Raw genomic sequence first — 69,321 nt, forward strand, 5'->3', positions numbered from 1 at the left:
GCATAGGCGAGGTTCCCGATTTATCGTGTAACATATCGGGGATTCTCGTCTCGCTCACTTTGGACCGTGGTCTCGCGTAAGTGTTTTGAAGATCGTAAAAAAAACTCGAACACTTCTGGAATGCTGCTAGAAATTTCCGTAGAATTCTAAGCAGGTCTGGACTGGCGAAACCCCCACGCCGAATTAGTCCAACAAAGGCGATATCGGCTGGTGGTGGTCCTCTCGATTCCGTAGAAAATCGAGAATGGAAGCCAGGATTCCTCCTCAATCTGACCGGGCCTTACGTCAGGTAGGACCCGAAGGTCCCCTCCCCCCGGTAGCGCAGTCCCGACGTTGGGATCCTACAAGAAAAAAATCTCTGTAGGTATCCCTTCCCCACCCCTTTCCCTCGTAGCCGTAAGGAGAGAATGGGGAAGGAATTGGATCTCGCTCGCCTTCCCAGTGGAACTAGCAGTTGGAGAAGAGTAGGAGCAGCCATCGCCTTGCGGCGATGGCCTCTCAGAGTCTGGGAAAACGTATCGTCAGGAGAAAACGTTTTCCCGCGGAGGGTTACGAACTCTCACTGTAGGTAAGGGTCTGCCGCCACTGTGAACGTCGTCTGGGTGGGGCTGATCGACACATGACAGGAGAGAGCCGATACCGTCCTCCGACTCATTCCAGTCCTCGTCGAGTCGAAACCTCTCAGGAGGGACCGAAGGAGTATTTAAATACGGTGTCCGAAGACACGTAGAAAACGCCGCTGTCGCAGTAGAGGAGGTGGAAGTAGCTTGATAGACCGGCCAGAACTGAGAGAGCCTTCTTGTCCGGAGACGATACACTGGTTCGAGACAGAATCGGTCAAGCTCCGATCGCGGCAGACCCACCGTCGGTTTGGGTTCCCTCTCGGGCCCCAAAACGACTCGAGCAGAGACTTGGGCTCTGCTGGTGGGAGCGGCAATCCTTCCGCAGGGTCATTATGCTGACGAATCAGCTTAATGACTTCTGCAAATTCCTCTGTATCTCGGGAGTAACCGCGTCTTGCGGAGTAGGACCGTCCAGTCCCTCCAACAAGAACAGATCCCTAGATACTCCTCCTTCAGAAGGAGGAAGAGCGGCAGACCCTGACGGTCGCCTCCAGCTAATTGCGCGTATGTCCTGGTCGGTCCTAGAACCGTGCCTGGTCGATACGGCGTCATAGCGGGGTCGCGAGCGGCGCACCTCTCGCGATCACTCATAGGTACCTCGCTCCTCCCGGCGTAGCCCGAGGAGGTTGAAGGTACAGGAGAGGCAGACCTGACGCTCCCCCTAGCTCGCTGGCAGGACCAGCGTGCTTGGAGGGCTGCTGCTGATCGTCAACCCGCGGTGGCGATCGAGCAGCATGCCTAGCCTTGCCGCTCGCCTGAGGCGAGAGGCTTGGCTGAGAACGTCGACGCTGATCTCTAGCGTCAGGCGAGCTGTTGCTGGGTTACCGTCTCCGCACCCGGTCCCGATGGGAGCGGCGTCAGGTGACCTGCTAGGCTCGCTGTCACGGCCCGAGACCGGCGAGCGTCCTCCTCGGCGCGTCGAGCCGCTGGTACCAGCCGTGGCTGGTACCGACGGCCGCGGGGACCCCTTCCTCGCCTCAACCCGTTATGGGAGAGGCAGACCTGACGCTCCCCCCTCGCTCGCTGGCAGGACCAGCGTGCGTGGAGGGCTGCTGCTGCACCTGCCGTAAGAAAGACCTGAGACTGTGACAGCATCACCAACAGCAGGAACAACAGGAACAGGTCCAGGAACAGCAGGAACATCTGAAAGTGAATCAGCAGCAGGCACCTGATCTGGGAAAGAATGAGCGGCTGGGACCGCAACAGGTACGGCAGGCACGGCAGGTACCACAGGAGGAGACAGGCGTCCTGTCGGCAGCTACCGTCATCCTCGGCACTGGCGGCAGGTCCAGGGGGGTACTCTTTTGGGCAGCGGCAGTCCGGGGTCGGCAATACAAAGAACCCAGGTGGCGGTGGCACCGTCCTGATTGGCACGGCAGGAATTGGTTCTGGATTGCAGCCGTGGGTGTTACCGACATGACATGTGGTGTGTACACCAGGTGCGGTGACATCTCATATGCTGGTGTCGAGATTGTGGTTGTTGTAGTGGTTACCGTATCATGAGTGACCACTGCCGACCGCCAACCGCTGAATCAACCCCTGCAGTCCCAGCGACTCCCACACCTGTTCCAGGTCGTCCTCGCTGATGGCAAACCTGCGGAAGCAACAGTCGGGTTAGTTAGAGGGGCTTCCTCGCGCCTGGGGGGAGAGAACCCCACCCCAGAGCGGACGGAAGACCCCGAGTACAACTGGACGTCCGTTACAAAGGAGTCACTGGACTTTCCGATGACTTCTTGTGTCCTCGTACAGCACCCACTGCGCCTCTGACGAATGCATACACGTTACACAGGGCTCGTTGCGGGAGCACTCTCGCCCCCGACAACGAGTACAAACCTCGTGAGGATCTACATCTACATCCAAGGTCGTCTCCCACGGATGTAGCACCTGCGGTAACATAGAGATTATTAGTAAGAGGGGTTCCCTCACGCACGGGCGGGGGGAAGACATCCCCGCCCCACCCCGAACGCAAGGAAGACCCCAAATACAAAATACAATGAAGAAGCTGAGCGGGGGGCAGGAAGGAAGACGAAGAATCGGCTACCAACTTCCTGTCAGACCTTCGCTTCCCCCACCCCCGCACAGCAGTGAAAAGTAATATGAAAATGAAACAGAATACTGCCCTTGCGATTCACTTCATAGAACTTAAAGGAGAAAAGATCAATTCCCGGGTAAGAACGGAAACTTGATCCAATCATATGATGCTATCATAAAATATATATGAAAATGAAACAGAATACTGCACTTGCGATTTCATTTCACATAAAAAATCGTAAGGATCAATTCCCGGGTAAGAACGAAAATTGATCCAGATTAAATTCATGCAATCAATAAATGAAAATGAAAAGAATATGCAATTGCGAATCCACTTTCATTGCATTCTATTATACAAAATTAAAAGTTCGTGCCGAGCGCAATCACACTCTCGGTAACGAACGCACAGGGCAAAATATAATGAAAAAAGTACTTACATTTTTCAATTACACCCTTTCGCCCAAATACATGACTCGGCGCGAGCGCGCCCGCCCTCGGCACCGAGACATAATTCAAGGGTTCATAATTAAGTAATGAAAATGAAAACAGTGTACTTACAGTTTCATTTTCAAGTCAAACAAACCATTAGTAGAAAACACAATATAAACAAAGCATACGACGATGAAGCGGGCAGAGAGCGATGACGAACACGTCCTTCACACCCGCGGCCGAAAGCAAAAGTGGTTTGTTTACCTCCCAGTCGCGCGGCGCGCGACGATCGGACAAGCAGTTAACTACCGTTCTCCCCTTGTTCGAAGCTTACGACCGTTCCAGCTGCCGCTAGCTACTTCCTATTGTTAAAGGACCGAGGGTTTGTATTACGTATCGGAAACAAAGTCCTTTTCAACGGACGCGAGTCACTCCGAGAGATGCCACCCCTTGCGCTGGGACGGGACGGGCCGCCTCGGAGGACGAAAAACAGTCCTTTAGGATGCGAGCCTGAGCACGCTCCTTGGCAGCCTGGGAAGTAGCAACAGGTCCTGCCGAAGGGACGCCAGATCGGTTGGGGGAGCCCCCGTAACCCTCTTGGTCCCCTTGGCGGCTTTTCGACATGCCCTCCACTCCGCCTGAGGTCTGGGAGTCCGACAGAGGTCTAGACCTAGAGGCATTATGGGGCCGATCTGACGCCCCCTCCACAACACTAGGGGCACGATCACACACTTTAATCGAGCCGTTTTCAAGGGCCAACACTTTGGACTCTAGAGTGCGCAATGACTCTAGAATCAGAGAAAGGGCATTACCTTCTCCAGACACAGAACTAGGGCCCTCAGCAACAACACAGGATTGGTGAAGCAAATTCTACTGGTGTTAATATAGGAGAAATGTTACTCCCTTACCTTTCGTAGAACCGCTTTTAGAGGAAGACCTCCTGATCCTATCGCGCTCCAACTTACGCCGATAGGATTCATACACCTTCCATTCATCCTCAGTCAAACTTTTGCATTCAATGCAACGATCAACCAGCAAACAAACATGCCCCCTACACCCCATACATACTGTGTGGGGGTCTACCGATGCTTTCGGTAGCCTCACCTTGCAATCACTCCTCACACACACTCTGAAGCTCACTGAACTTGATCCCGACATCACGTTCATATAAAAGCCAATCCAAAATCTAAAAACAGTCCACTATCGCGTATGCCAATCCAACAATCTCCGAGTCAAAACCAAAAGACAATCCAGATACTTATAACGAGTTAATCCAAACAAAATCCTGGGCGGAGGTCTGTAAACAGGTGTGTTTACCGACCGGCGACAGAAAAAAATATGAATAGAAAATGGGAATGGTTCCTGATATCCGCCTCCCAGCGGCGGGAATGGGTACTACCACCTGGCCGCCCACTGCGTGTGCCGCGAGTTTTGAAATTCTGTCGGACTTCGGAGAATACAGCTATATATATATCTGCCAAGTAAGTCTCATGAACAAAATAGCGGGCAGAGCGATGACGAACACGTCCTGTCACACCACGGCCGAAAGCAAAAGTGATTCTTCACGCAGCGCGCGCGGCGCGCGCACGATCGGACAAGCAGTTAACTACCGTTCTCCCCTTGTTCGAAGCTTACGACCGTCCCAGCTGCCGCTAGTTACCTTCCTATTGTTAAAGGACCGAGGGTTTGTATTACGTATCGGAACAAACATATTTTATGAAGACCTCATATGCTTATTTTAGTTCATATGGGGCTTTCATACTATATCACATTATGTTGACGAAACCTCAATCTTTTGAATGGTATGCTTAAAGTTGTAATTGTATTCTTGTTTCACCAATTAAATATCGAGTGAATAAGGCCTGGCCACGCGATGACGATGGATCGTCTGCGGTTGTTTACCCTATATACTACAAATAGATACGCTAATTTCACTTATTTCCCCGGTTTTGTGTAAGTCTTACACCCAGTTTGGAAGGTAAACACATACCAACTGACAACACTGATAAACAATTGAAGAGCGCAAAGAATGCTGTAGTTCCCTTGGATAAGTAGTAGTGGTTGGAAGTCGGTGTTTACGATTGTTGTGATGAAATTGCCCCAGTGTCTATGGGTACAAATGGTGCGCGGATTTAGCACAGGAAATGGGAAGTTTGTTGACACATGCGACTCCGCAAACATCGAGAGGGCATCAATCTTCAAAACACTTAGTTGTAAGTAAAAATTTCGAAAGCGTCAAGGGGGTAGTGTGCACTGCGTTGGCCACACTTTTCAGTGCCCTCTGTTTAATCGGTATTTCTACAGAAGCAGTTGCACGGACTGCAAGGAACGTAACCGTGGAAAAACATTCACTAGGGATTTGGGTGTCCAATGTATTTTGCCGTGTTTAGTACTGGCCCCTGGGGGATTAGCTAATTACAGTCGTCCGAATAAATACTACTTAAAATTCTTGTTCAGTAGGTAAAACTGCATAGAAAAACAGCAACTGCCATAGTCTAGACCGCCGCGGATAAGTACCCTAGATCTACCGTTTAATCTTAAAATATGGCCTTAATTTCTAACTTTGGAGAAAATACTTACTACTTCAAAAGGAGAGTAGGGGTCTTCCTGCTATCACCACCAACAACTCATGACTGATGACCATCTCTGGTGTCAGGACGTGTTAAAGTACTTTTTCAGAGGGTGGCCCCAAAAGCGGTAGTCAGTGGGTTGGCCAGTCCAGTCGGTTGTTTACCCTAGGTAGCCTAGTAGGTACTAGCTACCTACTAGGTAGGTATCGTTGCTAGAGTCTCGGTTAAGCTAACTTTAACCTTAAATAAAATAAAAACAAAAGTGGCTAGAGGGCTGCAATTTGGTATGTTAAATGATTGGAGGGTGGTTGATCGACATACCAATTTGCAACCCTCTAACCTCAGTAGTTTTCAAGATCTGCATTAGGCTACTAGTAAAACAACCTTGCCTAGGCCTTAAGAGCAAAGCTAAAAGTAATAATAAAAATTAACTTACAGTTTTCCTTTTAAAAAAGCTAATTACAACAGGTTATTAAATCTAAACAGCAGTAGCCTATACTACTACTATAACGAACTATAGCCTAGGTACCTACAAACTTTCATCGAATGCTAGGTAGGATTACTCGCTGTTTTGTTTACATTCGGCTCCTGAAATTCTTCCTCTTCTTGAAAACTGGTTAAGGTAGCCATGTGTCTGATGATATCTTAATAACACAGATTTGGTAACCAGTGATAATATAATGAAAGATATGACGTTTTCGATCGCGGACATCTTAATCATATATATCATGAGATGACTCGAATTTTAAACTTAGGGCAGTGTACGTCCTGTCGTAGTCTCCTGCTGTCTTTGCTTTTGCTTATTTATGTTCGTAGGCAGTCAGTATTTTCTTATCTAATTGTTACCTAAACTTGATTAATTCATTGGATAGAACTTTACACAGAATGTATTTTAAATATAATGATGGTACTGAAAGATGCCACCTTTTCTGTAGTCAACAAGTTAAGTGCCGTTTTGGTGGGCCGCGTCTAGCCTAATTTCTTAAGGCCGGCCACACACGTGCAGTTTTAACTGACAGTTATAACTGTTCAGTTATAACTGACAGTTAAAACTGCACGTGTGTGGGTATCTCAGTTGCTCATTTCGTCAGTTCAACAAAACTGTACAGTTAAACTGAGACAAATGCAATGTTCCATATTTTTAACTGAAAGGAGTAACTGAACTGAGCGTGTGTGGGGGGATTCGTAACTGTACAGTTCTCAATTTCTCATTTCTACAGGTGGTAGCGGTGAGTACAGTTTGTTGAGATAGCACGTAAACAAAGCGAAAGCAACTTTTGGTACAGTTCCAGTCATGTGCAAATAATTGAGAAAATCAATTGGTTCTTCACCTAATTCCTTTAATAATTTAATATCAGAACATTGATTTTGCCTCAGTAACCACTTTTTGCACCACTGTTTACGCTTTTTAGTTTTATTTTTTCTATTTGTTTGTAGCATTACAAAGAATACATCGAGAGCACAAGATCGTACTTCTCGGAATCCATGGTAAAACTGAGGGATTGAACTGTGTGTGTGTGTGCATTTCATTTTTAACTGACGTCAGTTTAAACTGTGTCAGTTATAACTGCACAGTCATAACTGTCAGTTAAAACTGCACGTGTATGGCCGGCTTTACAGACCCATTCTCAGCGTATAACGTCACTGATATATCGACAAGCGATGCAGTGAACGAACATACAAAGCATGCTGTGAAATGGTTGAATTGATCCTAAAAAGCCGGCCATACACGTGCAGTTTTAACTGACAGTTATGACTGTCCAGTTATAACTGACACAGTTTAAACTGACATCAGTTAAAAATTAAATGCACACACACAGTTCAATCCTTCAGTTTTTACCATGGATTCCGAGAAGTATGATCTTGCCGCTCTCGGTGTATTCTTTGTAATGCTACAAACAAATAGAAAAAAGAAAACTAAAAAGCGTAACGAGTGGTGCAAAAAGTGGTTACTGAGGCGAAATCAATGTTCTGATATAAAATTATTAAAGGAATTAAGTGAAGAACCAATTGATTTTCTCAGTTATTTGCGCATGACTGAAACTGTACCAAAAGTTGCTTTCGCTTTGTTTACGTGCTATCTCAACAAACTGCACTCACCGCTACCACCTGTAGAAATGAGAAGTTGAGAACTGTACAGTTACGAATCCCCCCACTCACGCTCAGTTCAGTTACTCCTTTCAGTTAAAAATAGGGAACATTGCATTTGTCTCAGTTTAACTGTGCAGTTTTGTTGAACTGACGAAATGAGCAACTGAGATACCCACACACGTGCAGTTTTAACTGTCAGTTATAACTGTCAGTTAAAACTGCACGTGTGTGGCCGGCCCTAGTAGGTTCCTTTCCTTGTTTTATTTTTGCCTGTGACATTCTATTTACTTGATGCTTACTTTTCAAGTTCATGATCTTTTCTTGTAACTCAAGGTTATTCTTATCACAAGCAGCAACAGCATTTAAAAATAATAAAGGGAGCTTGGCAGAAGCTAAAGATTGAGGGAGACAAATGAAGCAGAATTTCATGGAGGTCCTTTGCGTTCTGCGGCATTGGAGAAGATAATAGTTATACTCTTACTGCTGAACTTAGAGCAAATTTAGAGTTTTAAAATAAACCTTCCAAAGACTCACACTTAAACAAAGCATTCTATTCCCCCCCCCCACACAAAAAAAAAGACATTTCCAATAGAAGATGTTAGAATCTCTATTTTTGTATGAAAATATACTATTAAACTTTCACAGTACTCTCACTGAATAAAATTTGTAATTCCAAAGCAAATGATTAGACCAAAAGAATTCTTTTCCGTGAGTGTAGTCACTCTGAGAGAAGGGTCACAAACAGTATTCTAACGATCTTAACCATGTCAGATATATATTATATATATATATATATATATATATATATATATATATATATATATATATATATTAGGGCATCATTTTTCTCTTATACAATTTTAATTGAAAACATCAACTTAGCGGCACCATTAAGTTTCTTGCGAGACTTCATATCCCCGGTGTTTATCCGATTCTCATGAGTCAATGTCTTAAAAAAATGTTTAGTCTTCTTTCTTCTATTTATTGTTTTCTGTCATGACAAATGCGACTACTGATAGTTAGTTGTCGCTTGAAATTCCAAAGAATGAGGCAACCTCTTTTTTTATTTTATTTTATTTTATTTTATTTTATTTTATTTTTTTTATTTTATTTTATTTTATTTTATTTTATTTTATTTTGTAACAAAACCACGATACATGGAAAAATGGTTCAGTTATATGCTTGAAAGATTTATTACACAATCATCTTTGTGTTTATTATTCCAGAATCTTAAATCTGCTTTAGGTTACGGTTTATCGTATGCCATTAGGGATGAGGTTTTCGTGCACAAACATCATTTCAGAGATATCCAAGCTGAAAAAAAAGTATATCACCGTCAATGAATTTATTTAAAAGACCTTTCTTTTTGGATCACTTCAAATACCTGGTGGGATAGTAAATTTTCCGAAAAGGTTTATCGATGCAAGTCAAGAAACGAAGAAAGATAAAAGTTTGCATATTAATAAAGCTAACAAATCCATGCGTTTTGTAGTAATGGATAAAATTACTTGTGGAAAAAATGGAAAACTTATTTTCTGACTAGCACTTACAAAAAGCTAAGGAAAGACTCATAAGCAGATGTCATAACAAAAGTCTCAATTCTAAAATAAAAACCATACTAAAGGAATTCAGTCCAATAAAAGAGAAAGTGGCGACGATTGGCCCATCGTTACCTTACATGTACGGATTAGTCAAGATCCACAAAAGAGACTTCCCTATTCGTCCCATTATCAGCTCAACCGATTCTATTAGCTAGAAACTTTCTAAATATCTAGATAGATTACTATCACCTATCCTGGGTACTTTTTCAAATTCTCATTTACAAAACTCTTGATTTCTGTGCTAGACTCTCCCATATTGATTTATCTAGTACTGACAAATTAACCAGTTTTGATGTAACATTTATTCACTATAGTTCCTATTGATGACTTACATCAATATTTATTACAACATTTGGACTCGTATAATCTAGAATTACCTACTACTGTTATTATTAAATTGGCATCCCTTTGTATTAAAAAATTTAAATTCACTTTTAATGATAATTTTCATGAACAGATATTTGGTATGGTCATGGATAACCCTCTTTCGCCTCCCTTGTCTAATATTAACATGGAATTTTTTTAATCTAGACTTATTCCAAGAAATTTATTTTTTCAGGTGATTTGGATTAAACATGTAGACAATTGTTTTTGTACTGTAAAGGAAAATGTAAACATTCCCGATTTCCTGCATACAGTTAATAATCTTGTACCATCCATAAAATTCATAATAGAATATGAAGAAAATAATTGTATATCATTTTCTGGATATCTTAGTTATTAGAAATAACACCAATTTTAGTTTTACTCATGTAGGAAATCCACGAATATCTTGCGATATATTCATTTTTACTCTAACCATGCTAAACAAATTAAGATGTCAACATTTTCCAGTATGTATCTCAGAGCTCTTATTTGTAGTCCGGAATTTTTAGAAGATGAGTTTAAAATTATTGATAAAATAGGAGATTCATTGTGTTACCTTCCATATTATTTGGAACTTTGTAAAAATAAAGCAAAATGAAAAAAAAGTATTACATTCCTATCAGTATTAACAAAGAATGTAAGAATATTCCCTGTATACCATTTCACCCTAATTTAATTCCTGTTGTACCCATTTTAAAAATTATTCAATTTTTCACATAGTATTTGAACATAATATTTTGAAAATAAAATAATTAAGAATAGCCTGCAAATTCAAACAATATTGTATCAAAGATCACCAAAAAAGGAATCTGTTGAGACCATTTTCATTAAAGCCACGTCAACGAGGAATTTAAATCTCCATCCTGGATTATACCTTGATCCTCTTTCCTTAAAGAACACGCTGCCCAGACTAACAAACTGTAACCCGCTCCTCTTTCTGCTTTTGTATATATAGGTCTGTCAACTCCTATTATATTCAGTGTGAACTTGAAAATGTGGTATATACTAAGAAAGTACTTGTTTCAAGTCCCTGTTTCACTTACCTTTCTTCCGTGGATTTAAGGATATTCTCAAGTAAGTGTTTCTTTGTGCTACATGATATATTAATATATATATATATATATATATATATATATATATATATATATATATATATATATATATATATATATATATATATATATATATATATATATATATATATGCTGTTAAAACAGGATACGTCTGAAGTATAAAAGGCCCATTAAAACACACCCTGGTTTAAAGTTAGGGACTATATTTCGGTGGACAATTGACAGAGCAAACGTTGGCTTAGTGGTGACCCCAGGCATCACCTAAGGGCATATCTCCCACCATATATTTCGCAAATGTAACCTCTTCTGGCATTCATTACTTGGTAAGGGTGGGTATCAGTCCACCGAAATATATCTTAGCTATAAACCAGTGTGTTTTAATAGGCCTCCATACATGGTATATATATATAATATATATATATATATATATATATATATATATATATATATATATATATATATATATATATATATATATATATATGTTCTACGATCACAAGTAACACATGAAGATTGTATATCGAGAGCCAGCAGGAAAAATGAAAAGCAGCAGTACCTAGCGCTTTTGTGTATTTTTGATACACCTCATCAGGGTACAATATATAAAAGAATGAAAAACAGCTTCGAAATATCAAAGGTAAACATAAAAACAAAACAAGTAAAATCAGAACAATCAAACAGCCTAGTTAAGAAGCAAATGGCCCACGGCCTAGAATTACACTTAAAGTACAACTACAAACGGAAATGGAACTGCCAACCTGTCAATTACACAGTTACGAAGTTGTCAACAATACATTTCGTAAGCCAGTTATCTAATTTATATTGTCCGTTGCTAATATTAAAAACACCTTTGACTTATATTTTATTATACTAGATTCTATAATGTTTCTTTTAATAATGTCTCTACAAAATAAAAGTTCCTTTGAATTTTTCCAATTAATTGCGTGATTAAAATTATTCATATGTAAAAAGAGAGCACTCGATGTATCTCCTACACGTACACAATATTTATGTTGATTTAATCTTGATGCCAGTAGTTTGCCACTTTGACCAATATATTTCTTATTACAATCTTTGCATGGAATTTCGCAAATGCAACCATTTTTGTAAATGTGGAGAGTTCCTTATCAAAATTGTTCTTACAGACTAAGTGTTACTGAAAACAGCATTAACATTAAAAACTTTAAACATTTTTGGCAGAGAATGAAACCTGTTGTCATAAGGTAAAACAAGCAAATTACTAGGGTCAAAAGCCTGTACATGGTTCACTGCATAAAATGTTTTCTTAGCCTTTCTCAAAGTAACATCAACTAAAAATACCGGATACTTCAATTTAAAAGCAATATCATAAATCTTGGTAATCTCGTCTTCTAAAAATTCAGGACAACAAATTCTTAATGCTCTTAAAAACATGGAAGAAAATACAGAAAGTTTAACTTTCAAATGGTGATTGGAGTAAAAGGGAATTTAAGAACATACATTTGTAGGTTTCCTAAAAACCGAAAACTTAAATCTGTTACCCTGTCTATGCTCACTTACATCTAAAAATGGCAAAACTGAATCTTTTTCCTCCTCAAGTGTGAACTTTAAAGAGGGAACTAGCGCATTTAATCTAATTAAAAATCGGTTCACATCCTCACACAAAGGCCACACACAAAACACATGTGTCATCAACATACCTACACCAAACAACATTCGCCATTAAAATAATTGATAGAAGTTTCTTTTAAAAACACTCCATGTAAATGTTGCTTAAAAGGGAAGGGGCGATAAAGGGTTCCCCATAGCCATACCAAACCTCTGCTCATAGATTTTACCATTGAAAGTAAATTTACATGCCTTAATACAACGTTTTAGTAACTCTAAAATGGTGTCGGTTTGCAGAGAAAATTCGTAGTTATCCAACTCATCAGCTAAAAATTTTATCAGGTCGTCAACTGGAACTTTAGTTAATAGGGAATCTACATCAAAACTAATCATTTTAAATTCGTAATTAATGTTACAGCTTCTGAGACGGCATACAAAATCCACATTATTTTTTTACTGAAAATCCTGAAATTTTTCCCATACGAGGTGACAATTCACTGACAAGCCACTTTGACAAATTATAAGTTGATGACCCTACAGAACTAATAATAGGTCGTACAGGGTTATTTTGTTTGTGAGTTTTAATAAGTCCATAAAGATAGGGCAAGGATGCATATACAATACAAAATTTCTTAATTAAATCATCTTTTCCCCATAACAATGTTTTAAGTTTTTTTTATTGAAACTACTATTAACCTTCTCTAATATTATGGTTCAGTACTGTATAACTTTCTTAGTCACTTAACAAAACTAACATTTTATTTGCATAATCATCTTTATTTATTAATACAAGAGCATTCGATTTATCTGCTTTCGTAATGTGTAACGTTTTATCTTTTTTAAGGTTGCTGTACGCCTTTAACAACCTACCAGGAACATTAGAATAGCACTTAAAAGAACATGCACCATAAACAATACCCTTATAGAAGTTTCTTTTAAAAAAACTCCATGTAAACGTTGCTGAAAAGGGGCGATAAGGAGTTCCCCATAGCCATACCAAACCTCTGGTCATAGAATTTACCATTGAAAGTAAATTTACATTCCTTAATACACAGTTTAAGTAACTCTGGGACTGGGTAGGAACAGCTAAATCATTTGGTAATTTAGAAAAATTTGGATCGTTGTCTATTGAAGATTTCAACACCTGTAAGGGTATTGTTTATGGTGCATGTTCTTTTAAGTGCTATTCTGATGTTCCTGGTAGGTTTTTAATGGAGTACAGCAACCTTAAAAAAGATAAAACGTTACACATTACGAAAGCAGATAAATCGAATGCTCTTGTGTTAATAAATAAAGATGATTATGTAAATAACATGTTAGTTTTAAGCAACATTTACATGGAGTTTTTTGAAAAGAAACTTCTATCAAATATTCTAATGGCGAATGTTCTTTGGTTTAGGTATGTCGATGACATATGTATTTTGTGTGAGGCCTTTGTGTGAGGATGTGAACCGATTTTTCATTAGATTAAATGCGCTGGTTCCCTCTATAAAGTTCACACTTGAGGAGGAAAAAGATTCAGTTTTGCCATTTTTAGATGTAAGTGTGCATAGACAGGGTAACAGATTTAAATTTTCGGTCTTTAGGAAACCTACAAATGTATGTTCTTAAATTCCCTTTTACTCCTATCACCATTTGAAAGTTAAACTTTCTGTATTTTCTTCCATGTTTTTAAGAGTATTAAGAATTTGTTGTCCTGAATTTTTAGAAGACGAGATTACCAAGATTTATGATATTGCTTTTAAATTGAAGTATCCGGTATTTATAGTTGATGTTGCTTTGAGATAGGCTAATAAAACATTTTATGCAGTGGATACATGCACATGCTTTTGACCCTAGTAATTTTCTTGTTTTACCTTTTGACAACAGGTTTCTTTCTCTGCCAAAAATGTTTAAAGTTTTTAATGTTAATGTTGTTTTCAGTAACACTCAGTCTGTATACAATTTTGATAAGGAACTCTCCACATTTACAAAAATGGTTGCATTTGCGAAATTCCATGCAAAGATTGTAATAAGAAATATATTGGTCAAAGTGGCAAACTGCTGGTATCAAGATTAAATCAACATAAATATTGTGTACGTGTAGGAAATACATCGAGTGCTCTCTTTTTACATATGAATAATTTTAATCACGCAATTAATTGGAAAAATTCAAAGGAACTTTTATTATGTAGAGACATTATTAAAAGAAACATTATAGGATCTAGTATAATAAGATATAAGTCAAGAAGTGTTTTTAATATTAGCAACGGACAATATAAACTAGATAACTGGCTTACGAAATGTATTGTTGACAACTTCGTAACTATGTAATTGACTGGTTGGCAGTTCCATTTCCGTTTGTAGTTGTACTTTTAGTGTAATTCTAGGCTGTGAACCATTTGCTTCTTGACTAGCCTGTTTGATTGTTCTGTATTTTACTTGATTTGTTTTTATATTTGATATTTCGAAGCTGTTTTTCATTTTTTAATATACTGTATCCTGATGAGGTATATCAAGAATACACGAAAGCGCTAGGTACTGCTGCTTTTCATTTTTCCTGCTGGCTCTTGATATATATATATATATATATATATATATATATATATATATATATATATACATATATATAATCGGAAAATAAACGAAAGGTACAAGTCTTAACTGTTAAAAAAGTAAAGAACGAATGACTGATATTGTACCAAAACGCACACACTAATTATAGCGAAAGAGAAGAGGTGAGCGCAAAGTTTTGTTTACAAAGTACCGTTACAAAGCCGCAATACTATATATATATATATATATATATATATATATATATATATATATATATATAATCGGAAAATAAACGAAAGGTACAAGTCTTAACTGTTAAAAAAGTAAAGAACGAATGACTAATATTGTACCAAAACGCACACACTATACTCTGTTTTTTTTTCATCTGTCCATCCGCCTGTGGTGTTTTTGTATGGTAACACTGCGTCCCGGGCTTTAGATAGTTACGCTATTTGTAAGTTTTAGGTAAATAAAAGGATATCTGGGTGTACATTTGCAACTGAAAGTGTTTTAATAATTTACTGTATGCGAATTACACCGTTAATATTCGAAATAGGATATTATTATAATCGTTGAATGTAAGCTGAATGTACCTATCTAAAGCCCGGGACGCAGTGTTACCATACAAAAACACCACATTTGGATGGTCAGATGAAAGAAAAGAAAAGACAAAAAAACAGAGTATAATTATAGCGAAAGAGAAGATGTGAGCGCAAAGTTTTGTTTACAGAGAAGTACCGTTACAAAGCCGCAATACTTCATGCCATCAAGTGTAACGATCATGGTACCGGCCTTGGAGGGTACCGGCTCATGACAATTACTCGGGTCGCATGAGAGCTTTTCAGAATAACCTCATGGCATAGGAAGTATTGGATGTAGTTGTTTGTAGAAAAAACAGCTTAAAATAGCAACGACCGTGGAATAATCCGGAATCATAGCTAAAAGGAGAAATGCGCCTTCAATGTTTGGTTGTTCCTATTCTGTTAGCCATGGGTCCTTGCTTGAACAATGCCGCTATAACAGATAGATAAGTTATGTGATGCGTGATGCCCGCAAGGTTCAGTGACTTTTCTTTTTTATACATTAGAAGAATTGGCTGTGGCCCATTTCGTTTTTGCCTGGGCCTAAGATAGTTTAAGTATATTAACACGTCAACTAAAAATAGATAGAAAATTAGGGACATATACCAATTTTTCCTTAATTTGAAAAATCCCATTTAGTATCCCCAAAATGACGAAGATTACAGTGTTTAACGTCATACAATAACATCATAATTTCGAATCAAGGCCAAGCTACCAGTTATGTAACCAAACAAGCCCAACGAAGGAGAAAATGCCAGGGCGTAGTTTTCGGATCTACGCATAACCCTATATATAATATGGGAATAGTTACTGAATTCATGCTAATCGCATGTACCAAAGAATATTGAGAACCAATCGGCTGGATGAATTGTTTGGATATAATAGTAAATAGATTGTTTTAAGCGAATGCGGTAAAAGTCATGTTGTGATAGTACCTACTGGTTAGGCGGGAATTAGTCATATCAGGTTACGATACTTTTTCTGTTGCCAGTGTTTCTCACTAAACGAGTTTCGTAAAAACAATTCCTAACTGGATAGAGTAGCATTTGCAGTTTGCTCTTATTGTTCCTCATGAGCCAAAACAGAAAAAACTTCCGTTTCACTATTAGAAAGGAGAGGGGGACAAATAATAAAGAAATTTGATCTCTCTATAAACCATCATACATATGTGTATATACTCCTGAGAATGGATTCAACAGGTTCCCTGGTATTGTAAGAGAGAGAGAGAGAGAGAGAGAGAGAGAGAGAGAGAGAGAGAGAGAGAGAGAATGCCGCCAGCAACAAAAAGTCGTCTGCTCCGCCAGCGAATTATTTTTTCCAAAGCATAAAAAGATTGCTAGACAACACTACTAAGTAAACTCGCAAATTCTTTCATCCGAAAGCACACGTGGTATTTCAAACAAAACGGAGTTGTTACGAGGGTCGCGTATTATATAATTGGGGTAGGGGGTGTTACGTAACAGGCTGCATCCGAGACGAAGAAGAAGAGGAGGAAGACGAAAACGGCGTCGTACTCTGTCCTTCGCCTTCTTGACGCCGATTGTTCACGAGGTTTGGACGTGCGTAAACGAACCACGTGAGTATATTTGAGTATATTTATCGTTTCGTGATCATTGACCTTGATATTTTGTGATAGAAGAGGTCTGTAGTGCGGTGTGTTTATGTATAAGGTGATTAAATAACGTTGGCCGTCGTTATTTTAGCGGAATTTATGTGAATTCGTCAGCAAACTCGACCGGATCCCGTGCTGTGGTTGAACTAGGCCTACAACAAAGGCTTGAAATGTTGGTTTATTTGGTTACAGTTTCTGTAAATACATCAGCTTACGTAAGCGCTGTTTATGTATTCATTAGGGCTTCAGAAGTTATATTTTCAATTACCAATGGGCAATATTCGCAGTGTAGCCATTAGTGTTGAACTTTAAATGGTCGGCCGGTACCTACCGATGTTGCACGTATTGGTTTACCGCCAAGCACGTGGCTCATGGCCTTAATAAAATCATATCCTAAGGAGGAGATATGGTGACAAATATTCCTGGTTCAGGATAAGCTAGGGTAAAACACCGACTATCATGGTTGGCCACCCTCCGAAAAAAAGTACTTTAACGCGTCCTGACACCGGAGAATAAAATTTTAGTGTTGCCATTTTAGCGATTTTCCCGTCAGATCTGGATCCTTTTGCTTCAGTCTCGCGGGAAGAAAGTGGGTTTGGTGGCCAACGGGAAAGTTAGCCTTGTTTGAAAATGTTTAGTGGTTTTCTGGATTTTTTCCCCTTTTTTTAATAGGTTTTATTTCGTTAAACATTTCATTCCAATCTGATTCACTAAAAATAAAATTTTGTAGGATTCTCGATACTTGAAACTTGTAGAGCAAGTACTACTATCAGTTGCCACAAAGTTACCAACTATATACACAAGGAATCATTCCGTAAAGTGCTACATGAAAGGGGTTTACAAAACAAAAATAATGAAGGAAACAATTTAGAGGGGCGATACCAAATTAAAAGATTATTTACTTTGACCATTCAATCTGGGTTAACAAGGTAATTGAACTACCCTTTCTCTTCATCTTAGTCTGCCCATCGATTAAAGAGGTCAAGCCAGGTGTGGTTTGAAATGGTCAGAAGGATCTGGCAAGGTCGCAGATGGGCTCGGATTCCGCTCGTAAATTGGTTTGACTTTAGGACGTCCGCATTTGACTTTCGAGCAGGAAATTCCCTTGTGGGTGCTACAACCAAAGTCATTAATCCTATAAACGGTGACCTGCTGGGCAGTAGACGTGGCGACATTTGTGCCACATCTATGATATTTCACCACTTTTAATGGAGAAGTCTGTGTGGAATTGGGAAGAATTGGCATCGCTTCTAATGGGAGGTCTTTCTTTCAACCCAAGTCCAGAGCATATGAATTAAGGGATGCACTCAGATTTGGTCTTTATATATCCTTCATTAAGACTTGGTTTTGCCTGTGGTGACAACTGTGTTTTTTCTGATTGGAAGGAGGAGACTGTAATCTGCCCCTAGAGCAAATCACGTGTTTGCTACTGAGACAGAAATTGAAAAACAGATAATTTTGAACCATGATTTCCATCGCTGCCAAACATTAGTTAATTTCCTTCAGTTGTAGACTTCATAGTGTGATTGGACTCGCGCAAGTCAGTCGTTGACCTTTGTTGATTGAGATAGACGATTGCATATTGAATATAGGTAGATTCAAAATGCCCAAGACGCAGTATAGACAGAAATTCTGAAGGGAGTGGCTTAAAGATGAAAAAAAGGGAAGTAGTGAAAGTGTACCTACCTAGTTGTAAATTTTGTCAGTATGTTCTTGCGCCTAAGTTATGTGATTTGAAAGCTCACGGGGGAAAAGAAAAAAAAAAAAAGGCAAATGCTGATTCAGCTTACAATACCATTTCAGCCTTTGACAAAATCAAGTGAAACTCAAGATTGCAGAAGGGCGTATAGCATTGTTTATTGCAGAACATAGCCTAACCTCAGTATCAACTTGCGATCACTTGAATGATTTATGCGAGGCATGCTTCAGTGATAGCAAAATAGCATCGATGACAAAGATCAAGAGATCCAAGTGTAGTGCTATACTAAGAATATTTTGTATCCTCATTTCAAGAGTGACTTAAAGAATTTGGTTGGTAATAGTTCTTTTAGTTTACTGATAGATGAATTAACAGATATCAGCGTTAATAAATATCTTGGAATAGCAATAATTTTCTATGACGAAATGAGAGGCCGGATAGTGTCTACTTTTCTAAGTTTAACAAAATTAGAAGAATGCAATGCAAGTGGAATTGTGGCTGCCTTGAAAGAGTGTGTATGATTTTGGACTGAATATCAAAAACTTGAAAGGCCTTGGAACAGACAATGCCAGTGTTATGGTAGGTGTGAATAATGGCATCTATGAACAGTTGAAGGTAGAGGTTCCTAATCTTGTTTTGATTCGTTGTGTATGCCACTCTACAACTGGCAGTCTCTGCTGCTGCAGCTGAGGTTCTTCTAAGAAATTTTTATTATATTATTAGTGAAACCTATAGCTGGTTTTCTCGATCCCCATTAAGTCAGACAGCATACCAGAAGATTTATAATCTAATCAATGAAAATCATGATCCATTAAAAATTGTACAATCATGCCAAACCAGATGGCTTTCTATTGCAACAGCTGTAGAGAGAATCCATGATCAGTGGTTAGAGTTAAAACCCACTTTGACATTGTACGTAATAAGGAAAGATGTTTTATGGCGCAGATGCTTTATGAAATGTATAATGATGGTCAGAATCTTGCTTTCCTTAAGTTTCTATTACCAGTATTGAAAGACATCCAGAGAGTTAACAAATCGTTTGAATCAAACTAATCTGATCCGACAAAACTTCATGATGACCTTGTGATGGTTGTAAAATCTTTAGTGAACTAAGTTGTGATACCTACTGCAAAAGTTGACCCTCTGGAAGGTAACATTAGCGAGTTTCTAGACCCCAAGCCATACTTTGGTTATCAGTTTGAGAAAGAAATTGAAAGTCTGCAACAAAAAGGATTCTCTGACATTCTAGAAAAAAATATGAGAGCACGATGCATTAAGTTCATTACCATACTTATAAAAGAGATTCGTCAGCAGTTACCAGATAGTTAAGATTCTTCAGCACATGTCGTTGCTATCCGTTAAAAATTCTCTTAGTGTTGTCAAAGATTCTCTCATTCCATTGATAGAGCTATTAAAAGTTTCCCCTTCAGAAATTATGATTATTGATAACCAGTGGAAGAACCTAACTTGTATTAAATGGAAAGAAGTTGGTCAAACTGTTAAGTATTGGAATGAAGTTTTTCAGTATAAAGATTCATCTAATAGTAATCCATTTAAGGAATTGGGAAGATTTGCAATATCCGTCTTGGTGTGCTACCCCATTCAAACGCAGAGGTTGAGGGAATTTTTAGCCAGATGAATCTTATGAAAAATAAGATAAGAAATAGAATGCAGACAAAAATGATGAAAGCTATTCTTGGGATCCGTTCAGGGCTAAAAAGACATGGGAAAACCTGCTTAAATTTTGATGTGCCACCAAATGTTTTGAATATGATTGAAACTAAAGAGACATACATCAGAATATCGAAAGCAGCAGCAGCAGTTCACAGGACGGAAGAGGGGGGGGAGCCAGAATCATTCAATGGCCATGAAGTTTTTTTTTTTTACGATTTGATAAAGGTAAACATTGGATTTGTCTGTCTGTGCATTTAGTGTTGAATTCCATATACAGGGGGTCCTCGAGTTACGATGTTGATCCGTTCTTACGATGCGTCGTAACACGATTTTCAGCGTAAGTCGGAACATTTGAAAAATACCACATGATTAATGTAAATACCTATCAATAACAACGAGAGAACAATTCCTTACCTTTATTAGTTTGATTGGCTTGCACACTGGAGAGGAAGCTGCGGTGCTGGAGAGACTGGGGGAGGTTAGTGAAGAGAAAAAGAACCTCCAGAAGTTGCTGGAGATGCTGAGGCAGGTGATTCAATTATTAGACCACTACGCTGCTTAGTTATCACTGTCGCTTTCATAGGAGCAGATCCTTTCACATGTTCAACGATGCGCTCTTATCTTTGATAATGGGTAGCAACGGTCGAAGCGGCTAAGGCCAAGCGAGCGGCCAATGTTTGTTGGCGTTTCTCCCTTCTCAGATCGCTTTATAATGTCCACTTTAATTTCCATGGTGATGGCCTTTCTTTTCTTCGATGCACTACCATCAGAAGAGTCCGCCTTGCGCTTGGGAGCCATAACAAAGAGCAAAAAGTTACAAAAACGATACAACACGAGGGAGAGAGAGGCAGTGTAAACAACCAAAATGGCGTATGGGCGAGGAATGAGCGTAGCGAAGCGACGCCGTCCTCTCCCCCACAAAGCGTATTCTTCCGCCGTGCGCCCGGAACTAGTTCGCGTTTGTTTACGTTGCTTAAGACGCTAAACCGCGTAAGACGGAACGACGCAAAATATTATTTTTTATATTTTTATGGGGGCGCGTTCGTAACCACGAAACATCGTAAGTCGAGACCAGCGTAACCCGAGGACTTACTGTAAATAATCTAAAGTTTATTTTCATCCTTTTTAACATACAATGTTAATAATCATGTGCAATTTTATATAGACAACATAATTTTACACAAGATACTTGTAGTTTAGCGTTGACCTTTTTTTATAGCTGTGAAGTATATCCTGTAAAAATTGCGGTTTCAAGTCGAAATCTAGCAGGTTTTAGGGCTCTGGCCAGCGGGAACTGAAAAGTTTTGATGGCAACAGTCACGAGTTGTTGGTGAGAGAAGGAGCTACAGACCTCTACTCTCCTCTCGAAGTAAGTATTTTAAGATTTAAACAGAGGGTAATGAAATGGGTGACCAACGCAGTGCCCACAACCCCAAAATGCTTTCAAACTTCCCATTTCCTGTGCTAAATCCGCACACCACTTGTACCCATAGACGCTGGGGCACGTTCATCACAATTGTAACCCCGACCTCTTAACAGCTCTTATTTGTACTTGTTCTAGGGGACTACGGTATTCTTTGTGGCGTTTTGCACTCTTTAATTGTATGTCAGCGTTGTCAATTGGAATGTGCTTACCTGTTTACCCTCCAAACTGGGTATGAGACTTACACAAAACGGGGGGAATAAGTGAACTTAGCATATCTTTGTCGTATATAAACACTTCACCAATTATATCATTACTACACTACTATGACGACCAGAATTCATGGAAACAGTTTGTGGTAATTCTTCAGAAGCAAGCCGCATCACCAGTTTATAAAAGACAATTAATAATCGTTTATTTAATGTTGTTTTGTCAGTGAGTCTCCTCTTGTTTTCTTGAGGAAATGTTATTTTAACCCCCTTTTCCACCCAACAAGCTTGGGGGGCCCCCAGTTGGGAATCTGGGGTTTTGAAAGGAGTTCTTTGCGGCAATAATAATTGTAACAAATTCATAATAAAGACAATATCGCCAGAACCTAACATACCCTACCTAACCTAACTTAGCTGTATCCTCACCTTGCGGGGGGAGGGGGGGTTGCTCCCCCTGCAACCCCCTCCCCCCCCCCCCCCCCCCCCGCCAACTTAGCCACTATATTAAGTTATAGGAAGAACGGTGGACAAAAAATTATCAAAAGTATAGGCCTACTTACCAGAATATTATGGAGTTGGAGGATATAATAATGCAGCTTCCAATAGAAAATAATGTAGGCGTATTTTGTAGTTGTCAATTGGAATGTGCTTACCTGTTTACCCTCCAAACTGGGTATAAGACTTACACAAAACGGGGGGAATAAGTGAACTTAGCATATCTTTGTCGTATATAAACACTTCACCAATTATATCATTACTACACTACTATGACGACCAGAATTCATGGAAACAGTTTGTGGTAATTCTTCAGAAGCAAGCTGCATCACCAGTTTATAAAAGACAATTAATAATCTTTTATTTAATGTTGTTTGTTCCGATACGTAATACAAACCCTCGGTCCTTTAACAATAGGAAGTAGCTAGCGGCAGCTGGAACGGTCGTAAGCTTCGAACAAGGGGAGAACGGTAGTTAACTGCTTGTCCGATCGTCGCGCGCCGCGCGACTGGGAGGTAAACAAATCACTTTTGCTTTCGGCCGTGTGTGGGAAGGACGTGTTCGCCATCGCTCTGCCCGCTTTGTCGTTTGCTTTGAGTTTGAGTATTTGCCTCTCTTTCTGTATAAATCAGGAGTGACTGTAAGTACTTTTACAATTCTATTGATCTTGCAATGAGTGAATTGGAAGAAATGGAGATATCACCGCGCCCTCCAGTCGCCCGTAGAGTGTGTCCCGGGCTGGAGGGGCGTAGATGTGGAGGTTTCAGGTCATTCGTTGACGTGGACCCCCATGAGGTTTGTACTCGTTGCCGGGGGCGAGAGTGCTCCCGCAACGAACCTTGTGTCATATGTATTAATTGGTCCGAGGCGCAGTGGGTGCTGTACGAGGGCAGGAAGAGACTTAGGCCGCCCAAGAAGTCATCGGAAAGTCCAGTGACTCCTTTGGTGACGGACACTTCGTCCTCTTTCCTGCCCCCCGGCCAGCCCCCACGTTTCGCGCCTTCCCCTGCGGGGGGGGGTAGCGGAGTCCTTTTCCTCTCTCGATCCGTCGAGTGTGGATGAGGGCGCCCGCTACCCGGACGTACAGCTGTCTCGGGGTCTTCCGTCCGCTCTGGGGGGGGTGTTTCTTCCCCAGGGCGCGAGGAAACCCCTCCAACTAACCCGACTATTGCTTCCGCAGGTGTGCCATCAGCGAAGGACGACTTGGGACAGGTGTGGGAGTCGCTGGGACTGCAGGGAGTGCCCAGCATCCAGGGGTTGCTTCAGTGGTTGGCGGGATCGGCGGTGGTCACTCATGGTGCGGTGACCACCACTACTACCACAATAACGACACCAGCGTATGAGATGCCACCACATCTGGTATATACGCCCCATATAAAAAATGTCGGTGACACCCACGGTGGCTATACAAAAACCCATTGCTGCCGTGCCAAGGAGGACGGTGCCACCACCACCTGGATTTTTTCCTTTGCCGACCCCGGACTTCCGCTGCCCAAAGAGTACCCCCCTGGACCTGCCGCCAGTGCCACGGATGACGGTGACTGCCGACAGGACGCCTGGCTCTCCCGTGGTACCTGCCGTGCCTGCCGTACCTGTTGCCGTTCCAGCTACTCTTTCCCTTTCAGATCGGCCTGCACATTCCCTTTCAGTCCCGGACCTGTTCCTGTTGTTCCTGCTGCTGGTGTTGCTGTCACAGTCTCAGGTCTTTCCGGACAGGTGCAGTCGGGCCCTGTTGCTTCGGCAACTGCCCCGGCTCCCTCCTGGATGGAAGACTTGAACTCTGTTCTGCGGAGCCTGGCGAAGAAGAAGAGGAAGAGGAAGAAGGTGTCGTCGTCGTCTTCATCGTCTTCTTCGTCGTCTGCTGCCTCTCCTTCCCCTTCGACTTCTAAGGCTAAACAGCCGAAGAAGAAGAAGGCTGCCTCCTCCCCCCCTAAGAAGACTCCTTCGGGATCTTCTAAGGGCCCGGCTCGCTCAGGCGAGCTGGGAGCTCTTCTGCTGGTCCTCCTGTTTCCTTCGGGAACGGGGCCCGTCGCTTCTTCTGCAAAAAAGAAGTCGACGGGGACCACCAAGGTGGCACCAGCCTCCCGGCTGGTTGCGTCCTCACCTGGTGCTACGGTTGGTTCTGCCGCTAAACCAGGTTCCGTCTCGGCCGCTTCTCGTTCGCGAGAAGCACCGAGTGGACGCTCTTCCAAAGAGGACCGTCCAGCCAAAGGTTTTGACGCCTGAGCTCGCTCGCCGTCAAGACAGCGGCGCGGAGCAGAAGACTGGCGAGAGTCGTGCACACGACTCTCGCCAGGCCAGTGGACGCTCTTGCAGCGATCAACTGGCTGCTCGGGCTGACGTGACGGTCGCTGACCGGCCACGGGTTGAGGCGAGGAAGGAGTCCCCACGGCCGCCGGTACCAGCCACGGCTGGTACCGAGCGGTTTGACGCGCCGAGAGGACGCTGGCCGGTCTCGACGCGACAGAGAGCCTAGCAGGTCACCCGTCCGCCGCTCCCGATGGGACGGGCGGAGACTGGTGACCAGCGGCAGCTCGCCTGACGCTAGAGATCGGTCTCGACGTTCTCAGCCGAGCCAATCGCCCCAGGCGAGCGGCAAGGCTAGGCCTGCTGCTCGACCGTCACCGGGGCGGGGGGTTGACGATCAGCAGCAGCCCTCCACGCACGCTGGTCCGGCCAGCGAGCGAGGGGGAGCGTCAGGTACCCTGCTCTCCCGTACCTTCAACCTCCTCGGGCTATACCGGGAGGAGCGAGGTACCAAGGAGCGATCACGGGAGGTGTGCCGCTCGTGACCAGCTATGACGCCGTACGGCTCAGGCACGGTCTTAGGACCGACCAGAACGTACGCGCAAGTAGTTGGAGGCGACCGTCAGGGGTCTGTCGCTGTTCCTCCTTCTGAAGGAGGAGTATCGAGGGATATGCTCTTGCTGGAGGGACTGGACGGTCCTACTCCACAAGACGCTGTAACGCCTGAGATACAGAGGAACTTCGCAGAGGTCATTAAGCTGATGCGTCTGCATAATGACCTTGCGGAAGGACGCCGCTACCACCAGCAGAGCCCACGTCCCGGAGCCCAAAATGATGATGGGGTTGCCACGATCGGAGCTTGCGGACTCGGTCCTGGATCAGGTGGAGAATCTCGTCTCCGGACGGGAGGACTCGCTAAAATCCGGACGGTCCTCTAAGCTGCTTCCTCCTCTACAGAGCGGCAGAGGCGATTTTACGTGCCATCGGAAGACCCGATACTGCCGAAACAGGTTAACCCGGAGTTAGCGAGGCTGACTCCAGGTGTGTCCCTGCAGCAGCTCCTGTCGGAGAACCTATGGTTCTCGCAGCAGGAGGCACTTGCCCTGGAATCTACCGCTATGGCAGCATTCCAGGCAGTTTCCTGGTTGGATTTGTGGTCCCTCACAATATCCAAAGTAGCGGCCGGCTCTGGGAGTTCTGCTCTCGAAGACGACGCTTCTTTCAGGAGACTGTGCCATCTGGAGGAAGAGCAATCTCTTACCTCGCCCATCAGACTGCTAACCTGTGGGCCAACTTGGTTCTTCGACGTAGGGACACAGTCCTTACCCGAGTGACCAAGGGGGCCGGGCGTGAGGCGGCACTCGGGCTTACGAAATGGACCTCTTAGGAGTTCCCCAGCTCTCTTTCCTGGAGAGATGGTGGACGCTGCGGTGGAACGGCGGCGCACTGATGAGAGTGACCGCTTAGTCCACCAGGCAGTCTCGAAGGTTTCTGGGAAGGGCAACCTCGAGTAACTGCGGCCAAACCAAAGAGCTTGGCTAGCGCTTCCACGGCGGCGAAAACGGTTGCACCGTCCAAACCCGCCCCGTGTGAAGACTCCAGTTGTTTCAACTTCTGCTAGAGGAGGCCGCAACCAGCCCTCCTCCTTTCCCCGAGGAGGTGCTGGAAAGGAAGTCGAAAACGAGGAGGGAAACGCTAGGGACGCGTTCCCCCTCACCTGCTGCCGGAAGTGGGGGGGTGCCTAGCGAGCCATTGGGCGACTTGGCAGCGCTACGGCGCCGAGAACTGGATAGTAGACGTCCTTCGGGAGGGATATCTACTACCCTTCGAGTCTCGGCCCCCCTCATCCTCCAAACCGGTCCATCTACAGACCTATGTCCGGGGATCAGCAAAGGACAACGCTCTTCGACAGGAGATCAAGACCATGCTGGCGAAACGAGCTGTAGAAATCGTGGAGGACCAGTTACCGGGCTTTTACAGCCGCCTCTTCCTAGTGGAGAAGGCATCGGGGGCTGGCGTCCGGTGATAGACCTCTCTCCCCTGAACCGCTTCGTTCGCACGACGCAGTTCACGATGGAGTCGGCACGCTCAGTGCTCGACTCAATCAGAACGATTTTCATGCTTTCAGTGGACCTGAAGGACGCGTATTTTCAAATACCCATCCATCAGTCCTCCAGAAAGTACCTCCGCTTCATCTTCGACGGACGGTGTACCAATTCAGGGCACTTTGTTTCGGTCTCTCAACCGCCCCACAGGTGTTCACCGCGAGTGTTCACTCTGGTGTCGGCTTGGGCCCATCGAACGGGATACGTCTTCTGAGGTATCTCGACGATTGGCTAGTCCTGGCGAGCTCCGCTCGCAGTTGCTACAGGACAGAGATCGACTCCTCAAGTTTTTGTCGCGATCTGGGGATCGTGATAAACTACGAGAAGTCCCGACCTCGAACCCAAGCAGAAGATGAAGTACCTGGGTATGCTGATAGACACGGTAGCAGGGCAAGTCTTTCCCGCAGACTTGCGTATCAGCAAATCAGGGAGGCAGCCGGCCGGTTCCTGTCTCGGCAGGACAGGCAGCACAGCAATGGCAAGTCGTGATCGGCCATCTGTCGTCACTCGAGAAGTTAGTCCCTCACGGGCGTCTTCACCCCTGCGGTCTCTCCAGTGGAGACTAAGGAGAGTTGGTCTCAGGCCAAGGATCCTCCTTACTTTCCCGTGGCTATCACGGACAAGGTAAGGCAGGACCTAGCCTGGTGGCTCGACGACAAGAACCTCTTAAGAGAGTGCCCATACGCACTCCCCCCCGGAGATGCTTCTGTTCTCAGACGCATCGACCGAGGGAATGGGCGCACACCTGGAGGAGTTGCTGACTGCAGGTGTGTGGGACCGTCACGAGAAGCACCTTCACATCAATGTCCTGGAACTCAAGGCGGCGTTCAACGCTCTCCAGAGTTTCAGACCGCTTGGTGGGACACTCAGTGGTGTTGATGTGCGACAACACCACAGTAGTGGCATATGTCAACAAGCAGGGGGGGCTAGTGTCTCTTCCGCTCCATCAGTTGACGGTGCAGGTGCACGAGTGGGCCACGGCTCACTCGATAGAGCTGTCAGCACGCTACATTCCAGGCAAGAGGAATGTAGTAGCAGACAAGCTCAGCCGTCGGGATCAGGTGATAGGACCGAATGGTCTCTACACCAAGACGTGGCGGAAAGGCTCTTCAACCTGTGGGGGCGACCGGTCGGTAGACCTTTGCGCCACCCGGCACAACAGAAAACTTCAGGTTTTCTTTTCAGCTGTGCCGGACCCCATGGGCAGCGCAGAGGACGCTCTCCACCACACCCTGGGACAACCTCTTCGCGTACGCCTTTCCTCCCTTCTGTCTGATTCGGAAAGTGATCAGTCGAGCGCTGGTCACTCCCAATCTCAGAATGATCCTGGTGGCTCCCAAACGGCCACAAGCCGTTTGGTATCCGGACCTGCTGGCTCTTCTTGCGGACGCACCGAGAGAGCTACCCACTTGGCACAACCTTCTAGCCCAGCCACACGTAGAACGGTACCACCAAGCAGTCCAGTCCCTTCAACTTCACGGCTGGCTGTTATCCACCATCTCTTGCGAACGAGAGGCTTTTCTCGTAGCGCAGCAACAGAGATGGCTGGACACGTCCGACAGTCCTCTGCAGCTGTGTACCAGGGGAAGTGGGCCGTCTTCTGTGGTGGTGTCGTAGACAGGGTCTGTCTCCTCTCAGAGCCACTCTTCAGCAGGTAGCGGATTTCCTCGTGTTTCGCCGAGAGAAGCTCCTCTCAGTACCCACAGTTAAGGGATATAGAGCCGCCCTGGCTCGCGTCCTAAAACTGAGGGGACTGGACATCTCGAATTCGTTCGAGATATCCTTGCTAATGAGGAGCTTCGAAAGGTCTTGCCCACCCAGGGAACTCAGGCCCCCTGCGTGGGATGTTGACTCGCGTACTTAAGTAGGAGTTTGACTCGAAGACCCTTCGAGCCACTCCGAGAGTCGTCAGACAGGGATCTGACCCTCAAGACCCTCTTCTTGCTGGCCCTGGCATCGGCGAAGAGAGTAGGGGAACTACATGGCCTTTCTTATGATGTTAAACATACCAGAGGCTGGGGATCTGTGACGCTCGATTTCGTCCCGAACTTCGTTAGCTAAGACTCAGAATCCATCGATCCCTGACGACAGGTTCGAGTCTTTCACGATCCCCTCCCTCCTGGACTTCACCGATAATGATGCGGATGAGATGCTGCTTTGTCCTGTGAGGGCGCTACGGCGCTATCTGAAGAGAACTCGACATCTCAGGCCTGAGTGTCGACGCCTCTTCGTTAGCACTGGGGTTACCAAGAAAGAAGTCTCCAAGAACACGCTTTCTTTCTGCTGCGTGAGGTGATCAGGAGAGCGTACGAAGCTGATGGTAGCGACGACATCCGTACGCTCCGCCGAGAGCCCACGAAGTCAGAGGTATCGACCCTCCTTAGCGTTCCGTAAGAACTTCTCCGTGGCGCAGGTCCTGAAGGCAGGTGTCTGGGCCAACCAGACCACCTTCACGTCCTTCTACCTTTGGGATATTGCCCACAAGTCACGTTGGATACTTTTTCCTTGGGATCTGTGGTGGCTGCTCAACACGTTGTGTAAGCTTACCCAGCACCCGAGCAGGCGAACAGCATCGATTCCTGGTATGACTGGGAGAATGAATGCGTGAATGAGAGAGTGACTGGCTCTCTTCACCATCTTTTTCTACCTCTACCTGTGGGCAGAGGGATACGGTCGTTACCTTGCTGGAAGGGAGTCAGATGCAGGTAAGCTATTCAACAGAGACCCCATCCTACCCTTTAACTAGAGATAGGAGTAAATATCCACCACTTTCTCCAACAAGGGGGAGAAAGTGGATGCCGACATGAGACAAACCATACTTTACATTTGCTCATGTATAGGAAAAAGTTCTTACAATGCTGGTACAAGAGATACGCTTGCTCTCTCTTAGTACTCGGCCCAGAGGTCTGACCATTGATCCTGCGGTGCACACCCCCGATCAATCGGACAGAGGGCTTGGATCCCTCCCTCGCTCTTACGACCAGGGAGGCATTCCAGGGATGGACGAACACCAGTCTGTTCATCAAAAAGACTCAGATTCCTCCCACCAAGAAGTGAGTCTTCCTATTGTTAAAGGACCGAGGGTTTGTATTACGTATCGGAACAAATGACAATTTGTCGAAAATTGCATTTCCTAACTATACAAACTGAGGTCCTTTACATATAGTCCCTCCTCATGCCACCCCTCACTCTGCGTATTTTGCATGGGCCAAAAGCAAAAGTGATTTGTTTACCTCCCAGCCGCGCGACGATCGGACAAGCAGTTAACTACCGTTCTCCCCTTGTTCGAAGCTTACGACCGTTCCAGCTGCCGCTAGCTACTTCCTATTGTTAAAGGACCTCAGGTTTGTATAGTTAGGAAAAATGCAATTTTTGACAAATTGTCATTTTGTCAGTGATTCTCATCTTGTTTTCTTGAGGAAATGTTATTTTAACCCCCTTTTCCACCCAACAAGCTTGGGGGGGCCCCAGTTGGGAATCTGGGGTTTTGAAAGGAGTTCTTTGCAGCAATAATAATTGTAACAAATTCATAATAAAGACAATATTGCCAGAACCTAACATACCCTACCTAACCTAACTTAGCTGTATCCTCACCTTGCGGGGGGAGGGGGGGTTGCTCCCCCTGCGACCCCCCCAACTTAGCCACTATATTAAGTTATAGGAAGAACGGTGGACAAAAAATTATCAAAAGTATAGGCCTACTTACCAGAATATTATGGAGTTGGAGGATATAATAATGCAGCTTCCAATAGAAAATAATGTAGGCGTATTTTGTAGTCATTGTAGAACAGCTTGAAATACATTGCACTTACATATCCTACCCAATTGTGCCTCCTTCGTCCATACTTTGGGACCAAGCTCTTCACATCCCTCCACCTTCTTTCTATGGTATTTGTGTGCGCAAGGGTCACAGGATCCACAAAATTTAAGGAGTGGTCCACTTGGAAGTGCTGGTACCCTGTAAGCAATTACCAGGCTCAATAAATTCCTGTATAATGGGCAGCAATGTTTCTGCTGACCTAAGCTTCACTGGCAATAAAAAACATTGCCTCGTTTCATGACATATACGTACCACCAAACACCCACTGCCCATCAATAACCCTACCAACATTGTTTTCCCTTCCCAAATTTAGATTCGTCTACCTCGACAGTTCGGCCCACACCACCAATCTGCTGATAGTGATTGTTGTGCATTGGTCTTTTGATGTGTAGTTACTGAATTGCTGTGTGGTGGTTGTCCTTGTTCGGTTGTTCATGTGTTGTTACAACGGCTAGCCTAGCGTAGCTATATATCCAGTGGACAGCGCAGCGCAGCTACTCACCCTGAGTCTGAAGTGATTGGTGTTTGTGTGTGTGTGTGTGTGTGTGTTTTTTTTTTTTTTTTTTGTGATCCTGCCGCATAGGAAGGAGTCCTCTGCTGCTGGCGATGATACCGGTACACTTCGTCAGAGAGCTCATGAGGTCAGGGGCATAGCCCTCTCTCTCGCATTCCATAAGAATCTGTCGGTTCAACAGGTCTTTAAGGGGGGTGGGAGTTGTCTGGGCAAACCAGAACACCTTCACCTTTCATTACCTTTGATATTGCCCACAGGTCCTTAGACACCTTTTCCTTGGAACTAGTAGTGGCTGCTCAACAAGTTGTGTAGCTTACCCAGCTCCTCAAATAGGACTGAGTCTCATTTAGTCTTGTTAAAGGGTATGATTGAGTATGAATCTAGAGTGACTGGCTCTTCTGCATCCCTTTCATCCTACTCTCCTTGTGTTAGAAATAGAATCAATTTCTGCACCTTTCCTTACAAGGTAGGGAAGGGGCCTTGACATAGACAAACCCTTAACTTATATTTTGCCTTATAGTCACCGACATATGTTTCTTCGCTTTCACATAAGGGCGACTCTCATCTCTCCTTTGTAAGAAAAGCCCAGAAGACTGAGTCTGATCTCACAGTTCCATAACTGATCAGAGGTCAGTGGCTGAATCCTATTCCTTGCTCTAACGACCAGGAAAGGAACTGTGGTAGGCTTGAACCCCAGGAGCTCACTCAGATTTCTCCCTCCAATCACTGAGTTAACCTGTTGTAAAGGACTGATGGTTTGTATGTCGTGTAGGAACAAATCACAATTTTTGAAAGTAAATTTTATTTTTCCTAACTATACAATCCTAGGTCCTTTTAAACTTGGTGCCGACTTTGACACCACTCAATCTGTTACCTGGGCCGAAAGCAAATTGGAATGATTACGCCCGGTCTGAGAGATTACCAACGACCGGACCATTAGTTAACTACCGAATCACCTTGTTTTAGGATTCAGCGGCCGTGTCCAGGCTACGCCTTAAGTAATTCTTAGGGTAAAGGACCTAGTTTTGTATAGTTAGGAAAATACTCTAAAAAATTTTGATGTTTTACACAAGTGACTCCTCTGCAAACATCGAGATGGCATCAGTCTTCTACATGAAAGATGTTTTAAGTAAAAATTTTGAAAGCATATGGAGGTAAGTTAGCACTGCGCATGGCTAGACTTTCATTAACCTCTGTTCAATCGGAAGTTATGGCCTTAATTTGTGATTTGGGAGAAAACACTTAGAGAGGTAAGTAGAAGTCTCGAGGTGTTGCTTCCACAGACAATGGCTTGTGGCTGGTGTCTTATCTCCTGTGTCAGGACATATTTAAGTACTTTTTCTGGAAGGTGGGTCAATGAGTGGGCAAGATGGTCGCAGGTAGTCCATTAGATTGTTTACCCTAATGACATTGATGATGGTGGTAAAACAAAATCAGCTGATGATTTTAAGAATGTAAACGGAACCAGAATGTAAATGGAAACAGAACCCGAATGCAAATGGCACATGATCACTTTTTTCATGTGTTACAGTGATCAATATACTAATTGGATGCAGTAAACCTAGGGTTTATTAACCCTTAAACGCCAATTGGATGTATTATACGTCAACATAAATTGTCTGTTGGGTGCCGAATGGACGTATGGTACGTCGATATAAAATTTTTTTAAGAATTTGCAGAAAAATACTTATAGGCCTATGAGGCAAAAACTTTTGAATCACAAGCCTTGGGGGATGCTGGGAGCTCACGGATCAAGGTGTTGTTTTGTTTACAATAATTACCTAGGCGCGCAAGCGTGAATTTCTTTCTTCTCGCACTAAAAAAACATCAGCGACACATCTCGGAAATTATTTCGTCACTGACATAATTTTTGCACCATTTTATATTAGCCTTTACATGGAGTATTATATGTATATGGAAATGTGGGCAATTTCATGTAGAATACAACAAAAAACTACCAATGGTTGTAGCTTTTATCAGTTTTGAAATATTTTCATATAAATAACGTTAAGTGCCAAAATTCCAACCTTCGGTCAACTCTACCGAAATGGTCGAAAAATGGAATTTTAAGCTAAAACTTACATTCTAGTAATATTCAATCACTTACCTTTATTTTACAACAATATTTCGATTTATGGTGAATATATGGGGGGGGGGATTTTTTTACGTCTGCTCGATAACTCTTCCGAAGAAAATCTGAAATTTTTTTGTCCGATTGTCGTAATGTTTGTACCATTTTAAATTAGCCATTACATGAAGTTTTATATATGAAAATGTGTGCAATTTCATGTAGAATACAACTAAAAATAATTGAAGGTTGTAGCTTTTATCATTTTTGAAATATTTGCATATAAATCACAATAAATAGGAAAAAAAAAGTTCGTTCGGTCAACTTTGACCCTACCGAAATGGCAGAAAAATGCAATTGTAAGCTAAAAATCTTACAGTCTAGTAATATTCAGTCATTTATCTTCATTTTGCAACAAATTGGAAGTCTCTAGCACAATATTTAGATTTATGGTGAATTAAAAAAGAAAGAAAAAAAAAAAACTTCCTTCCCTCCGCGCGGAGAATTTCCGAAATGCGTACGTTGCCTTCTCGTAATATTTGCTCAGTTTCATATTAGGCGTTTCATAGAGTTTTATATATGAAAATGTGCAATTTTGTGTAGAATACAACAAATAATAATTGAAGGTTGTAGCTTTTATCATTTTCAAAAGTATTTGCATATGAAAAAAAATATATAAGAAAAATTCGACATTCGGTCAACTTTAACTCGTCTGAAATGGTCGAAAACTGCAATTGTAAGCTAAAACTCTTACAATATAGTAAAATTCAATCATTTATCTTAATTTTGAAACAAATTGGAAGTGTCTAGAACAATATTTAGATTTATGGTGAATTTTTTTGGGGGAAAAAAAAATTTACGTCCGCACGTTACAAATTCATGCATCAATTTGTGATAATATTTTCTGTGTTGCTTTGATCATTTCACAATGTGTTGTATACCAAAATGATTGTAATTTAGTGTTCAATATAAAGAAAAAAAATTAACTCTTTAGCTTTAACTGTTTGGCTCTCAGCGCGATTTGAATACAATTAAATGTGGAATTTGGTTTTCGTGCTTTCATCTATCGCATTACAGGCGGTCCCCGGGTTACGACGGGGGTTCCGAGTTCTTAAGACGCGTCGTAACCCGAAAATCGTCGTAAGCCGGAACGATGTTCTTGAAAACATGTCCACAGGGAAAATTTCACTACTAATTTGCAATTTTTCTTAGGGCCGTATCTCTAAAATTATCACTAATTTACTTTTTTTCATGTGCAACACTGTGTATTCACAAATTACTGTGTATTTTCATTAAAATACAAGAAGAAAGAGAGAGAGAGAGAGAGAGAGAGAGAGAGAGAGAGAGAGAGAGAGAGAGAGAGAGAGAGAGAGAGAGAGAGAGAACTCCTAAGGTTTCAATAGATTGAAATGAACGTCTGTAGGCAACTTTTTCCCCCTCCCATAAATACATATATTTCTCCAGAGAAGAGAGAAAAAGAGGACTGTGCAATTATGTTTGTCTGTCTATCAATTCTTTTGCTGAGAGCGAAAGGAAGAAATAGAAACTCCAAATGTGTATATATATATAATATATATATATATATAGAGAGAGAGAGAGAGAGAGAGAGAGAGAGAGAGAGAGAATTCGTTGACCATTGTATGGCATTGTTACAGAAAAAGACAAAGGAAAGAATTTTCTTTTGAAATTAGTTATCGTATTATTACTACTTCTATTATTATTATTATTATTTGAAAATATAATAAACAAGTGCATCTACCATAAAATTCTCTTATCTCAGTAAGAAAGAGGAATTATCCTTACAAGTGAAATGGAAAGGTCATTTTAATCTCTTTAAAATACGACCATTAGGAATTTTGTAATTGAAGTTTTATTATTATTATTATTATTATATAACTGAAATTATCAATAAACATTTTATATACTAGTACCATAAAAAAATTTTCTTCTCGGAAAAAGAGAGAGAGAGAGAGAGAGAGAGAGAGGAGAGAGAGAGAGAGAGAGAGAGAGAGAGAGAGAGAGAGAGAGAGAGAGAGAGAGAGAGAGTGTGTTTATCTCTCTGTTTATAAGCTTCCAGCGAAAGAGAGGGAGTGAGTTACCACTTTGTATGACACATTATCATCTTGTTGAGGGCAATAGAGAGAGTTAACCTTAATTAAAAGTGACATGGATAGATTAGTACGTATTGTATTTCTTTAAATTACTATCACATATGAATTTTGTAATTACAGTTATTATTATTATTTGAAAGTATTAAAAACATAGTACAAGTACATAAAAAATCTTGAGTCTCAGTAAATGAGAGAGAGAGAGAGAGGGGTGGGGGGGGGGATGTCAGGACCACGTGATTGCAACACTGCAGCTCTCCCCCAGCTCTTCCCCCTCATGGCTGTCACAGAACTTGATATATAGCTGACAGTTTTAGTACCTGCATCTCGAGAAAAGGTTACTGGAAGTTACTTCAAGAAGACTGGTATTTCCTTCATTCTTCCATAATTTAAATATAAGCTAAAATCTTACTAATTCACTATATTTTATTTAATGAATTGATATTATTGCTGTATAAATTAATATTAATATTTGAAAATAGTAAATCATTTATCATACTAAAAAACATACATCTTTGTAGTATAGAGAGAGAGAATTAGTGATTATTTTCGTTGGAAAATACACAGAGAGAGAGAGAGAGAGAAACTGTACTAAACTATGAAGGATTCTTATCTTATCATAGTATGTGTTTTTTAAAAGCGTCGTAAACTCGGAGCGTCGGAAGTGTCAGTGTCGTAACCTCGGAACAAGCGTTGTAACACAGGGCGGATTTTTCAATGAATATTTAAGAAAAGGCGCCGTAACCTCGGAACGTCGTAAGCCGGACCAGTCGTAACCCGGGGACCGCCTGTATTTATGTATATTTTTTTTCATTTCTGATGGTTGCATACTAAATTTCAGGCAATGACGAAAAGAACCAAAAATGAACTATTAATCTTGAAAACTAAGCGCGCTGTGATTTTTTGAAAAAAATATTTTTTCCGCTTCGGCGCTCACTCCAAGACACACCCCCCGGGCATACAGAGACGATTTTTATTATGCCCCTTCGGCGTTAGAGGGTTTAAAATTATCAGTATTATCAATACAACTAGTATTCAGAAATAAGCAGCTTTTGAAATGGTTTGGAAGGAAAGCAATATCTGAATCTGGTAAAATTCTCACATTCTACTTCATTAACTTTACTGCTTTTATTTATATAATCACATTTTTAAAACCCAACTTTGGTAATTTATGGAAGAAACGGACCTCTGAAGTAAGTTTGTCAGCTACTAGAGCCTTGGAATAACCTGAAAATCAAATGTAAATATGCATTCTTTTTAATCTTTGTCAGAATGGCTGAACCAGAGGCAGAGCCTGAGCTTCTCGATTACGAGGAGGAAGAAGAGGCACCAGCAGAGGGAGCTGCAGCTGCTGATGAGGCAGCCGGGGCCGCCCCAGCCAAGAAAGATGTGAAGGGTACTTACGTATCCATCCACTCCTCTGGTTTCAGAGATTTCCTTCTCAAGCCAGAAATCTTGAGGGCCATTGTGGACTGTGGCTTTGAGCATCCTTCAGAAGGTTAGTTCTCTACTTAGTTGAATGTGAATATCACCGTCTAATGAAGTACACCAACTTAACATGTGCATGACCTTTGTGTTTTCTGTGTCAGGATATAGAATGCTGATAGGTGGAAGTTAATCCTTAAGTACTATTGAAAATGAAAAATTTTATGTTGTAGTAGTAAAGTACAGTAACCTCTTAAATCCAGGAGTCTTGGGACCAGGCCACTGCTGAACGACCATAAAAAAATCATGGAATATAGAATAGGGTACATCCCTAAAAATTGAAGCCCCCATGTAAACAGTCGTGTAAGCTAATTACTCGTATATACTTTCACTTCATCATTTTATAAATTCATACTGTTTAATTTTCCTTAAAATGTTGATTATTTGACACAGCCTACTTTCATGAATTAGCCTAACCATAAGTCAACTACAGTGCTAAACTTCTTAGAATCTGCACATTATTGGTTGCTTTCATAATGATCACTCTTAGTTTCTTTGTCATTTATTTTGTTTGTAGAGGGTAGTTAGATGACAAAAATTAAGTAAGAATTTGCAGTCTCAGTGCAATTGAATGTTGCCCTCAAAACTTGAAGCACATTGCCATCTGTTGAGGAAAATGAACACTAAACTATTTGCCAGTGGGATAAATATGTTCTAGCATAAATAAAGGTTTATGCTAGTGCCTCTTATCCCCAGCATCATCTGATCTCATGGGTGGCATATCAAATGGGTAGGTATATAGGTATACAAAAGAAATTATAAGTCTTTCAGACACTCTTAATAGTAAGGAATTTGTGTATTGCCAAATGTCTCATTATTTTGATTAAAAGTTTGTTCCTACACAATATACAAACCTTCGGTCCTTTACTTTAGAAATTACTTTGTGGCGAAGGTGGAACGCGGCTGTTAAAATCTTGAACAAGGTGGTTAGGCAATAACCTCTATCTGGTAGGCTGGTAGACCCACCTACTGGGGTGTAAACCCTCCATTTTGCTTTCAGCCTACCATAGAAGACATATATTTGTGAGCTCTTGATGTCAAGCCATTAATCACGATTTCCCAGTGTTATCTTATTTTTATTGTTTTTTATATTTTGAATGTACTATTTGATATTGGTAATTAAATTTGCTGTAATAATTAATATACATAACCACTTCTTGTGGTATGGTAGGCTTGCGGATCGCCTTTCCCCTTTCCCTAGAGTTGATGGCAAGGGTGTAGCTACACCCTTATCTCTGTTTTCGTCCTTTAATGTCAGGGCGGGGCAGTATATTTATTTGACATTTACGCTTACACTTTGGGGGATTGCATTTTTTTATTTTTTCCCTCCTCCTCCTTCCTCTTCTCTTTCGCCCCTTTTCGCTAGTTATTGGGCGAAGAAGTGGATGTTCTTGGTATGATGTTTGAAAGTTCTCTCATTTCGGAGGGTAGTGCCCTTGGATGTGAGAGTAGTACCCTTTTTAATAATATTTCCTTTCTTTTACATGCTAACAGTGAGCAATAATAGATTACAATAGTAGGTGATTGAATATCTTTTCATGTTGGCTATCCTAAGCTCGAAATTGTACCTGTGACACACTAGCATGTGTGACATTGGCCCTTGAGTGTGTGTACTCTTCCCCTGCTGAAAGTCATACTAATTTGCTGCTGTTATCCTGGAGCTTCGTCACTGGACACTGTACTGTCTACACAGCTGCCATGTGATTATTAACAACTGCTATTGACTGTGCTGTGTCCTAAAGAAGTCGTCTTGCGGAAGTTGGCGAAGAAAAAGTTAAGGAGAAAAGGGCTCGTCAAGTGTCATCATTGTCCTCTTCAGCTTCATCGTCACCATTGTCGTCTTTGACTTCTAAAGGTCTGCCTCCTCAAACTGAGGGACCGTCACACTGTCCCCAAGGTCTAGCGTGTCGGGAGCCATATAAGAGCAAGTTTTGGTTCACCCATCTGCAGCTAGTCCTAGAAGTTCTCCCTCTTAAGACTAGTTCTGTGTTGGTCGCTTATTTGCAAGCTTCCCTGAGTGCATGCAAATCTGCAGTTTCATGTGCATCGAGAGTGCTCTCCATGATCCGAGCACGGAGCTGAAGAAAGGGCCTTAGCACCTTGCCAGTGATCATTCTCGTGGTGACCGCTCGGTTCCCAGGGTTGACGTGACAGTCATGCGAGACTACAAGCAGTGAGACTGGTAGGAGGTTTCCTGAGAGGTTTGAATCTCGAAGGGGACTGGGACGCCTCAGGAGGATGGTTCCAGCTCTCACCAGTCAGTTGCACGATCAACTCCACCCAGGCCATTCTCTCTACTTCCTCTGGCTAAACTGGGAGGGGTGAGGTGAATAGGAGGGATCCAGCTGTGTTTTCAGCAGTGAGGGCCTACATTCCTGGAAGGAAGGGTCTTGGGGTCCCACTGGACATATGTCCACGTCATTGAGGACGGATCTTCGGTCCTGGTTTGGGTTTATGCATAACTGTATTGCATGCCAATACCATCTAGGCAAATGGTCAATTACCATCCTCATGTCTTGGATCTTAGGGTCCGAACACGTAGGACAGCAGACACAAAATCCCTTTTTATTCTTGGATCTTTGGCCTCTTAAGAGCAATTGATTGGGAAGAAGTGGTAGTTCTTTGCTGATGATTACCACTCATAATTGTGTGGTGGTGATCTGCTCAAGTCTGCTCAGCCAGCCAGCTTCTGCCACCAAGCCGATCTATAGAATGAACTCTGCTCTCTTTATTAGTGCGGTTTCTTGCCATGGCATAAGTTTTGCTGGGGTCATCGTCTGATGTCTCCTTACCTCCCTGTTAGAAGGCTTCCTGTCCTAAGTAAGAAGGTGGTAGCTTCCCTGGCCCCTAAGAAGTCTTGACTTTGAGACTAAAAAGGTTCTGCATTCTACCCCCAGGGAGGAAGCAGCTGGCTCTCTCATTGGCTCACCTGCTCTTCAGGAGCGGGAACTGTGATGCTGTCCCTAGTATCTAGTGTCTCAGGAGCCCTAGGAGTTTGGACCCAGGTTTGTTCTCCTATCTCTGGTGCCAAAGTCACTACTCTGGGAACCGGGGCTGTCAGGTACTCGTTCACAAGTCTCTCCGGGTGTACAACCTCCAAAGGTGGATCGTACACTCACACTCAGTGATGGGTAGTTTTCATCATGACTGGCGCAGGGCGGTGGCTCAGACTTACCTGTGAAAGCCAGAAATAGCATTTATTCTGATGCCTAGGTCAATGTCGCTTTTCCTCCGGATAAGGCATCTGGAGGGACTGTGAGGTTCTCTGTGTAGTCCTCTTTGTGAGGTTTGATCACAGAGTGGATAGATGAGTAGGAAGATGTGGCTAGTTCTTGCCAACTTTTGAAGCAATTGACCTTTGTTTAACTGAAACAGTAGTAGGAAAAGAATGCTTCATTTGGCAGAGAGTACCGAGAGAACAGTCCTCTCCCCCCCCCCCCCCCTTTTTTTTTTTTTTTTTTTTTTTTTTTGTTTTTTTTTTTTTTTTTTTTTTTTTTTTTTTTTTTTTTTTTTTTTTTTTTTTTTCCCTCTCAAAGCAAGGAAATAAAGAGGACCTTGGGGGAATCTACTCCCCAAGTTCGATTATAAGATACCATGTTTCTGGTTCAATCTTAGATCTCGCCAAACATTCATTCAGTCTGTTCAGGATGGATAGCACCAAGAAGTTTAAACATCTATCTGTTAACAGTTTCACTGTCTGAGTAATAGGCACATACCTGCAAGTTAGGACAGCCTTTTGGGCCTTCAAAAGGTGAGAGTTGTGTTGTGACTCCATATCAGATGCGCAATCATTCACCATCCATTGACAAGTGCGAATCCTTCATGATCTGCATTTTGGACTTGTATGCATATCAATCATTACTCTGTCCTATTGGTGTGTTGCTATGCTTATGGAGGATCAACATCTTTATTGAATGTTAATTCCTTTTTCCACTGCTGACCCCTTATGCAAAGTGTCTAATGACACTTTTCCCACCTCGGTGGTCGCGGGTTTGATTCTCGGCCATTCCATTGAGGAGTGAGAGATGTGTATTTCTGGTGATAGTTCACTTTCGACGTAGTTCGGAAGTCACGTAAAGCTGTTGGTCCCGTTGTTGCAACGTAAAAGCATCATACAAACAAAAACAAAATCGAGGCGAGAAGGATGCAAGAGTGATTGGCCTTTCCCCCTCCTCGTCCTTCCATTCCCTCTTCCTTCAGGTTGAGGATAGTACTAGTTTGTTTGTATGGTGCTTTTACGGTGCATAGAACCAGTGGTTATTCAACAACAGGACCAATGGCTTTACGTGACTTCGGAACCACGTTGCGAGTGATTTTCTGTTTCCAGAAATGAAGACTCAAACTTACACTTGCTGGTTGGGCGTTTGATGTGGTAAACCTACATTTTGAGTTTCCTTTCTATTTTTCTTTCATGATTATAGAAGTCATCCTGCTCCTTCCTCTAGCAAGGGTAGGAAGGAGACTGGCATTAATGCAAATCCTTTCCAGAACTTTGCATTTATGCTGACAACTCAAATTGTTCTTCCCAGCCCCTTTTGCATTAATGCCTCAGAATAAATATTCTTCACAGCCTGTTTTTCGGAAGGGTTACAATTCCTCACTCATTTCGAAAAGGTCTAGAGGTCTGACTCTTGATCATGCAACTCATATACTCAAATCAAGCTGTCAGAGGCACGGCACTCCTTGCTCTTACGGCCAGGAGGAATATCCCAGGTGTGCTGAATACAAGTCAGTTCTAGAAGCTCACTCCTCTCTTTACATTAATGCCCACCTCATGCCACCCCTCAATCTGAAACCTGGGCCGAAAGGCAAAGTGGAGTGTTTACATCTGTGCAGGCGTCTATCCACCTACCAGACAGTAGTTACTGCCTAACCACTATTCAAGAATTTAACGGCAGTGTTCCAGCTTCCCCGTAAAGTAATTCCTAATGTAAAAAAAACTCAGGTTTGTATAGTTAGGAAAAATACAATTTACTGTAAAAAATTGTGATATTGACATGGTAGAGCCTTCTCAAGAGGAATATTTTTTGAAAAATATCTTTTAAAGTAAAAATCGAAAACTTATTCGACTTCACACACATTCATTACTAACAGTTATTTTCATAAAAACGAGATACGTCAGTTTTTGCCGTTTAAGTTGTAAACAATACGTGGCTGTGCAGTGAAATAATGGCGGCTGATTCAAAATAAAGCTGAACCATGGGAGTTCCCAGACCACAGAATGCTGTATTCATTCTGTAATATAATATATAATAGAGGGAAGTGCCCATGTTTACTTTCATTTTATATATATTTTGTTTTTCAGCATTTACTGAAACTAGCTAATGAGATGTAAAAAGTGCCTTTTTTTTTTTCTGCCAGTTTGTATTGCCTAATTAGTCATTACTTAACTGTATCATTATAGAGTTTGTCATTTTAAATAGGCTTTGGAATTTTTGTTCTTTGATGTCAGGATGCCAGAAAACTTTCAATCAATCTTTGTGCTTCATTTCATATTTTCAGTTCAGCATGAATGCATCCCCCAAGCAGTTCTTGGCATGGATATTCTCTGCCAAGCCAAGTCTGGTATGGGAAAAACCGCAGTTTTCGTTCTTGCAACTCTGCAGCAGATAGATCCTGTTGATGGACAGGTAAGTAGTATGTGTTGCAAAACAAAAGTTAACCATTTTAGGAATGTGTTAGGCATATATACAATATTGCTTGCTTCTAGGATTGAGTTTTTGACTAAAAAGCGGTGAGTGTCATTGGGTATTGGTGCAAACATTGAGTATGCAAATGAGCCATTTGGAGGAAGTAAGTAATTCACAGGTAACTTGTTTGTGGTAGGTACTTATTGAAAATAATTCAGTGAAAGGGAACTTTGGACTTAATTGCTAGTTCTGGCTTTGGCAAAGATGCATTCCTCCTGTATACCTGGAGTATGTTACTAACCTTGTGATTGGGGAAAAATTCAGTTGTTCCTACACAATATACACACCTTCGGTCCTTTACAATAGGAATTACTTTCATTGTAGCTGGAATACAGCCTTTAAAATCTGGAATTGGGTGGTTGGGCAATAACTACCACCCGGTTTGGGGGGGGGGAAGACCTGCCCTCCCAGACGTAATCCAGTTTACTTTTGGTGTGTTGTGAATATAGTACTGTGTTTGATGATGATAATTAATATGCAAACCCACTTTTTGTGATAAGTCTTGGTAGCTGCCTTTCCCCTTCATGCATTAAGGGTCGTTCTTCCTCCTTTGCTCTCTCCGCTCACTTTTTGGATGAAGGAGGGGAGGGTTTGTTCTGATGATTGAGGATCTCTCATTTCGGAGGACAGTTGCCCTTTGGTGTGAGAGTAGATTATAGCAATAGATGGTTGGATATCACTTAGTATTGGCTGTCCTAATCCTTAGAGCACCTGTGACTCGTTTGCATGCTGTGACATTGGCCCTCGAGTGTGTATGGTTCCCCTGGTGGAAAATCATATTTATTTGCTGCTGTTATTCTCTAATTATGTCACTGGACAGCGTCTACGCAGCTGCCCTGTAGTTATAAACTCTACTTCTGATGATGAATAAGCTTCATCCTGTTGAAGTTAAAAGTAGCAGCTGAGGATCATTTCTTAAACTTTCCACTGCATCTGGGTCTGCTGCATTTACACCTAGTTTGATGATGTCTGGAACATTGGCTGTCCTGCTAGTTAAGCCTATATCAATTTCATTAATGTATATCAAAAACAAGAGAGGGCCAAGGACAGAACCCTGGGGTACTCCACTTGTTACATCTGCCCATTCCGATTCTTCACCATTTATTACCACTCTGATTTCTGTAAGTTAGCCAGTCTTCGACCCAGTCTGCAGGTTTCTATAAGTTAGCTAGTCTTCGACCCAGTCTGCTGTTTCTCCTACAATTCCTAAAGCTCTAATTTTGTCATCAGTTTCTTGTGTGGGACTTTGTCAAAGGCCTTTTGGAAATCTAATCAGAGTACTATATCTATTGCTCTACTACTGTTGCAAGTACCTAGCATGTTATGAAAACTTTCAGAGAGGTTTGATAGGCATGATCTGTTTCGTCTGAAACCATGTTGGATGTTTAACTACAAGTTGTTTCTATCAATGTGATCCACAATTTGATCTGCAAACGACCGACGTTAGACAGATTGGTCTATAATTTCCCAGCTCTTTCTTGGACCTCTTTTTATTATTATTATTATGATTATTATTGTTGTTATAATAATAATAAACCGGGGCCACATTACCTAGTTTCCATCCTTTGGTGCCTTTTTTTTTTTTTTCTCTCTCTCCTGTAGTTTATTTAGTTGAGGAACCATCTCTTCTTTTAGCTCTTTAATCTCTTGGATGAATCCCATCCGTGCCAGGAGATTTGAACTTATTGAGTTTGTGTATTTTAAATTTAATGTCCTCTTCTCTAAATATTATTTTGTCCAACGGTTCTGCCCCTTCATATTTAATAGCAGGTTCTGGTATTGAGGTAGTGTCTTTAATTGTGAATACACTAGTTAAAAACTTATTCAGTAACTGGCATTTTCCAAGTCAGAGTTCTCCAGGTTACTTCTATTATCCCTTAAGGGACCTATGCTATTTTTTTTATTGATTTCCTACCATTAACATGTGCAAAGAATTCTTTTGGATTTTCTATAGACTCATGCAACTCTCTTATCCTCATCTATTTTTGCATTTCTTACTAATTTGTTCACTAATCTACAGAGTTTTTTATGCCTGCATGCTTCTACTGGTGTTGGTTCATTGATTTGTGCAATCTGTCTCATTCTCTGATTGTATATTTAATTCCTCTGTTGAACCACTTAGGCTGAGGGTTGCAGTGTTTTCTGTGTATTCCTAATGAAAGGCTTTCCGGTGTTTATCTATGCCTGTGTTCTCGTCGAACTCTAGATTTTTAACCTACTACTTTAGCTTTTTTAGGTCTTGTCAACGGTAGTTGAATAACTCTCTCTCTCATGGTTGCTTTTGCGTAGATTTGCACCTATTGATTATCTTCTATTGATAGGACAATGCCTAGTATGTTGTTTCCTCTGGTAGGTTTGTGATTGGTGGGGAGGTCTGTACACTAGTATTAGTTATCTTCCTCCCTAGGCCGGTTGAGTTGATGCCAATCACTTCTTGCGTGGTTGTAATTTTACACGCTATTGGACTGAGGTGGTCCCTAATATTTAACAACACCTCCACCTTTTTTATTAAGTATCTTTTTTGAACCATTTATATCCAGCAATCTGGTACTCATACGAAGTGTCTTGTACCCATGTTTCTGTGAAATCTATTATGTCTAATTCCTCGCTTGCTAGCAATGCTTTAAGAGATCTACCTTGTTCTGAATAGATTGTGCATTAAACTGCGCCACTCTGAGGGACTTTTCTATTTTCTCTTTTGTCGTGGTTGGCTTAATTAGTTTCCCTTACTGTCACTTGCCTGCAGTGCTGTTGCTAACCAGATTCTGGGTGCTTTCTGACTTCCTCCCTTGAATGTTCAGTTCACTAAGGTGTTTCATGAGATTATTGTTGAAGTTTCTTATTAGTTTTCTTCCTTTAAATTCAAATTAAAGTTTGTTTTCATTGATTTAGAAATAGTATTCCTCAAATAGGATATTTATGAAGTTATGGCAGTCAGTGATATGAGGTAAAAGTGTGTTTATTACCAGTTTGTCATAAAGTGAATCTTCATGTATGTTGGTAGTCAGGCTATAGCACTGAGGCCGAGGCTAGCCTACCAATACACATCTTAAAATTCAAGGTTTGACTTTAGAATTGCAGTATAAAACAACCCTCAATTTTTAGGAGTGAATTTTAGGATTTAAAGGTTCCTGTGCATGAAAATATACGGTAGTTGGGAAAAATACAATTTACTTAAAAAATTGTGATGGTTAAAGCATATTGTTATACAGCTTACTTCATTCTTAATATTAACTTGCCATGTATAGTGGACTTTCAAGTACCATTTATGTAAAAATGACTTTTAGGTTTCAGTGCTGGTTATGTGTCACACAAGAGAACTTGCATATCAAATTGCAAAAGAATACGAACGTTTCACGAAGTACATGCCCAATGTCAAGGTGGGAGTTTTCTTTGGAGGTATGAATGTCAGTAAGGATGAAGAGACACTGAAGAGTAACTGCCCACACATTGTTGTAGGAACACCTGGTCGACTCTTGGCTCTCATTCGTGGCAAGAAACTTAACCTTAAGAACTTGAAGCATTTTGTTCTGGATGAATGTGACAAAATGCTGGTTCAGTTGGGTATGTTGAAACTTGTTGCTCTACCTCATTGTTGTTGCTAGACCTCGTTGTTGAAATAGTTAAATTAATGAATTTATGGAGAAATGTAAAATGGTTACATATGAAAATGTTGTGGAATACACTTAGTAATTAGTTCTAAGCCATTAATTAGACATTGATTGTACAGATATGAGACGTGATGTTCAGGAGATCTTCCGTAATACACCCCATGAAAAGCAGGTCATGATGTTCAGTGCAACCTTGAGCAAAGAAATTCGCCCAGTATGCAAGAAGTTCATGCAAGATGTAAGTTGCCAGTCGTTTTCTGTAGTACTATGATAATGATATTGTGTTCTTTGGTATTGATAGCAATATGTATTATTAGTGGAGAAGGTATTGAGAATTTTTAAAATCCCTTTCATACACATTTTTATAATTCATGTTTCTATAAGTTTATTAGAACATGGCTTTGATTTCAAGGTTACATTTAGGATGCATGATTTACTTGGTTCAGAAGAAGTTTACAGTAGTCAGGTTAAAAGATTTTTTATAGGAAAGGTGGAGGCTCATGTTTTCCTTTAAAAATGCAGCGTTAAGAAATTATTGTATTGGTGATATAGTGAAATTCTGCACATTAAGTACCCTAACTAAACTGCAGGTTATGTAGTTACACTGTATGCAGTGTAACTACAGTTACACTGCATACAGTGGGACCCCTTATTTGCATTCTCAATATTCACAGGCTTGGCTCTAAACAGGTTTCTCTATGGAACATATCTACCTATTATTTGTGGAAAATTTGTCTATTAGCGATATTCTTCTCTGAGAAATATTCAATAAATAATGTATTTTCAAATTTCATGACTGAATGCTTTCTTTGCGATAAAACTTCAAATATTTAGGTTAAGCATTTTTAGTTTTTCTAGTGTTTGAACTATCAAAATCTCCAGTTATTTTAGGTGTTAATTGCACATTTAACTATTTTGAGGGGCCCAGTTGTCTGGTATGCATTCCCTGTGAATAAGGGTTGTATACACTGTATTCACACACTTTATGTACTGTATGGGTTTTATTTGTCGTATTTGCTGTTTTGGATCAATTCACAGAGCCAAACAAAATGTAAGGGAATAAGTATTATGCTTTGTCTCTTAATAAGAAAAGGCCAGTTAACTTGTAATAATGCATTTCAAGACGACAAGGCAAGGCTTTAAAGTTCTATATCTACAAATCTGCACTTTTTTGCTACTAATTAACCAAGTCTGTGAATACTAGTAATGTTGGGCTGGTATTATTGTAAATTATGATATATATTTGTTTTGTTTGATAATCCCACAGCCCATGGAGGTGTATGTTGATGATGAAGCAAAGTTGACCCTTCATGGTCTGCAGCAGCATTATGTGAAGATCAAAGAAAATGAAAAGAACAGGAAGTTATTCGAATTGCTGGATGCTCTAGAGTTTAATCAGGTATGGTTTAACTTTTTTTCTATTTGCCAAGTTTTCATGGAAAAATGTTCATTGTCTGTTCAGCCCACGATTTGCATCCAATTTTTAAGCTTTACTGTATCCATCCCCACGTCGTCCTTCCAATTTGGTATCCTGCCACAGGATTTAACTGGAGTTTTCTTCCAAGTCTGCCTGTAGATCTGTATAGTTCATCTCATTTGTTTTCAGGACCTTTATCTTCCTGTTCAACTACTCCAACCTACTCGGGTTTAATATAAATGCATGTTGCACTCATTCATTACTTTGACATTCATATAATACTTAATTGCTGAATATGCATGATTTTTTCTCAACGTGTGGTTATCTTTATAGGTTGTGATCTTTGTAAAAAGTGTTCAGCGTTGTATGGCTCTAGCACAGCTGCTAGTAGAACAGAACTTCCCTGCAGTTGCTATCCACAGAGCCATGGGGCAAGAAGAAAGGTTGAGTCGTTACCAACAGTTCAAAGATTTCCAAAAAGTATGTGAAATATTTTTTTGTTTAAAGTTTGAAATTGAAAGTGAACAAAAGGTTATTAGTATTTTTAGGGAACTGCAAAATTTGAGTTAGGTGGACTAGTAGGTTTTATTTTATTAATTAATGTATTATTTATTTTGTCATTTCAGCGTATTCTAGTAGCTACCAACCTCTTCGGTCGTGGTATGGATATTGAACGTGTGAACATAGTCTTCAACTATGATATGCCAGAGGATAGTGACACCTACCTTCACAGAGTTGCCAGAGCAGGAAGATTTGGTACCAAGGTAAGTACCTTTTGTGGTACTCTCCATATGTGGAAATTAAACATGTATTTGTGAATGTAGTTTATGGGGAAAATGCTGTTGTTATGGAATAATTATTTCAGGATAATAAAGTTTATTTACAATTACAGGGGTTGGCTATAACATTCGTCAGTGAAGAAGCTGATGCCAAAGTTCTGAATGACGTACAGGAGAGGTTCGATGTGAACATTACTGAATTACCTGAAGAAATTGATTTGTCTACGTACATTGAAGGTCGTTAGGTACAATGGTAAGTATCCTCTTTTCAAGTGTGTCTAGCAAGCAAATTCTTTGGTAATGGAACAGTTGTCCTGATTGGGGAAAATGGCAAAGTTTTTAATTAATTTGTATTTTTCATAGCTAACAAACCTTCAGTCATAATAGAAGATAATCTTGAACTAACTGAAAACTGGTTAAAAACCATCAAAAATTGTAAAGCAAGTCATCTGTGGTATCTGGTGACTCATACATTTACAGGGTCGCCTGGTTGGTGGTCAGCTTCCATCTCATGTGCACGAGTTGCCACAGATTCCTTGATTTACTTTTTTTTTTTTTTTTTTTTTTTTTTTTGAATATGCAGGATACTTGCATTGAGGGGAAAAGCTTAAAAAGTATAAACTTTGAATTTATAATCATATAGAATTTTAATTGTAAGCCTCTATTTCCCATTAGTGCCTCGGTGGCATGATCAGCATGGTTTTTACTTACCACCCCGGTGGCAGTGAGTTTGATTCAAAGGCATTGCACTGAGGGCTTAGAGATGTGTATTTCTGGTGATAGAAGCACACTCGACGAGTTTCAGAAGTTACATAATTCTGTTGGTCCCGTTGCTAAATAACCACTGGTTCCATGCAACGTAAAAACACCATACAGTCTATTTCCAATTTAAACTGTCATTTGGGAGTGTTAGTTGTTTAGTTCTTTTTTTATTCATTTGTTATTGGTCTACCTCATATTTTCATTTTCTTGTTTTAGACGTGGATTGGGGTATTTTTGAATGAAACCAGTTTGTTCATTTGCAGAACAAACTTGGGTCATAACTGAAGGATAAATTCTTCAATTGCCAACTGAAAATTCCTTGAATTATATTTGTTTTAGTAATTTCTAGCTGGTGCTTGAATTTATCCTCTGCATCGAGACCGCAGGTTTGTTAGCGATGAAAAATACTAATTGAATAAAAAAATGTCAGGTAAATAAGTATTTGTCATATTGTGTACCAATTTTGACATATGAATGGGGTGATACAAAACTTAGTTGTTTTCTATGTAAAACCTGATGGTAGCATTTTGTCGGTTTTAACAAACTCATGTTGAGGTAATTTCAATGCATCCTCCTCAACAGATTAAATAGGGAATGGACTTGTTCTGGCTATGGAAAGTAAGTTTTACATAAAGTTTAATGATCTTGGCATAGTGACAAATTTTTCACAATTGTTTTAATTTACAGGTACCTGTAAATGGAGAATTGTGTACTTGTCTCTGTGTCCAGCCTCTAAGTGTACACATCACTTCTCCTAGCTACCTCACCCTTAGTGGAAGCTGTAGAAGAACACAATGTCAACTGATTAAATATTTTTTTCTCGATGCAATAAGGAATGTAAAGATCTCGGCGAATTTTGTGAATTTGTTTTATATCTTAAAATTGAAAAGGTTTATTAGATCTTTGTGCACTGAATATTTTGTTGTTTGGAGGTACTTTTATATTTTAATGACCTAGTGAATGTAAAAGCTTTTTTATTAAATCATTCATTTTTATACTGTACTCTGTACTTATACTTTAGTTTATGACACTTTCATTTGGAAAGTAAATTTTTTACAGAATAAAAAAATATAAAATTAGTTTATTTTTAATATCATTTGTTTAGTACTTTAGTCATTATTTGAATGTTAAGAACCTGAAATAAATATGGTAAGTGAATTGGAGTACACCAATGTGGTGATCAACTACTGCGTGTGGTTGTGGGTAACCTCTCAAAGACGAAGATAAATAATTTCAGTTTCTTTAAGACTAGGGGCGGTAAATCTGGGATCATATACCATAGACTGGCTTCTATATTAAGGGAAAAAACAAACTCAAAACTTTCAAACAGGATAAATAAAAACCAGGATAAATTAAAACCACCTATATTTTGAAACATGGAAACCTAATCCTTTTAAAAATCAGGTGAAAGTAAGGAATCTTGTGATATCCGGCAACGCATACATAGCAAGGACCACGCTGCTTGTGTTTAGTATGTGCTTGGCTGATATGGCTGCTACTGCACCTTCTCAGCCTCGTCAATGTACGTGCCCTAGCGTGCCAGGTTTTCCGTGTTCTGGTTTTTTTGGGTTCGGCAGCGACTGACCCTCTCATCACGTGCAGTAGGTGTCGTTCTAATTTTTGTACTATAACAAATCCTTGCACGGAATGCCGGGCATGGCCTAAGGAACTGTGGAAGTCTTTTTATGGCAAGAGAGAACATCTGAGGGTTTAGACTCTTCCTACTTGGGAGGGTTTTTCACCTCTTCCCGATGCTTTGTCTCCTGCAGTAGTCAACCCATATAGTAGCGTTGTTCATGTCTCCCTTTTCTTAGATAGATTCGTCGCTGAAAGTATCGGGAGGCCACCAGGCTGATGTTAATAATGTAGCTCTCTCTTCCTTGGGAGCTAATTAGATTCCTGAGAAGGGGGAGGCTTTTTCATCAAACTCTTTTCTTCCAGAGTTGTAGGCGTCCAAAAATGGTGGCAATTTGGAAGACACTTGGGGTAGGGGGTCCTCGTCCTTGGAGAGGTTGCTAGCTCATTTAGTGAAGGCTTGCAACCCCCTCTCCGGACTGGCCAGGCCATCCCCCCCTCCTCATATTCCTGGGTACCCGAGGTGGGCCATCTTGTATTGCTCCGCCAGTGACTGCTGCCGCTTCTTCGAGTTGGAGAGACACCGTGGTGTCAGCCCCGTTGATGACGTCACGGGATCCGTCTTGTATATTCCCCCGCCAGTGGTGTCTGATTCCCCCTTGCACCGAGGGGAAGCTATGACGTCACCAACTCTCATCGATGTAGTCTCCTATGATCTGCCTCGCTCAGCTCGCTACATCTCCCTTCCTTGTTTTGGAGCCTTCTCTGGCACATCAGTCTGAGGTTATATGCAAGACAGTGCTTCAGAGGTTGGACTGTTTTAAATGTCAAGTTGGCTGCCTTATCTTGGGAGGACTGGTAGGAAATGTGTTGCTTCATCCCCACCACCTGAGAAGAGTGCGCATAAGAAACCAGTGCTCTCTTCCTCTCCCTCTTCCCCCCCTCTACACCCCGTTGGCATATCAAGCGTTGGAAGGCTAAGGACTTTGCCCTTTCTTCACCTGCGAGGAAGGAACGATGCGGATGTGTTCCTGCGAGTGTTGGTGTTTTGGGCAGTGTTAATGTTCCTTCCTTCCCTTGTGGAATCTGCAGGGGATGCTTCATCCTCTGCTTTGAAGCATTGGTGTGTACTCACCCTGTCCGTGTGCACTGCCAGCGTGTTGCAACCTCCCCCATCCAATTTTTGGGGGAGGAATTACCTAGAATTATTGCTGATGTGGCACCTTGTGTTAACTTCTGGTCATGAGTTGAAAGGGTGGAATTGAGTCAACATCCCAATCTCTTGACAATGTAAACAGGTGCTCTTGATGGATGCAGATTATTGAACTTGTTTGCACAGTTCAGGATATGGCATCAAGTGCAGTTGTTGCAGCAGTGGGCCATGAAGCCAGTTTGTTACCCACCAGCCAAGTTATTCTGAGAATGGTAGTGCTGTCAGTGGACTCCGCGGATTGCAGTGTCCCTTTGCCCCTTAGATGCAACTCCATGCTTTCCTTTATTGTACCCACTGTTGCTAATTGGTATGTGTTTACCCTCCAAACTGGGATAAGGCTAAGACAAAATCATGGAAATAAGTGAATTTAGCGTATCTATTTGTGATATGTATACATAAATATGAGTGATTTTTATCATTATTGCATTACTGTGGCAACTAGAATTGATGGAAACAGTTTGTAAAAGCATCAGCGTATGTGTCCAAGCTCCACTAAATTGGTAACGTTGACTGTACCTCCATATATTTTGTTTGTCCATCATACCACCCTTTTCTAACAATTTATAAAGCAACTGAAGTTTTCCTTCAGTTACAACCGTAAAACCGTTTTACTGTCACTTTTAGGTTCAGTGGTAAATGAATTGGGTCCCAATACTTGGCATAGATTCTATCTTCTATTCTGAGGATGGTGACATTTAGTACACGAAACTTTTGAGTCAGGCAGAATGTAAAGCTTACAAGTCTGAATCAGGCAGAATGTAAAGCTTACAAGTCAAGGTTTGCCCCATGGGTGCTTGACAGCATCCTATGTCAATTTTTAATCTATTTGTATTTTTCATAGCTAACAAACCTTCAGACTTAACAATAGGATAATCTTCAGGTGCTAGCTGGAAACCGGTAAAAACAATCAGATTGTAAAACAAGGAATCTGTGGCATCTGGCAACTCGTGCATATACGCAGTGGATTTTTGGTCATTGACCAAGCTCGGACCCTTGCAATGTGCCAGTCTTTCTTCCAACCCAGGCTATGAGAGGGGTGGCTAGAGGTGGGCAGCTAATGTAAAGACCTCGGGTTTGTTAGCTATGAAAAATACAAATTTATTAAAAATTTGTCATTTGCTCATACGCGGGACAAACCATCAGTCCTAACAATAGGATAGACCTATACTTGGAAGGAGGTACAAGTATCCAGAACCGGCTGGGGATCGAGTTCTAAGGAGGGTCTGAACCCGAGATAACAGATAAATGATCATCTAAAAAAACTCAACCTGTGATGAAACAATGAGAGATGTCCAGATTCATTGTATTAGTGGAAGGTAAAAAGTATTGTCTGTTCAAGCAACAAATCACATCTGCCTCAGGGATTTGTTACCACTCCTCTCTCCCCTTGTTAGAGAGGGGAGTATGTGCTACTGAGAAACATTTGTTATTTGGATAGCACACAAATACTACAAACAATATGGCTTCCACACTCGCCTGTTATCAGACCAGTTCCAGCTTATGACGTGTCAAATTCTTCAACCCGCCTGCCATGAAGAAGAAAAAAGGAAAAAGAGAAAGAAGGAGACTAGCAATCTCCCTCATTCTCTCCCACACAATCATATTGGAGCGCCTCAGTGGCGTGATTGGTATGGTCTTTCCCTGCCACCTCGGTGGCTACGAGTCTGATTCTTGGGCATTCCATTGAGGGGTCAGAGATGTGTATTTCTGGTGATAAAAGTTCACACACGATGTGGTTCGTTAGTCACGTAAGGCTGTTGGTCCCGTTGCTGAATAACCACTGGTTCCATGCAACGTAAAAACACCATACAAACAAACAATCATCTTAGGTGAGATACCAACATCCTTCTGGGGGCACTGGATGAGTTACTCAACTTCATGGACCAAGAAAAAGTGTCCAAGGACCTATGGGCAATGTCCTTCAGGAAAATGAAGTGAACATGGTCTGCTTAAGCCAGGAACCAACATTCAAAACCCTATGAACAGACAAATTCTTAATTTCCAAAGAGGAACTCATTCCTTTGATGTGACATGCACAGACTGGTAGAATATCCGATAAGGAGTATTCTCAGTTTATCTTGGTGACAAAGAGCAAATAGGTCTTTTACACTCCCCAAACCATCTTTTTGCTTTGGGTGAAGATATCCGAGGTGGCGTGCCAACACCATGCCGCTGAGGTGCGTTCTTGAGGCAACGTAAACGACAAGGCTGTCAGATCTTGGTAAGCTGAAACCGAGCTTTAGGGGTTTGCTGTGATCAGATGCTCCATGAGAGAAAACTGGTAAGGTATACTTGGGATACCAAGCTCATGCCCCAAGCTCTTATCGTTCATGTCAAGTCAACAGGCACTTGGGAAGGAAAACCTGGAACTGACCTTTTGATGGAGGAATCCCCAGCTCTGATTATGTCAAACTATCAAAAGTTATGGATATGGGAGCATCCAGGAAACTGTTCTTCCAAGACCTGAACTGGTTTCATCTTTGTGATAAGTATGGAATTTTCATCAATGAAGCACATTCAAAACCAACTCCTTCCAAAATTCTTCATGTCCCGAGATGCACATAAATACTTGAAATGGCTGATACAATATATTTGAGGGAGAAAAAATTAATTTATTATGCAGTTACTTCAAATAAAATATAGCATAATGACTTACCTTTTGTACTAGTAGTAGATATGTAATCCCATCAGTCCTTATCGCTTAAATGCAGACATTTCAGATGTTGAGAATTCATACTTTACTGTACAAAGGTTATAAAAAGTGTGGCTATGGGAGATACTTTATTCACACACACCTTCTATATCAATGCTAATGGCTACTCAAGCTACATCTAATTATCAGTGACAGGAAATCATCCTCACTGCCAAAAAACACCAACTGATGGTCCTGAAGTGAAGTGTTTAGTGATTTAGAACATAATTTCCAAACTCAAAGTCTCAAACCAGTAATGTAGCCATTTTCATGTGAAAGTTACTGAATGTCTATAAGAAAATTAGAAAATCTTAAAATGACAGCTTCTTTCATTATCTATATCTGCACCTCCTCCAATAATGTTGGTCATTTGTAAGTTTATAAAATATCCAAAGTTCTACATTTAGGGACAAATGAATGAGTTGTCAATTCCAATTTCAGATTCAACAAATGAGTTGTCAATTCTAATTTCAGATTCAACTTGAAGGTACAAAACTGGTATAAAGTATAAAAGATAAGTAAGGAGCTACACTTATGTACCTGACAGCAAGAATTAATATTTTTGTAATAATAACTGACATGTTATACTGGTGATGGTATAAAGAGAATGAACTTAAACTTCTGTACAGTATGTAATACAACTCCATGCATAAACCTGGTTCATTTTTACTTTTATACTAATAGGTTAAAAAAAGTTATCAATTAATTTTTAATAATGTATTATATAGTGATCAAAACATTTTACACTACTATAACCTTCCTTTACTTGCAACTCTATCGCAATGAAACCTGAGAGTGATATACATTGCATGAAGTTATCTTAATACTGTAATCCAATGTAAGTTCTATCAGCTCACTTACACATTCTTACCACGAAGAGAGCTATATTCTTCCCTGTCTACACACCACCACTGCTCCAAGAAAGAATGGGACAACAGCAAAAGTAACAGTGATTACTATGCTTTACTGTAGGCTACAATTTAATTGGGAAGTGAAAGTTGATTAAGAATTTATGTACCTTAAGTTTTATGAAAACTGAAATTGGAAATACAGTACCTTACAAAATTTCAGGTAAGAGATCCCCACACTAACAAATTAATTCTCATTCACTTTGAAAATTTAGAATAGAAATAAAGTGAACTGCCTTATTTATTTCAATTTATATCCTTCTCATATAAATAGTTTAATGCTGAAAAAATACCAGACTCAAATAGCTACAATTTTTTTTTTATTACAGTTGTGGCACCTGAGGTAAATAAGATTAAAGGAAAATCTGATGAATACCTGTATCAATGAACAAAATATTATTTTGAATGTCGAAAGTTAAAACTGTGAATGATAACATTCACAGTGAATTGAAAATAGCATCAGCACCTACAACTGCAATGCCCATCAACCCTGAAAAAGGCAATAAGCAGCACCTTCACAAATATATGAGTTATGCTTAACATCTAAACTGTACTGATGCTAACAGTTTTTCAAACTACAACTATTACACTTCAAATTACTTACTTCCTATGCAAATGATATTTAGATAAAGTAGCCTAGTTATATACTGTTAAAACTAATTATAACTGCCTAACTACACTGCACTTCCAATGTTACTCATGTAACTCAAGCTGAGGTATGTTTAGTCTGCACGACTTCAGCTGAACAGACAAATGAGTATTAGAAAAAGTCAAATTTTGTAGCACCTTTGATTGTGAAGAAATGAATGTACTGAACAGATTAAAAGTGACAGCCACTATTGAGGTTGAAGAGAAATCTACAAAAGGACTAAACTGGTAAGCCTTGAGTATGACTGCTGTCTCTGAAAGTTACACATGCAGATGAATGAGGACAAAAGAGCATTCAGGCTTAATCAAGTATATAACTGGGTGATGGCTCTTCTGGTTTGAGGTAGAGTTGTCATTGATAAGTGTTGCTGTTAATGTTTAGTATATCGTTACAAAACGTGTAATGTAATACTAAGATAATTTTCTTCCGTAAGTATAGAATTTTCTAACAGCACAATGACTTTCTACATCTGTTATATATGTAGTCGTTATATATGTAGTTCTGTAATACTTGTAACAATGACTAATATGGTATTCTTTTGACATCTTTAGCCTTGAACCCATCACCTTAAGAAAGCATCTTGTAACCCAGTGACTGCATAAAACAACACTAAAGGATTGACATCATAATTCCATAGGAATTAGTTTTAATTTTTAGTGAAAACCTCTTTAAAAGTGTCTATAAGACACACATGGACAACTGGACAATACCCAAGACCCATATTAATTGCAGTTCTAACAATTTCTTGCCTCAACAGCATAATTATTGCTAGGTGAATCACACAGCAGAAAACACTGCTAATGGTTAAAACTGAAACAATGGTAATAGTGAACATTCTTGAATATGCACAAGTAACAGGGATGCTGGGAAATTTTTATACAAATTTCATAGAAACTAGCAAATTATGTGTAAAATGTAGTAACAGGATATTACTAGGATGCTAAATGTTATATGATGCACCTGTAATTCATATCTGGGAGAGAAGTATCTATACGATTATTCTTTATAGATGGTGAGATGGCATCAGAATTGTCTAGTGATAGGTGAGTGGTTACAGTGCTGACTAGTGTTGCAATACATTTCATTGTTGTGTCTATTTTAAAAACAACTACAAGAACTTTAATGTCAATGATTGACTTAAAAAACACTAGTATGGTGCCAGGTGACAAAAAAATTATCTTAATTCAAGTATAAATATTTATAAATAGGTACATGTTTAAATTATTATTTATTACTTAACAGTACTTGGATATTAAATTAAAAATGAAGTAGACTCAAAACCCATAAAACTGGTAGACTGGGATAAATGAGCTTTTATAAGTGGTTAACAGTTACAAGAAGCAAAATATGACGACAGCTGCAAGGCAATACACATTACTTCATTGTACACACAATTTAACTTTCCCCTGACCATTTAAAACTGGACGGATACGTTCCCTTGCCACACCTTGTGCAAAACCAGTGTTTTACACAAAGAGTCAAACCCATTTTTATGGTCTTCAGAAAAAGTAACAAACAGATAACTTACAAAAAAAGTAAGTTTCCCATGTAAAAGAAACAAAAAGCTGTAGCACTTTTGTTGAAATACAAAGGGCTACAAAACTGACTATAACTTATGTAAGTATGTTTGGATCATAAGATCAAGCGATAATCCTAGAGAAAAGAGAAAAACACAAGTATTAGCTTTAGCTGAATCAATTCCCTTTTAAAAATCTGAGGGGCAATACTGTTTTGAGGCAGAAAAGGTAAGTTAATATGAAGGATAAGGCTTCCCTCATTCAACTTTATAATGTTGTAAAAGCTTCCTTTTTGGGTACATTTCTTTAATACTTTGTATGTTAGAATGCCCTTTCTACTGTAGTTTAAGAAAGCCATGTCTTTAATTCAGTAACTAGAAATGGCAGACAAAACTTTAAAATGGGTTGAGTGATAAGTCATACCCAGGAAGAAGGATGAATTGAATTGACTATAGAATTTAGGCCAACTGCCAAGCACTGACTGGGTCCCATGAGGTCATTCAGCGCTGGAATGGAAATTGACAATAAAAGGTTTGAAAGGCGTAACAGGAGAAAAACCTTGTAGTTGCACTACGAATCAATTGTTAGGAGAATCTGTACTGGAAAGTAAGACGGAAAGTAAGATAGAAGAAAGAGAACATGAAAGGAGGTACAGTAAAAAGGAACAAATTGTTTACAGCTAGGGGCTGCTGACAGCACTGCTCCCCTGTGAGGCCAGGAAAAAGGACACAGTAAGTTACTTATTTACCTATCACAAGGTTTCTTCTCCATGGGAAATTACTAATTGAAGGAAAAATTACCATTAACTATGATATAACCTAAGACATACCATAGAATATGTCCTATGTCATCCATAGAATATATAATAAAAGTTCACAGCTGAAATTCTTTCTCAGATATTGGTAATCTAACCATTACACACAATGCAATGAAGGAAATTAGTCTTGGAATAACTGATTAAACAAATGGTTTGTCTACTCTTAAACTTGGTTGATATCCCTGGCTAACATAATGAGCTTTAATTTTTGTAAATTCTCTAGTTCTGCTTACCTATGGACTGCACTGATTTGTTAGCTTACATGCCTATCTTTATGAGTTTTTACTTTCATTATTTTGTACTCTGCTATAAGACTTCCTTTACTCTTTTGGAATCTTAAGATTGAACATAGTGGAAGCCTTTTACTTAAAAGGTAAAAAAGTGCACATTTTCAATAGTATGGAGGCAAGATGATTAGCCAAAGGTAAAAGTTTGTCCAAGAAATGTTTAGATGGTTGGCATCAACTATTTCATTAAGTAGATGGGAGGGACAAAATGCAGCCTTTAAGTAATTAATGAAAGTGGAAGAGGTTTAATGTGAAAAAGAGATCCCTGAGGGCACCACCATCCCAACAAGCATAGGGAAGAAGACAGATGTAGCATTGCTAATTAAATTACAAGAGTGGTCAGACAGAAAAAAAGAGATGTTACTTGAGGTTTAGTTAAACATAACAATCCTGACTTTTTTAACCTGTTAGACTTATTGAAATGATTTGATGATCTATCTTTCAATGGATATAGCGTTAGGCCTTGTATATTGCATACATGATATACCTCTGCTAACAAAGCTAGAAGGTACTGTGTTTACTAACATGGGTGTTAGCAGGGTACAGATCGTGATGAACTGGGCAGATATGTTCATTAGCCAACTTTCTCAAAATGCCAGACTTTCAGGGATATCAGGTCAAAAATGACAGTTTTTAGTTGAAAACCATCTAACCTATTACAACATGAACACACGATTTTTTGAAGATTTAACGTTTCCTAGCTGATTAAAAATTCGTATAATCTATGTCATACTAACAACAATTAAGTTTGCCCTTTAAAGGAAAAAGGCGAAGTTCTCTATCAGTTACATGAGTGTCAGCAAATCAAGAAGTTCGAAACTGACATCATTATTGTTATCAGTTGCCAAGGTCAAACTAAAAATTTAATTCTGTTATACATACTATATTTAGTTTGAAATCATCACCTGAAGAGACAGCAACCCCTACAGCTGCTGTATCATCATTTTGCCTGGACTAACATGTAAGGTTAGTTTTCTTGGAAATCATCACATCCTTCACCTAAATGAATGTCATAAAGCTTCAAAGTACTGCACAGTATGTTTACCATTACCTATTTACTACAGTATACTTAAGTTGTTCACACTCAGAGAAGAAAAGGGAAAAAGTTTTATGATAAATTTGCATTGCTCACTACTGTACCAGTAAGATATGCACCAAACTTCTTGAAAACATGTGGAGTAAAGTTTATGACAGTGATTCACAAAGAGCCATATCTAGCAAGAACATCTACATGTATGTGAATTTCATGAATTATTCACTATTATATGTTGGGTGTCTTGGGTATTAGCCAGGAATAAAGTCCTTTATTAATTACATTATGAACACATCTGAGCTGCCATGGAATTGAGGTTGGTGGCTGAAATTATAAGTAAGATTATGCCAGAGGAAGTCTCTTCCCCATACAAAGATTCATATGAAAAACATTAAGCTCGGGAAAAAATATCGCACAAATATACCTGAAATAATTTTTTTTTTTTTTTTTTTTACAAAAGACTGAAACTCACTTTAGTACCATATTCAAGTATGGCTGAGCAGTTGAATGAACTCAACAAATTCTGCAAAAGCTGTGTTCTGGCTACTTACCAAACACTACCTTATTTTCTGGTTTGATCTAAAATTTTGAAGGACCTCTCGTACAAAAATGACATTTTTATCAAATAAAATTTCATATAAACTTACCTGTAAATTTCATATAAACTTACGAAGTAACTACATAGCTATTGGTTTAATTTATTCACAGCAGTTTAGATTTAAATTTCATGGTAGTGACACCGATACTATGTAGGTGACACCAGTCTCGCCCCCCTTGTAAGAGGGTTAGAAATGACTCAGCAGACAATTCCACTTATGCTTATGTCCATCAGAGGGGAGGAGGGAGGGCTCTGATAATGAAATTACATGGCAAGTAGTATATACTATAAAATTTTATTTCATTACAAAAACTTCCTTTTTATATAAGCAACTTACCAAGTAATTACATAGCTGATTCCCACATTGACAGGAGGTGGGGTACATGGACATATTCTACTCTAAAACATGAAAAAATTAGAAATAGAAAAGTTGCTATCATTGAAAACAATGCTTGCCATTCCTTGCTAGTCAACAAAGCCTGCAGTAGAAACTGCCTCTGGTTGGTATTCAACTTAACCTGTAGTGGTGCAGCAGTAAGGCAGAGCTGCCTCTACTAAGGGGGAACTTTGTAGCAGAGTACTCCGATCGCTACCAAAGCATCAGTAAAAGTTATGTAGACATGGAAGTATCCAATGACTACCTGAACTTTCAAGGTGCCCTTGCCATGGGTGCAGTAACATAATAAAACCAACCAGATGATGATGTCACCTACACTGAAGTAAACCACAACTAAATATCGGTAGGCCGAATGGATATATATAGTGTTTGAAAGCCAATGAGGTAAAGATTCTTCTACTGTCTTTAGATTTGCTAGGAGGGTATGACTCCTAAATCTGACTGTCTCAAAGGAAAAAGTCTACTAAGGTAAAGGGCAAGATGTTCTAGTCAGAAGACCAGACAAGCTCTTGCCATAACACCTTTGGTGATAACTGGGCTGGAATTTGTTTTCTTTTCTAGGAAATACCAGACCATTCAACCAGGTAGAGAGCTCTCAGGTTCAGAAACCATGACACGCCTAAAATATGGCTAAGCGGACGACATAACTGAAGATATGAAGAGGCGAGGTTCAATGGATCGGACTATAGCATGGAACCTGATGTACATGCTATAGGGATGGTATACTCACAAAAGGAGGAAGACGCAGATTCCTTGAAAGGGTAAACAGGCTCCAGACATTGATTCCTTAGGTTCCACGGATCCCAATACTCAGGAAATCGAGGGTCCCCTCCTGATGTCACAGTGCAACTGATAAGACTCAAGTTCTAAACACCAATTGAGAGAATAGAAAGCTTGATTGAACTGTCCAGGGAAGTCATGGAGTAGAACATTTCTTACATAAAACATTAGAACTTTGAACTGTCCAGGGAAGTCATGGAGTAGAACATTTCTTACATAAAACATTAGAACTGTGTTTCTGTCTGAATGGTTACCACAGTCTACAAGTTCACTAAGGTTATGCGAAGAAACATTCAACTAAAGAGAAGTAAAAGGTCTCCCTTTCCACGGGTTGCTCCCTGGAAAATCCCCAGTTCCCAAGAAGGGTTCCCCAATCCAGCACCAAAGCGTTGAAAAGACAATCATGACTAGGTTCCTGGATGAAGGAACATCCTTCCTGAAAGACTAAGATCAAGCAGCTACACATTTAAATTCTGGGCATGCTTCTCCTGAAGAACATGCTGATTCACCAGCCAAAGAACAAATTAGTAGGACATGCATTATTGCAGACCACTGTAGAACTAGCTGAAAACTGCTGACTAAAATACTACAAGAGAAAAATGTTGCCATCCAAGCAGATTTTACAAAAAATTAACTAGAAAATAATTAGCTTGGACTTGAAGATACACAAGTGTAGAACTGTGTGCAAAAGAAAATATGAAAAGTTATTAACGGCGTCAAAATGTCTATAGCCGTAATAATCTGGGCACCATGAGTTTACAATAGATGTACAGAGGAGGCTGCCGAGCACATAAACAAAAAAGGTAACGATGAGCACTCTTATGCAGGAACAGAGTGCTTGGACGAAGGTGCCAGGCACCAGGGAGAGGCAATTGGAAGTGGCACCATGAGCTGGAGAAAGGGCCTTGGTTCCACAAAGCACAATACTGCAAGAGTGCCATGAGTAGTAGTTTTAACTGGTACCATGGAGCCGAGAACTGCCACTGTCAATGTGTAAACCTTCAGCTGATCGAAGTGCCAATACATTTATCGCCTTCAAAAATGTGGAACTACACAATTTATTGTCTTCAGAAATGTGGAGCACTACACTATGCATGACACGAAGTAAGTACTGATACCAGCAGGTTGATTTCACCCGAAACCTCAGAACTGGATGGGAAATTGGAGGCCACAATTCAACAAGCCTAAAATAATTCTTCCTAATCTGGTTAACATCTCATGTATGCCAGACTAGAGAGGACTCACCACTAATGTCTTGGGCATGAAGGTGAGAAATTGGGCATAACTCTCAAACTGACTGAAAATTGATTTTCGGCAGACGGAAAAACATCAATATCCAAAAGATATGAGTGAAAAACAACAGGGTTCTTCTGGCTAGTGCTCCTGCTGAGAGTCCCGAAGATTAAGTCTTCCAACAATTAAGACAAGAAGAACTAGGTCCAACTAGGTCCTAGAATGAGGGCAGATGATGAATGTCTAGCTCATTAAATGAAAGCCAAGTTCCAACTTTGACCAAGGAGAGCTTCCTTCAACAATTCAACATCTCTGGCTCTGATATCTTGCCTGGAGGTAGACTTGGGCCCTGTTCAATAGGAAATGGTGCACCAAACAGGACAACAGCGATCTAAAAATCAGACATCGAGCCACAGGAGCAACTGTCGTCGGACACTCTACGTTGAAGCCAGGAGCCCGAAAGATGTCATCAGAAAGGCAGATGGAAATGCTTATAAATGAACCTTGCAAACCTGGGAGTTATCAATCGCTAATGGGCAGTCAGTGCTTGGGAGCTCGGAACTCTCAGCATTGGATGCTGATTGGCAACAACTACTAATGCACCAAAACTGGGATATATGCCCAGTAGAGATAAATCCAAAATATGCCTTCAGTGCCACTGGTCTACACTAGGATTCATGACTTTACATATTCACACTAAGATCCTGAAAGAAACTCTTAACCACACTGGGATTCGGAACACAACAAGTCAGGGCAAACGCACTCTATAGACTCCTTTTCAGTGGTTGTCCATTGAACCCTGCAGATAACAGGTTCAACTGAGGGGTAACTGTCCAGGGGCAAACCCCTATGGACCCATAGACCGACAGTATGCCTTCTCCCAGGTTTAGGGGAGTCTGACAGGGACTGGGTGGTTAGGAAATCTGATAGGACCGGATAGTTATAGCCCTCACTACACATCCAGTACGAAGCCTTTCCAGCGGTTGTCTGTCGATACTTGGGATCTGCAACAAGTTTGACCGAGGGAGCAACTACTTGTGTGATAACCAACCAACCCCCCCCCCAACCCCCATGGTCTCCCAGTTTGCCTCCTCCCAGGCTTAGGACAGGGACCTTCTATCTAGGAGAGTCAAGGGATGAATAGCCACCACCTCCACTGCACAAGTATAGGGTTAACACTGCTAACCCCAACACAAACGGGTAATGGTACAAGAAAGAAGCGAGGGAGCCAGGTGTAGGAGCAAGTGGATAAAATAAGAAGTGGGCTAGTAGCAGGAGAGAAAAGCACAAGAAGCTGGTAAAAGTGTTATCTGGCACTAGGCACCAAAGTACCAAAGCTGCAGAGGGCACCTGTATAGCTTATACTACATCAAGTGCTCAGCTGCCACTGGGTGCTCACTCGGCTCCCAGCAGGACCTCTGTTGACACTGAACACTCTGTCCCCTGGTCCCACCAATGGAAATTTGGGAGCTATGGCAGCTTGGCCACAACTATGCGGTCAGGTGGCTGTATGATAAATGCATGACTTAATCTTGAGTCAAGTACCAGGTGAGCTAGTAGCTCTGGTGCCAGATGTATGATGCTCTTGGGCTAGCTAGTAGCTGTGTCGATCCAAGTTCAGCGTAGCCACCACTGAAGCAACATTTACTGTTTAATTCGTTTGGTTTATGTACAGCCGTGCACAGCGATGATCCCATCTCTAGCAGCCCTTGTACATTTTCAATATTAAGGTGCTTCTTATATTCTATAATTGTCTAAAGTGTTTCCTCATCAGCATCATAGCTCCTGGAGACTAAGGGAGTCTTTAGTTCTTTATTAAACTTGCTTTTTTCTTGTATGAACTTCATGGTATTTTGCTGTACACTCTTGGTTTCTCAGGTATGTTGGTTAACCATATTTTAGTGCTTTAAAGACTATAAGAAGTATCTTATATACGTTAATCATCGTAAAGACTTGTTAACCCTCTTACGCCGACTGGACGTATTTTACGTCGACATTTTTTGTCTCCCGTGTGCCGACTGGATGTATTTTACGTCGACTTAAAAGTTTTTTAAAATTCGCGGAAAAATACTTATAGGCCTACCAGCCTAAAACTTTTGAATCACGCGCCTTGGGGGATGCTGGGAGTTCACAGATCAAGGTATTGTTTTGTTTACAATCGTTACGCAGGTGCGCAAGCGCGAATTTCTTTCTTGCCGCACTAAAAAGTATCTGTGACACATCTCTGATATTATTTCGTCACTTTGACATAATTTTTGTACCATTGTAAATTAGCCGTTACATGAAGTATTATATATGAAAATGTGCGCATTTTTATGTAGAATACAACAATAAAATACTCATGATTGTAGCTTTTATCAGTTTTGAGATATTTTCATATAAATAACGATAATTGCCAAACTTTCAACCTTCGGTCAACTTTGACTCTACTGAAATGGTCGAAAAACGCAATTGTAAGCTAAAACTCTTATATTTTAGTAATATTCAATCATTTACCTTAATTTTGAAACTAATTGGAAGTCTCTAGCACAATATTTCAATTTATGGTGAATTAATGAAAAAACTTTTTCCTTACGTCTGTGCGGTAACTCTTCCGAAAAAAATCACACATGCGATTGTGGTAATGTTTGCACCATTTTAAAATTAGCCGTTACATAAAGTTTTATATATGGAAATGTGCACAATTTCATGCACAATACAACTAAAAACAACTCATGGTTGTAGCTTTTATCAGTTTTGAGATATTTTCATATAAATAACGATAATTGCCAAAATTTCAACCTTCGGTCAACTTTGACTCTACCGAAATGGTCGAAAAACGCAATTGTAAGCTAAAACGCTTATATTCTAGTAATATTCAAGCATTTACCTTCATTTTGCAACAAATTGGAAGTCTCTAGCACAATATTTCGATTTATGGTGAATTTATGAAAAAAATAACATTTTCTTTATGTCCGCGCGGTAACTCTTCCGAAAAAATCATACGTGCGATTGTGGTAATGTTTGCACCATTTTAAATTAGCCATTACATAAAGTTTTATATATGAAAATGTGCGCAATTTCATGTAGAATACAACAAAAAATAATTGAAGGTTGTAGCTTTTCTCATTTTTTAAATATTTGCATATAAATCACGATAAATAGAAAAAAAACCACGCTCGGTCAACTTTGACTCTACCCAAATGGTCGAAAAATGCAATTGTAAGCTAAAACTCTTACAGCCTAGTAATATTCAGTCATTTATCTTCATCTTGAAACAAATTCGAAGTCTCTAGCAAAATTTTAGATTTATGGTGAATTTAAAAAAAAATCTTTCCTTCCCTCCGCGCGTGGATTCTCCGCCACAAATCTCTGAAATGCATACGTCCCATTCTCGGAATATTTGCTCCGTTTCATATTAGGCATTTCATAGAGTTTTATATATGAAAATGTGCGCAATTTCATATAAAATAAAACGAAAAATATGTGAAGGTTGTAGCTTTTCTTATTTTCGAAATAATTGCATATAAAAAATATATATAAAAAAATTCGACATTCGGTCAACTTTAACTCGTCGGATATGGTCGAAAACTGCAATTGTAAGCTAATACTCTTACAGTATAGTAATATTCAATCATTTGTCTTCATTTTGAAAGAAAGTGGAAGTCTCTAGGACAATATTTAGATTTATGGTGAATTTTTGAAAAAAATATTTGTTTACGTCCGCGCGTTACGAATTCATGCATTATTTTGTGATAATATTTTCTCTGTGTTGCTTTTATCGTTTTACAATATTTTATATACCAAAATGATTGCAATTTAGTGTACATTACAAAAAAAAAGTTAACTTGTTACCTTTAACAGTTTTGCGCACAGCGCGATTTGAATACAATTATATATGAAATTTCGTTTTTGCGCTATCATATATCGCATTATTTATATATGATAATGATAATTTTTTTCATTTCTGATGGTTGCATACTAAACTTCAGGCAATGACAAAAAAAGGAGCCAAAAATTAACTCTAAATCTTGAAAACTAAGCGCGCTGTGATTTTTTGAAAAAAATATTTTTTCCGCTTCCGCGCTCACTCCGAAACCCCTCCGGCACACGGGAGACAATTTTTTATTTACCGCTCCGGCGTAAGAGGGTTAATTAAAAGATTGTAAGTTCGTTATTGAAATGGTATTATCAGACAATATCAGGACTGTAGCAAATGTAAATATCAGTTTGACAAACCACTGTTTACATGATAGCCTGCCTTTTGGCAAAGGGTAGTTAATCAATTAACAGCAATTTCGCAGTAAAAGCAAACTATATCGATGTACTACGCCATTAAGAAACAACAAAACAACGGCAAACTCATCCTGAAGTTTTTGGCTAAGCTACTCAACTTCCAGTTTGATACCGAAGTCCGGTAAATAACCAGTGAAAATTGAACATCTACAACAGATACCTGATGTTATCACCAGGGATCGAAGAAATGGAATGAGTATTGTCTGCAGAGTAGGTGTAACCCCCTCACTAGGGGGCAGGACTGATGTGACCTACACAATATTAATGAATAAATAAAAGTAATAGCTATGCAATTCCTTCGTTATCTGCTTATATAAAGTTCATTCTGTAATCAAAGAATAACCTTACTTTTGAACAATTCAAGGTTCCTGGTCTTACTTTAAAAAAAAAAAAAAGTGAACGAAAATTACAAAATTGAAATTGTAACAGCATTGAAGTCAAAAGCACCCTCCAACACATACACTTCAGTGCAATTATTTGAATGGAGCAACATTTTAAATATAAAAATCTGCAAATTAGAAAAAATCACATGAAGACAGAAAACAATTCAGCTGCTTTGCCAAGCCTCATGATCTCTCAAGTATATAAATGGTACACTGTACAGTTACAGACTGGATCATTCTTGCAGATCCCTTAACCTGGAAGAACAATATCAAGGAAAATTACCAGCAAGTGGCGCATAGTACCAGAAACCAATGTATCTTGCCCTAATTAGAGAACAGTTCAGTAATGTGGCTGCATGGAATAGTCCAATACAACTCAGATGTGCTGACTGCATTCTACACAAAAGCATCCACTAGCCTATGACCAATATTCATATTGTCATGGAATGATTTCATCTCATATTAGCTACCATCACCACACTCACATTACATGAAATAGTAACCAAAGAATACAATACTCTAAAAACTACAATATTAAAAATACTATACAGGTCAAGGTTCTCATCCAAACTGTGCTCAACCAGGCTCCACAAATTCGAAGATAAAAGGTAAATTCTACAAATCATCACAGATAATTCACATGAATTAAAATTGAAATGTATGCGACTTGCTGCTTATTCTGCAATACTGTATAAGGTGTTTGGTTAATAGGATATGTTGGAAGAAAATACAAAATACTGACTGTTTAACGTAACAGTAATTTCAATTATTACTTAGTGTCAGATGAATTGAAATGTCCCACTAAAATACGGTAAGTGAACGTGTAATGCAATTGTTAGGTTAACAGCACATGATGGTGCTAAACTTCCATCATCAACTTAGGATGTAAAATGAAACATCCAAAATACACATGGACAAACTTATGTCAATCATTACTATAGCGTAATATGAGCTAAATTTCTGTAAATATCCTGAGACACGCATTTTGAGAACGTGGCACCTAGACAGCACTGATAATGGATTTATGTAAACCTCTTCTTACACACTATCTTGAAAACTTTCCTCAAGCTCTGTATTTCAACTGTAACATCTCCACAATTCCTGTTCTTCTAATGGTCTGTATGACAATTTAATTTTTCCATCTAGTTAAACAAAATACAACCAACATTCAGGTTCACTGAAGTTTGAGTTTAAACAGTAGCTCAGTATTGATATCAACAGATCAAAGGATGATCTCCTTGTGTGTAAGACTACACCTTGATTTAATGAGTGATGAAAGCATTGCAACCATCATATGAATTGTATGTATTTCTTTGCCCAAAATAAAATATTCTAACCATCTTCGAAAAAAGTTCTCTTTCATACAGCACTTGTCCAGTGGAGACAAGGCACAAGATAGTGCCATGGAAACAATCCGGGTTTCAAAAATGCAAGAAAATTATACAAGTGTGCCTTGGTATGAAAAGTTCAGCTGTATTTTCCTACTGACTAACCAAACTTGTAAATTTACAGCCCTAAAACTCCAAATGGATGTGTCTGCTACAAGTTCAATTATTGTCAGGCCATTATTTTTGGGATCAGGTCACTTCCATGATTCATGATAAATGTAGTAAATTCAGATTAATCTCTAGACACCCAAATGTTTCAGCAAAGTATTCTTTTCAGTAAACTTATCTTTGTTTCTTTACATAATCATTCCACTACTGAGCTGAGGATGCTAAACTTGTCATGTCCCCAAAAAAGAGGATATTTACAGTAC

General features: G+C 40.4%; 1 protein-coding gene across 1 annotated transcript; it reads left to right on the forward strand.

The window, feature by feature from the left end:
- The first annotated feature begins 16,905 nt into the window (after window positions 1-16,905).
- On the forward strand, window positions 16,906-50,284 carry LOC135203596 (spliceosome RNA helicase DDX39B). The gene is made up of 10 exons (XM_064233389.1): window positions 16,906-17,063; window positions 36,733-36,959; window positions 42,449-42,576; window positions 45,924-46,200; window positions 46,367-46,485; window positions 47,515-47,646; window positions 47,998-48,144; window positions 48,291-48,428; window positions 48,557-48,696; window positions 49,893-50,284. Exons 2-9 carry the CDS (start codon window positions 36,734-36,736, stop codon window positions 48,686-48,688), a joined length of 1,299 nt encoding a protein of 432 aa, XP_064089459.1. The 5' UTR covers window positions 16,906-17,063; window position 36,733; the 3' UTR covers window positions 48,689-48,696; window positions 49,893-50,284.
- The last annotated feature ends 19,037 nt before the right edge of the window (window positions 50,285-69,321 follow it).

Source organism: Macrobrachium nipponense, chromosome 36 (assembly GCF_015104395.2).
Source record: "Macrobrachium nipponense isolate FS-2020 chromosome 36, ASM1510439v2, whole genome shotgun sequence".
NCBI lineage: Eukaryota > Metazoa > Arthropoda > Malacostraca > Decapoda > Palaemonidae > Macrobrachium > Macrobrachium nipponense.

Coding starts and splice junctions, on each gene's coding strand:
- LOC135203596 (XM_064233389.1), top strand. CDS start 36,734: ATGGCTGAACCAGAGGCAGAGCCTGAGCTTCTCGATTACGAGGAGGAA. Junction 36,960..42,448: donor CTTTGAGCATCCTTCAGAAG/GTTAGTTCTCTA, acceptor TCATATTTTCAG/TTCAGCATGAATGCATCCCC. Junction 46,486..47,514: donor GCAAGAAGTTCATGCAAGAT/GTAAGTTGCCAG, acceptor ATAATCCCACAG/CCCATGGAGGTGTATGTTGA.